Genomic DNA, 72089 nt, shown 5'->3' with positions numbered 1-72089 from the left:
GCACTACTGGTGGCGAGGTCAGAACAGGGGGACGCTGCGTGTCGGTCAGTTTCCTCGCCACGTGGTGACGTCGGTGGCCGGCCTGTCCGCCCACGACATCAGCCGGCCGCTCAAACACTCGTTCATCCACACGGGACACGGAGACACGGACCCTCACAGGAGCTGGGGACACGCAGACCGTATAGACAGGTTGATAACACTCACAGCTAAAGTCAGAAGTTTAGTTTAATCACATAATGAGACATTAATTAATTAGTGGAAGGTTTTTTTCTTTTTTATTTGAAGTTAAGATGTGTTTGTTTGTATTTAAATAGAAATAGTATAGGAGTAAAGTGCAGAATCTCCCTTTGGCGAGAAAAAAGAAAGACAGAGCAGTGTTAGATTTTCTCCACTGTTTCACTCGAGTAAAAGACGTGCTTCCATCTTTGTCCACTGGAGAGCAGCAGAGCATCACCTCCAGTTCACCAACGGACGATCTGCTTGTTCAGCTGTTTTAGATCGAGTACTCAAATCCAGAGAAACCTCACAACTGCTGCAAAGACAGAAAGAGCCTCAAAGATAAACACTTTGACAGAAGCAACTCTGAAACAAATAATACTTATTTGCTTTGACAGGTATAAAGAAGATATTGTAAATAAATAATGGGTCTGGTTGTTCTTTGGCCCATTTTGTGCGTCATATTTAAACGCTGAATGAATTTACAGACACAAATTAGATCTGACTTTTCACGTCTGCTTCCTCTCAGCCTGTATCTGGGGAATCCCATGGACCCTCCTGACGTCCTCGGCATGGACTCGGGCATCGCGAGGCCGACCAAACTCCCCAATCGTGCCAAGAGTAAATTTGTTCAAACGTTCAAACACATACATGCCATGTCATCGTCTTTTAATAGCTCACAATCAAGAGTCATTTAAAAATGTCTAAAACTCTCTTTACCAGAGCAACCTCCTCCTCGACCGCCCCAACCTGCTGTTCTGCTGAAGAGTAAGTTCTTCTCCTCTTGGCCTGTGCTGTCTGTAAATCCACAGTCTCACCTTTAAAGACCTGCTGCTGTCATTTCCTGACTCCGTTGTTTGTGCGCGTGTCTCCAGAGCCGTTCTACGACTCCGTGATGGACGATTACGACGACGATGACGACGCCAGCTCTTCGTCTGGCCTGAAGAGGCTGGGAGTGTCTCTGGGGCTGAAGCTCCGGCCGTGGGAGGGGTCCGGCGTGCGCTCGGCCAAAAGCGAGGTGTCGCTCATCGACTTCACTGACGACAGCTTCAGCTCGACCACGCCCTCGCCGCTCACCGAGAGCCGGCCGGATGAAGACACACTAAAGGTGCAGTGAGAGAGTTAAAGTAGCCTGACCTGTCACACGTTGATAGAGTTAGTTAATTATTTTTTATTTCTGTGTCATGTCAACATCTGGCCCATCAAGTCACTATAATATCAACAAAAATATATAAAGACATGTCATAAATTAATTGAAAATGACTATATCACTCATTTCTTGCAAGGGGAAAAATAAAATAAAAACAACACATAAAATCTAAATTAGATAAAACATAACCTCTGTGCCATATTCAACTTATATCATCCTAATCTTCCTCATCTTAACTCCACTTATCACCAGCCCATTGCTCTTTAAACCGGGTAAGCACAGATTCTCACAGGACCTTTTCATTTTTAAGAAATACTCCAACCTGTCCAGTGTTACTGAACAGTGTATACACATCTCTTGACAAAGCCCAGTCATTTGTATATCCCATGTAAATACCATTTACACGTCAGCCTATTCTCTTCCATATAAAGTAAACCTATATATATATACCATAGCTGAGTAATACAAATCCTCCCAGAGAGCCTCACATGGTTCCCAACCCATGTCCCCCACTTCAGCTAACTCTGGTGTGTATTTACGTCTGGGGGTGTTCTGTTTTGGACCCATTCAAACAGCAGGATATCTCGAAGGCCTCGAACCCCAGCAGAGTAAAAAGTTTAGTTTTTTTTTAGAACTCCTATCCTTCCGATTTCTCCTTGTACCAAAGATTCCTCATAACTGTCTCATCACAGAAATGTAACATTAAATAATAACATTGATTAGACACAAATTATTAAAACTCTCAAAGCTGAAGCACACGGTATACAGACGTAAAGAAATGACTTGTAGCATGCCAACCGTTCTCTATGATATAAAGCATATACTGCACACTAACACTTATAGTTAAGAAAAACCACACTGCCAAACCACCAGCCAGAGGGCTCTCTATAATACAGGATTGTAATAATAGCTTTTGCAGCCAGTAGACAAGCTCCGTTTGTCACTACGCCGCTGGAGTGATAAGTGGCTCGTAAAGTTGTTTTCAGCGTCTGTTCACACACTGGAGCTGTCAGGCATTCGTAGAAAGAGGGAAATATTTTTATTCGCTGTTTCTCACATGTTTTTCCAGCTAATGCGGCGGTTCGAGCTACCTTTTGACCTTTGGGTTCTCTTGAAACAACCAGCAGCTCACACAGAAAGCAATTGTTCCGAGTCGCTTCAAAGACCTTAAACTCCTGTCAACCTCACATCAGCTTATGTCTTTAGCGAGCAGCCCAGTTCAGTTCCAATTAGTTTGTTAGACATATGAACGGTTATTTTTGTGTTCCCACCGGACCGCCTGGTCTTTGGCTCGGTAATGTCCAGTATAATTTATTTTCTTTGATTGCACCCGAGGCAGGTGCAGTGTGATGGCTGTGTTCTCCTCGATGGCCATGAACATAATTACAGTAACTTTTCCTCATCGTCTGGCTCCTCTGAGCTGAGTTTAGAGTTTCAACATGCTGTTTACAACATTAAAATGTAGCTGTCATACCTTTTGTGGAGCAAATGGAAATGCCTTTTACCATCTTAGCGGCTTTGCGATTGTGTCTAAAAGTAAAGTTCACATTTATCTCGGTCAAATGTTGGTTGTTTTTGACTCTATGGATGACGATGGTAAGTTTCTCCACAACTGTCAGATGGATTGCCATGAAATTCAACCAAATTTTTTATGTTCCTCCGGGGATGACTAATGAGTCTTCACCAACACCAGAGATTCAGATAGCAATAAGATAAGATCATATATTTACAGTCATGAGGTCGAGACAAGGATCTGTTCCACTTGCTTCTGTAACTCAATGCGGTCTCTTATCCAACATGTAAACAATGATCAAGCATGTGGTGGGGGTTTTTCCATATTCTAAGAAAAAGACGGCTCCGATTACAGAACTGTATGTTAGAAAATGAAATCTTTGTGAGTTACAGAACAGAAGTACTGAATAAACAGTCATAACTTTCAAAAGCTTCCATCCATAGCCAGATACAGTAGATGAAGTGAGCGACACGACATCATGTTGAGAAAGATTCTCTTCCAAGACTGGATATTTAAGTTAATGGGGTATTTGATGGAGTCTTCTTACTTTTGAAAACAGAACCTGAAGTCCAGAGATCACTTTGTCTTTCTACATTAGCATCAACAACTCAAGTAGATAGAGAGTTGTTTTAATACGTGAATAAACAACCCAAAAAAACATAAAATGGCTCCGTACAGTTCATCCAGTGCAGGCTTTCCATGGCAGTCGATGTCCCCGGTGTTAAACCATCATTTTGTGTTTAAAAAAAAAAAATCAATGCTCCGTTTGGAAACTGCCCCGGGTGTTTAGTTTGTGCAGCAGTGGGGCCAGCAGCAGAGTCGCAGAACACTGCAGCGGGAATCACGTTTGATGTTTAACACGCCAAGAATACGGAGCGTGTGCTGACAAAAGGATGGCAGAGGATTTTTTGTTAAAGCAAAATGCAAAAGCGCCTCTTAAAGCAATATGTCGGATTAAAGCTGATGAGTGGTGGGTCACCTCGTTGAGAAGTTGCAGGTGTGCAGCCTGTCACCTGGTCTTAAGCATAACGTTACCACGGGGGCTTACCTCTCCGCTTCCCTCTCATCCTCAGGACACTCCATCCATCCTGGACTGGCCTCTCCCGCAGCCAGCTTACGACGAGGTTACTACGGAGATCGAGGACCAATCAGAGGACCAGGAGGTGCGGTCCATCAACAAGGGATTCACTGAGGACACCGCGGCCACGCCCAGCGCTGGTATGGCGGGCAGGAGTGAGTCGCAGTCAGCTGACCTCTTCCAAGAGCTGCAGCGAGAGGTAGAGAACGTTCGATATGTAGTTTCAGTTTCTAGATCTATGTTGTTCCATGCTGATCCTTCTGATCCTTCTTTCTGTCTCTGCGGGTGAAGGTGATGGTGAAGCTGCAGGTTCCCATGGCAACAGGCCGCTCCCTCCCATCCTCCCCCCTCCCCATGCCCCTGGCTCCTCTTGGCCCCCACCGACAGATCTACCTGCCTCCTCCCTCCCCCACCTCCACCTCCTTCACCTCCTGTTTCGAGGACCGGCCGGTGCTGCCCCCACGCAGCCCCGTCCCCCCGCTGCGTCCTTCCAAACACAACATACCCAGCCGCACCTCCAACCCGCAGTCGCGCTCCAGCTCCATCTCCCTGGGCGAGCCGGACGACACGCCTCCTCAGATCCCACCGAGAGACCACGCCTTCTCTCAGCCGGGCTCCCGCTCCTCCTCTCCCCTCCCACTGGTGCCGCCGCTCTCCTCCTCCCCCATGGCGCTGCCTCCTCCTCCCCTCTCGGTCTCTCCACGGCGGGCGTCCGGACTCCTGGGCCCGCTCCTCTCCTCCAACTCGTCCGCCTCCTCCCTGCCTCCAGTGGCATCACATTCCTCACAGTTCACAGCTCGCGGCTCCTCCTACTCGTCCGGCTCCTTATTGGATCCTCTCGCCTTCCGTGAGGGGCGTGGCCTGTCCTCGCTGATCGACGGCCCCCAGAGCTCTGCTCCCGCCCCGCTGCCTGATCGACCAGCTTACCTGGAAAGGTGTGTTACTCATATCAGACACTGTGTACTGACGTTTGGTTAAGGAAAGTTTGGGGGAACGTTACATTAGTCTATCCTTCTGTTTTAAAGTAAAGTGAGTATTTATATTCCATTTTATTTTTATTTTTTTACCGTTGTTTGTTGATTCTGCGTCCCTGAAAACACTCTCATGCTTACTGTGATGAAACTGTCACCTTATTTTGTATCTGTGGTTTTCTCATCAGATACGGAGCAGCCAACATGGCTGCAGTCAAACCCATGATTCAGCAGCCCGGCGGAGCCAAACCGAACTCCTCCTACAACAACAACAACGGGCGAACTGCAGCTCCCAGCATGCAACAGGAGCAGAGCATCAAACAGGTAAGAGATAGTAAAACATTGTTTTTACTTATATGTTTCATCTGTGGTTCCAGACGTGTTTCTATTAAGTTTCATCCTCAGTTGTTTATAAGTTGATAATGTGATCGACAGGTCCAGGGTGCAGTGCACGGTGTCACGCTGGAGGAATGTAAGGCAGCTCTGCAGGGTCACAACTGGAACATCCCTCTGGCCGTCAATTATTTAAAGGTACACTCATACATCTACGTACTTTTATCTCTTTATAGCTTTTGTTAAGCTTGGAAGCTAAACTCCAACTTAACCAAAGTAACATTTGCTCTAAATTTAGTAGATAAAGAAGAAGCCATGACATTTTATTTGTCTCTTCTTTGTTTCATACGAATTCACACATTCTTTCAGGCATTTTGCCCCCATAAAAAGGAGAAAAAGTAGATACCGTGATCTCAATTTCCATTAATCAAACTCTATAAGATGCACATGCCTCAGCGGCAGAACATTGGCCAAATAAAGACGCTGTTGTCTGTTAGCAGAGACGACACAAATAAGCAATTCAGACAGGTTTTGTAGCAGTATGCATTTCAGTTTTGGTGGTATGCTTAAGACCAAGACACAGTGTCCATGATGGCAGCAGGCCCCTTACGCAGATGTTAAAAATCCATGTTGGAGTACATAGCGTATAAAACGGCTATCAAACAACCTGTCTTGTGTGTGTAAGGTGGAGCAGCTGTTCCGTCTGGGCCTCCGGTCGAGAACCGAATGTGAGGAGCTTCTGCAGCGCTGCCAGTGGAACCTGGAGGAGTCCAGCACGCTGATGCTGGACTCGTACGGGCCACATCGGAACGCGTAAGAAAAACTAAACTGTTTAAAAACTTCTTGTTCTGTTCTGTGACGCTGCAAAATGAAAACTATGCAAGTCAGCATCGTACAGCAGCTGTTTGTGTCCATTCAATCCTCATTTAATTTGACTTTAATGTGAAGTTGAGTTTGTAAAAAAAGAAACAAAAATATGCAGCGATAGTTGGGTAACACAAGCACATATGGGATGAAGATGTCACTCCATCTGCTCTTCCTCCCTCGTCTGCCTGTCGGGCTGGTGCTCTTGTGACTGTTAAGACACTGACATGCTGTCAGAGCTTCCCTCAAAAGTTTTGGACTTTCAAACTGTGACTAGAACGAGAGGAACCAGAGTTAAAAGCGCATCTCAAATCAGAAAATGAATAAATTAAGTCAAGATCAGTGATGTTAACGTCCTAAAGCCTTGCAGCTATGGTATATCGTTTATTTATTTATTTATTTATGTAGCACCATTCAGACATGAGACGATTCAACGTGCTTAAGAGAGACACAAATGCTGTTAAATAAGATATTAACACATTAAGAAATTGTTAAAATTGCTTTTAAAGCAAAAGTAAGTGAATACAAAGTTACCGATTCAAATAAAAAAAAGTTTGAGATACACCCAGGACTTGAAACATGAAGCATCAACTCAGTTACATCACAGATTTTCTAACAAGCCTTCACATATGATGCCGTCTCTCTCTCTCTCTCTTGCTCTGTGTATCTGTCTCTCTCTCTCAGGAAATGACAGCAGGACGACATCACCCACTGACGAGCCTCTGATGTCTGGATCGACTCGCCATCACTGACCTGCTCGGATGACTCATCGCCGCGAGGACGCGAGACACAGCAACACTTTGTAATGAACGGAGGAAACATAAAGCAGGACGTGTGCCTCATTCAGTGTACTGTGAATAACCCGCTTCTACCTTTGTCGCACACATGCATGCTCATTATCAGCCAAACTGAGCAGCTTGTCGAATGAGTCACTCTATTACTTGAACAGATGCTATTTATGTTTTGTTTTTTTATTCTTATTATTATTACGTGAATAATGAGAGTTTATATTCTCGCTGGTAGCTACTGCAAACGTTTACTGGTTGTGAAATTAGCTGTGAATACGTGCATGTCAAGGTTTGTGCCCATGCCTTTACGCTGTAAATGAAGCGATATATATAAAAATCAGGGAACTGTCAGCCGACGTTTTTATGAAAATAGTTGAGACGCTGTATTGTATATGGCACTTTAATGGACGTGGCGAGACATTAACTGCTGGTCAGAAGATGGTAAACAATTTATCTAGTTAGTGAAGCGATGAGATACTGATATCATGTGTTATTAATGCTTCGTTCGTGTCTTAAACAATAAGTTGTTAGGCTTTATAAAGGCGGGAATTGTGAACGGATCGAGAGATTTTTTTAGTTTTGTCTTCGGCAATAAGACGCCAAAACAGAAATGTGAAGATATCTACCATCTCCTTATGAATACAGGGTATAAAAGTTGAACCTCCACATGTTGAATAACCCGAGGTGGATGTTAAGTATTTCTTCGGATGATAATGACTGCTGTATGATAATCATAAACACACGCTGAAGTGCTTAACTGAATAAGTAGGACCTGCTACGTGAGAGTGTTTGCATGTGTGCTCGGTGCTGCAGTGCTGTATGGGTAATTATACGCAGCTAAACAGAGATAGAAATAAACCACTTGTTGTTTTTTGCAGCTATTTCTCCAAGATACAATTTAGACAACATTTCACAACAAGTGGGCAGAGATGTTCAATGTTTGCGTGTGTGTGTGTGTGTGTGTGTGTGTGACGTCCGTCCCTCTTAAAGCTCAGCTGTAAGCTCTTGTTGTCACACTGCTGTACGTGACGCTGACTGCATTATACTGTAAAAAAAATAAAGCAGCTTCTTAATGAGAAAATGCAAATATGGCCACCACTGTTTTATAATAAAGTGAAATATGAGTCATTCTCTTTTCGAAAAAACCCATCTGTGTTCTGTCTTTATTTAAAAAAAAATAGGTGATTTAAAGACACAGGCAACGTTGACGTCTCTCAACAGTTTTACACAGATAAAACAATACATTTGTCATCTTCACAAGAATGTTTCGGCATCTTGAAAACGGGAAACTAAACCACTGACTGCAAAAATAGTGGACAGAGCCACTGTGATGTCATCCGTGGGCTTCTGACGAGTTATAATGAAGCTCAAAGTCGGTGGTACTGGTATCTTGGCAGCACCTAACTCCTCCCAAATAGACAGAATACCTAATTCTACGTTAGCCATAAGATAGAGTGCAACAATCTGGTCAGAGGATGTTTATGTCTGTGTCAGAGTCCTGATCTTTTTTGTTATCCTCCCATCTTTTCTTCTTTTCATCTCCTCTCTTCGTACATTAAGTACATTTTCCCTCCAGTCAGCAGTTGAAAAAAGGGAGAAATACAGTACAAATCAGATCAAATCCACTTTTTAATAACAAGAGTTTAAAAAACAAACAAACTCTGCGCACCAGGTGTTTATTCCTCCAGAGGCTCTGCCCATGGCTGTTTCCTTTTCCTTTTTTCCACCAGCTATCTGCCAGTTAACACTAATGTGGCTGCTCGTTAATTCAAAAAAGTCTCAAAGGGGTCATGCTCTTAATTATGTGTAACTTTTGGCTAAAACATACTTTAAACAGGCAAGTTATATAAAACTACTCAAGACACCTACTGCCTCAAAGCGCTCGCTGGCCAACAGGGAGATGTATCAGCAGCTAGTTTGCTACATTCAACGAACAAAATATATAAATAAATACATAAATATACATCTCCGATAAATGCCACAATCATAAGAACACAATAGCTGTCACAACTGTTCCTCATTGCAACAAGTCTACCCAGGATTATATGAGATTTCCTACAAATATTACAAAAAATGCTTTGAGAAAAACTAACCAACCTTCGCTTTAAATTATTTAGTTCACCATGTCTTCTGAATGAACATCAATTAACCAGAAACGATTAAAACAACAACAACCACAGAAGAAGGCCACTGAATCCAGCCACCACTCTTGGGAAGAAAGTCTAAATATGTCGCTTCTGTCACCAAACAGTCTTCAAACGGCTCCGAGCAGAGTGACGGGTTCAAACGGTGCGCAAGTCCTTTCTCTAATGGAAGTCTTGTCTCTTGCCTCCTCGGGGATCAAACCTGCGAGCCTTCAGTTATGGAAACCCCAGGCCACAACACCTACCGCCCATCCACCCCCCTGCTTTTGTCCCTCGCTCACTCACTCCTCCAGTCCTAAATTGATCGCAGCTGCAGTGCATTGTGGTCCGATTGCACAGTGTGATCCCTGGACAGCACGGTTCAGCAGCCTTTCTCTGCAGACACTTGCTCTGCACTTCTCTGCTACAGCAGTAAGCACTCTGTCACATCCACACAAATGTACTGGAACACTACGTACACACACACACACACACACACACACACACACACACACACACACACAAAATACTGCAATGCAAAAACAAATTCAGGCCCTTTTTTTTCCATTTACACCCACAAAATACTGCTTAACAAATCTGTCAAGTTACCTGAGGAAACTACACAATATATTTATGCAAACCTTTTTTGTTAATTTCCCAGAAGAATGTAGTTTCTTTGTGATTGCTCTTTCTTTTTCCAGCTTCTTCATGAACTCCTGGCAGGGGGAGGCTAAAGGTTTATCCTCACAATAAGCTTGCCCTTAACCGGGGGGAAGCAAGTGAGCCTCCATATTTCTTGCTGTTTGCTGGAGAATACTCTCTCGACTGGTGCAACAGATGGCCCTTCCATGCTGGTCTCACGCTGGGTGTACCAAGGTTAATTGCTTACCACGGGGGTAAAGTGTAGCAGCAGTCGTTCTGAGAACAGTCAGCATACGTAACATGTTCACTCGGTGCATTCATGAGCTCGTTTCCCGAGTTGGGTAGTCGTTCTTCTGACTTCGGTATGTTCGTGTGGGTCATGTCGGAATGAGGGAGGTGTTTCCTGTATTTGAGTGACAAGGCAGCACAAAGGAAAAGATACAACGACAAGACAATACATGGCTTCAGTAAAGGTCTCTTACTGCGGGAGTATGTGGTAAGCGGGCAGCTACCAGGTCCCAGTCTTTATAACCGTTTCTGGTGGATGCTGGACTACTTCGGGGTTGTCCTTTGTTTCTGATCTCTGAGGTAAGGAGAGTGTTCGGTTTGAGAACCTCAGATTTGCGTCACTACCTTTTAGTCCATGACCTCCAACAGGCTCTGGGGTTGGGTTGCAGCTGAGTGTGAAGAGGTTGGGATGAGTGTCAGCACCTCCACGTCTGAGGCCGCAGGTCACTGCCCTGCCCCAAGTCAGGTCCTGCTCATGAGTGACAGGATAATGGAGTGCGAGATGGTCAAGGTGGTTTGGTTGGGTCACTGTGCAGAAGAGGGAGCTGAGCAGGAAGATGAAGCTGATCTACTATCCAATCCTCACCTTGGACAGAAGCTTTAGGTAGTGATTGAAAGAATGAAATCGAGTGAGCAGCTCAGACATCCTGGGGGAGCTCGGAGTAGAGCCAACCCTCTTTCTTGTTGAAAGGAATCAGCTGAGGTGGTTCGGGCACGTGATTGGGATGCCTGCTGGGCGCCTCTCTTTGGAGGTTTTCCAGGCACAACAAATTAGGGAGGAAATCTCGGGGCAGACCCAGAACTGACTGGAAGGATTACATATATCCAGGGATCCCCCAGGAGGAGCTGGCAAGCGTTGCTAAGGAGAGGGATGTCTCTAATACCCTGCTTACCTTCTGCCACGACAACCAGATCCCTTCAAAGTGGAAGAAGATGGATGGATGGTATGGAAATGTAAATACCTTCAAGACATTCTAGTATCATGACAAGACTAATGCAGCGTGACCAAGTCATAAGGCATCACATTTTGTCCTAGCACATGTAAACTTTGGCTCATATATTCCGTGTTAGTTGTGCTGTAACTACGAGTTTGTGTCGTATGCAGACAGCTCAGACATTCTCCTTGAAAAAGGCTCCATCTTCCTGAAGAATGTTGTTACGGGGGAACGACAGCAAGAGCAATAAAAGAGGCTTTATGCTTCTTCGTCCACCACTGCTGTTCTTCCCCCGCCGCCAATTGAAAAAGAGAAATTACAAGTGCAGTGAACCGTTGTATCGCTTTGACCTGGGTGGATAAATGGAAATTCTCTCACTGTGTTGTCATAAAAGTGGCATATCTTGTTAAAGAGCCATAGTGCCGCCTCTGTCTGCTCCTCTTTCTTTCACTCTCCTTATTCTGTACTCTTTAGTGTCCTTCAGTCTTTCTCCTCCTCTTACCTCCTACTTACCTCTCCACTCCACTCTTCTACGCTCCCCTCGTTTTACTCTTATTACCCCTTCAGTTTTACAAAACTATTTAGAATATTAAATCAGCAGGGTCTCTAATAAAATCTTTACATTTCCTCATCTATCGCCTTCACTCTTCTTTCTATCCAGTCCACCTTGCTGACTCTTGCTAGCCTCTGGACGAGTTTTTCGCAGTAGTTCCTCAACAAGTAGTTGTTGTTGAGGCCGGTGATGGCAATGAGCAGGATGGGATCAACCCTGAGTGACTTGCGGCAGACATTTTTCTTTCAAAGCTGCTGTCAATAAAGATGATTTTCGCACACTTATCGATTGTCTATTTGCATGTGTCTCAGCTGGACCGGACCTGCTGGTAACTCCCCCCCCCCCCGGTCTCAGCAGTCGCTCCACACAAACACGAGTTGATTGCCTTCCATCGCTCAACTCCATCATCATTCATAACATTATTGGCAAGACTGTCGATGAAAATGGACTCGTTTTTTCCTCGACCACGGACCAGCCTCGGACCTGGGGACGATTACTTTGAGGGTTTCCATTGTGCCACTTTCAATTAGAGCTTTCAATCATTTTTGAAAGAATAACTTTTGAGCAAATCATTATTTCTATAGCACTATGTGAGAGAGCGAAATGGAAATCAATTTTCTGACTGACAACAGTGGGTACCCTCAAACCCCACTGAATAGATACTTTACTCATGTTTTCCCGCTTCTCTGATTGCTTATTGACAGCTACCTATTAACTCAAGATAGATTTCCATGGTGAGACGTCAAAGGTTGAAATTACAGAACGATTTTAATAGATTTCCAATAGGCAACCTTTAGGAACTCATTAGTTATTATTCAACATGTACTTAAATTTCCTCCAGGCACATTTGCCTGTGGGACTGTACATGTATGCACGAAGCACAGTCGGTAATAAGAAGGTGAAAGATGTCCAGGTCTTGATATGAATACTGGACGTAACTCGATTGGAAAGTTTAACGTGAACAGGTTGTTTCAACAGTCTTTAAGTAAGTGTATTTATAACAATGCTTTCTATTAAAATACAGTCAACAAGCATTTGTTTCAACCTATTAAATCTTCACCTTCATCATTAAATCAATGCTCACTACATCTGCAGGAGTAAAGGGCTCGTGTGTGACGCGTTCCAGGTGCGGAAAACATGGTTTCTTGATATTTCTGAATCAAAACTGTTACTTTTTAGCTCATTTTGCTTTTGGTAAAAGAGACATTTGCGACACATGGACAGAATTTAAGACATTCAAAAAATAAACAAAATTCTGTAAAACAAAATTCTGTAAAAAACAGAATGTGAAGAAACGACAGTGTGGACGTTATGTCAAAGACATTTTTTTGTACCTGTAATGGAGGGTGGAGGGGTCTTCGTATAAACCAGAAGACCTCTTAACCTCTCCTGACACACTATTATTGTTTTTTAATCATCTCATTTGATCTTGTGCATGTGAAAGTAAAGTACTAGTTTAACATTGATTTCGTTCGTTCGTTCATTTTCTTTTTTCCGCTTTTCCGTCAGACTGCGGGATGTTGCTGCTTTTTATACCCCCGTGGGGGGTTGCAGGGCTTACTGGGGCCAAATCCAGTTCGACTTATGGGCGAAGGCCAGGGTACACCCTGAACGAGTCGCCATTGCAGGAACCTTACTGATGGCAGTGGCTGCCCTACAGGGTGCCAACTGCACATCAGGAGCAATTCTGGGGTTCAGTATCTTGCTCAAGGATACTTCGGCATGTAGCTCAGTCCCACCCCAGGGGAGCAGGGGATTCGAACAAGCGACCTTCCGATCACTGGTCCACCAGCTCTACCCACTGAGCTACAGCCGCCCCTTAACATTGATTTGTCATCTTAAAATTAGTGGAAACTGAGATATTTGAGACCTGCTTTCATGATAATCACTTGGATGTTGCAATAGATCACTTGCTTATAATTATCTTCCCTTCATTGATTTTTCACTTAGACAATCCCATGGCTTTATTGACCAATTCTGACTATATTGATAACTTTTTTTTTGTCGTTGTATTTTGTTGCCTACCACAAGGTGAAATAAAAAATGTTGTACAAATGTTCCTGCGTGGGAAAAAAAGAACCAAACCAATTTAAAAAATGGTGCAAATATTCAAAATCTAAAATAAACATTGCTGTGATCAACAGATTCCCAGATTGTCTGATATATCAAACAGATTGAAAAAAAAAAAATGCTGTTACATCACCTTGATAAAAGAAGGCTGCGTGTGTTTATATCTTAGCTAAATGGCTAATGCCCATAGACTGGGGTCGGCAGATGTCAGATGCGAGGAGAAAAGCCGGCGGCGTGCTGTTCAGTGCCGGCAAATGAGTTTCCAGGATCAATTACGCTCCTGTCCGTCTTTAGTCAGAGCTGTTAAGGTCCAGGAGCCCTTCTCCTGCCTATCATTGTTCCTCAAAGCCCAAACACTGCTGCCATGAGCTATAAAGACGATGTGACCACTATTTGTGGACTGACGACTAAAATGTTTGTACCCGTAGAAAAATAAATACAGTATGTTTGCAGAGTTTTTCATCAGAACTGGATGCTGGAGTCTTTTTCTTACTGTCCGCCCAAAACCGATGCACAGGAGCACGGGAGACGCATGGACGAAAACAGATGGACCAACAAAGAGCGATGAAACAACACAGTTTTAAATTCAAACGAAACTAACAAGCGGATGAGGTGCAGCTGGAGAGACGCTGGGAACAGGAGGGTGCTAACCAGGCCGATGTGAGACAGCTGTGGTGGGAAATCAGGCCGAGGATGAGCACAGGAACACGGGAGGGGAACAGAGCAGTGGGAACACAGGTGAGCCGGAAGGATAAAGTGACAATAAGAGGATAAAATACTGAATTAAATTGGAAATAACCAACCAAAAACATAAAAAAAAACGATGACAAAGCCAGGCCAGGAAACTCACCAGTGTTTGTAAAACAGCAGAGGCCCACGAGAGTTCACCGCTTTAATTTCGTCTGTACTCTCGTTCCTCGGCGTGGCTTTTAAATGCAGAACACACCAGATCATTGACTTCTCCCGAAACAAGAAACAGGGAGTGCTATTAACCGCGGACAGTTTTGTTGTCAGACTTGCTGGCGGTGTTGTTCTTTGAGGAGAAACCACTGGAACACGAAGCGCATTGTGCTGAATACACAAATTCAAAAGTTCCACTTGAGGGCAACTTTAGCCTCTAACCTCAATTACGCTGCTAGATTATCTAGTTTGTTTGTGTCAGTCTTGCGTGTTGCAGACCGATCTTTCATCTCCCTCTTTAATTGTACTTTTTGGGCTTTCTTTTTGTTGTTGCCTTTATTGATAGAAAGATAAGAATGACAGGAAATGGCCCCGGACTCGACAGTTATCAACTTTTTCTTTGCAGAAAGTCAACTTCAGCACGTCTTTCTGTGTTTTGTTCAGCTATATACACGTAAAAATAGATAGTTAGGATAGATCCAAAGCACAGAACAAATGTTCCTAAGGGGATCAATCAACTATAACTTAAGCGGCCATGTGCATTGTTTAGTTTCTAATCTCCTGTTCATCTGTTCCCATGTGAGAGTTTGACCCGACGTCCAACTCCCTGTCTGACGTCTGTCGGCTAACTCCTGGATCCAATCCAGTCAATTACAGACAAACTGAGGCCATCGCTCATTATCCTGACTTCATAAGCTTCAGTGAGGAAGACGCGAACCCAAAAAACAGGTCATCCTCTAATTGTTTTTGGGCTGTTTGTTTTTTTGTGAACTGTGACTTAGAGGGCAGACAACACCAGAGACAAGCAGGACTTCCAAGTCTGCCTGCGCTCCTGCCAAGGCTGGCCAAACACAGTCTGGCAACCATGCCTGACGAGGGCACTAATGAGTGTACTTGAAAGGGTCAACATCTTTGCGCAAATGCATGAGCCAGACACAAAGAACACACAGACTCATAAGTTCAATTAGAGGCAGAGCGTTGGAACATTTTTCAGGACCCCTGTAACCTTCAGGAGCTTTGTTTGCTCCTACAAGGTGAGCAGGCGTCCGTTTTGATTCAGCAGTGAGTTTGCAAAACGGATAAAAACACAATCCTCTACACAGAAACACTTTAAGCAACTTTCGCTATACTTATTAAGTTCCTAGAGGTCGTGTTGTGACCCAGTCATTGTAAATAAATGTTGCCGATGTGTGACGTGATGCAAACTATGATATGTTCAAGCTGCCTGACCCGGTCGCCAAAAATTACAAACACAGTTAGGCAAATAGGACAATGCCTCAACTTGATTCCTGTGATTTGGTTCATGCAAACAATATCAAGGTGAAACCATATCAGACACCACGATTAACAAACAAACAAAAGAACTAGTTGATAATCGAGACCGACAAGGCTCTGGTGTCTCACTGATGATGCCTCCGGGTGTTTCAGTAGCGCATTAGATCCATTTCAGCAAAACAATAATAATCATTTGTCAAAAAAACTCCACTTTTCGAAACCAAAAGCCATTAAAACGCAACTGCAAGTTACCAAAGATGGCTGCCGAACTCTGACCTATTGATTGATACCACATTTGACCAGTCAGGAGCTTCTATGCCCGCCCTGTGGCCTGAAACAGCCAACGAGCAGTCGGGAACACACGAGACCCAGCTGCTCTTCTTTCCTCTCTCTCCTGAGCCACTTAGACGTCAGCCTCCGTATACGTAACGTGGACTCATTGTGTGTCCCAGCTAAGAGGGGCAGCTACAGGTCGTCTGCAGGCTTATTTATGCATTCAAAATGTTCAGACGAGCAGACTGAATAAATCAGCGCGTTCAGACTTCCATAGATCACTGACGTAAGCACTTAGAGCTTCTGACAATGGGGGGGAAAATCTGACTGTAACCTTATCGTACAAACATGACGTTAACCCCTCAGCAGGCCTGTCGGAAAGTAAACTCAAATCATCCGATGCGTCATTAGGTATAGCCAGCGCCAAATACAGACACTACCCTTCTCTCCACATGGCTCTGGGTATAATATAGTCAGTTTCTGTTGTTTGAACTCATTCACGCAGGGCGATGTTTCACTTTCGATGCTCCGCTCATCCGGACTAATTCACACTCGACTCTGCACTTCCTCGCGGTCCTCAGCAATGCACCTGACACCTGAGCGACACAAGTGCGAAGTCGATTGGACGAACGAGAAAATCGAAGGGCAGGACAGAGATTCCGTCCATTTTAGATGGATTTACAGAAAGAAAGGGAGAGGAGAGGCTGAACAGAGACGGAGCGAATATGACTCATCCTTGATCTGGGTCGAAATTGATTGTGTGTCAAACCGAGAGGAAAATGTGTTCTCCCTCCGGAGAGGTAAGAGGAGCAAAGGACAGAGGAGAGGCAGGAGGGTCACGGAGAAAAGTAAAAGGGTTCTCACAGAACAAAAGCACACAAAGGTGGTCGCCAGTGTACTAATTCAAACACGCGCACACACACACACACACAAGTGTGACACTTCAACCCTCTTCAGCTAAAAAGACATGGCCGCCTAACTCTATTTAAACATCTTTTTTCTCCTTCAGTTCCTTTTCTCTTCTTGAGATGACTTCAGTTGTTGACCTCCAGTGTTTCACCACTTCTTTTTTCCATCCGACGGCTAACGTGCAGCTGTTATCCTCAAGCAGATGGTTGAACAAACGCCTCGTACAGTGGATTCATGGAGACTTTGCTTGAGGGAATTAAATGTTAAAATTAGGGATGGACGAAGAAGTTTGGGCTGTTAGTGTATGTACAGACAGACAGACAGACAGACAGATACTTTATTGATGATGACACATTCAAAACACAAATGCAAGCATATAACAAAAGAGTATAAAAAAAGAATAAAAAGGGATTTAGTATGAACGCAGAACAATGAAGTGATAGACTACTTCCTGTCAAGCTTCAGTATGTGCAGACTCAGATAGTTCAAGTGTACAACAGTGCATGTACTGTCGATTCAAGTGATACAAGTTTAAAAAAAGATGCAAGAACAAACAAATACTGTCGATGATATGAATTGAATGCAAATTGAGATATAAATATTTTTTAAAAACAAGGGAATCGTGTGTGTGCTACAATAAATAAAGATATTCACAGGAGCAATTATCAAATGGAAGCCAACATAGTCATCAGAAGTAAAGAAAAATAGATCTTACACTTTACTCTTGCTAGCATGTGTCTTCTGATCCATATTCACACTGTTCTTCACTTTTCAGACCTGCGATTCCTCAACTGTCCTCGAGCTGCCGCCGCTGAGCACCTCCTGACAAACTACCCGCCTGCCCAGCTGCTTCCTGTTCGTCATTCATATACAACCAATCAGCCACAACATTAAAGCCACTTCTGCTGAGAATCCTCTGGGTGCTGGCACCCAAACACCGCTGGACAATGCACCCCCGACACACCAAAACAACTGCAGAGGAACACAACAAAGAGCCCGAGGTGTCCACCAGGCCGCCTAAATTCCCCATATCCCAATGCGATCGAGCATCTGTGGGACGTGCCGGAAACAAGTCCCACAGCCCAACATGCAGGACCCACAGGATCCACAACAAACGTCCCGGTGCCAGACACCGCATGACGCCTGCAGAGGTCTTATCACCACGCCTTGAGAGGTCAGAGCTGTTTTTGGCTGCACAAGGGGAACCTGCACAATATTAAATGGGCTGTTCTCAGAAGAAAATAAGGTCCACGGAACAGTGTTTGGAGCTAGAAAGGTGGCAGGGTCCGCCACACATAAACAAATCAAACAGTGTGAAATTTTAGCGAGCAGTTCAAGAACTAGTTACTATCATTTCTGGCCGTCGCTGCAGATTTCCCACTCACGTTTCCTCCCGCAGTCACTCAAGGTGGCACAAACCAGCAGGGACACAGCTATTTATGGAAGCAGGGGTCACACCCAACGACCTCTCACTTATCGTCTCTGGACGCCGCAGTGGAGTGCAGTGGTTGAGTTGAGAGAAATAACTTTGGGCCTGGCGTTATTGATTGGCAGGGCGAGCAGCTGGCTTAATGCTTTGTGCCAGGCTCTGTTCTTTCCTCCAGGAGGAAGAGGAGAGTGACATCATCTTCCCGCTGCACATCCTCGGGGAAGTTTCAGGCTTTGTCCTCTGATATCCCGTTATCGGATGCTTCTCTTTGTTTGCTTTTTCGCATGAGGATTCTCATCTAATTCTTGAAAATTCAAGGCGGGGAGGCCGGGGTTGCCTCTGGGTGCTGTCACTGCTGAGAAAGTCCTCAGGGAATTCATAAATGTGTTACAGGAGGAATATTGACAATAAGAAATCAGCTGATGAAACACGGTAGAGGAAATCAATGTGAGGCTGCTGTAAAAAACATGACTCAAATCAGCACAACATTTTGTTTTGTTTTGTTTTTTTTTTTCCTTTTTTCTTTGTATGTCACTTGTAAAAGACGTTTGTTTGCTTCTTGTGTCCTCGTGATCTGTATTTACTGTTTTAATGTAATAAAAAAAAAAAAAAAAAAATCACACAAGGAAAGAAAGAAAAAGGAAAGGGAAAGAAAAAAAAACAAAAAACAAAACACAGCATTGTATTAAATCAAAGATGGCGAGATTTGGTCTAGGAGGTTTAAAAAAAAAAGAAGTTGTTTTTGCTTTCAGATTTGTATTTTGTGTGCATGAAGTAGCCAATAAAGGCTCCTGGATTAATAATTCATACGCAGATATATACAGGGAGAATATATTAAACTAAACTGTTTGCATTTTGACACACTTTTAAATGTTTTACAGGCAAAATCACACAGCACAGCCAGTTATTACAGGTATTTTTCTGTCATAGTTTGAGGTTTTTGTTTACTTCCTGTTTGAAATTCTGCCCTCATGTGTCAGGTTGCTTCTAATTTCCTCCCTTTGTGTGATTTTCCGCTCTTTTTCTGTGTTGACCTGTGTCACTATTAGTTAATCAGCCTTTGTGTATACAGTCTGTGTGCTCCCTGCTGTCTTTGTCAGTTTGTCTGTTGAGTTTCTATTTCTACTGTCTTTTCCTTCTTTGTCTACCTTGTGCTTTTGCCTCATTTTTGGATTTTCAGTTTCACTGATGATCGGTTATTATTTTGTTCTTTACCCGTCTCGTTGCGTTTGGATAAATTCTGTGTATCCTGACATGAGCACATATTGAGAAAACAACACAGGGTTGCAACTTCAGTGTGGAAAAATACTTTGGGACACTTTGCTAGCAGCCCCATTGTAGCGGACTAAAATCAAGACATATTTACTACAGTCTCGGGCCTACAAGATTTGAAGGTCCAGTTCATCCAGTTCTTCACATTTAACACAAACGAACAAGATATAGACCACCTGAAAATGCAGATGAACCCACCCCGCCATGCACAGACCCAGCCTTAATGTTTAATTAGGTAAAATCAAGTCGAGATCTTCTCATTAAAAGTTCGATATTGGATAAAAACTGTCCAACTGCTTTTGAGGCAGCAAGCATCAATGAGGTAAACGCAGAGTCCACCTCTGTTCGTCCTGCTCTGTTGAGTCAGGTCTCTGTAAAGATGTGGACAGTAAACGGTCACTAATAACCATCTGTTTGGCAATCTGTTTGATTTCCTGTGCCTGGACATTAGCCGGGAGCAACCTTCCAAGATGGAATAGCGTGACTCTTATCTCGACTCTCTTCCTCGCCTCCTTTGGAAGGTCTGTACGGTCAGATTAAGTAGCGTAACGTCTCAAAGTTAGCTGCTCTTAAACCAAAACCCACACTTCCTTTTCCTTTGCTGATGACTGTATTTTGTAGTTGTAGGTAACACATGTTCCCACAATGTAGTTTGAAGGCGCTACCAGCGTCTACATCTGCACGTGCTGCTCTTGCCATTGATTACTGGAACATTTTACTGAAATGAAAAGGTTTGTCTCTGCGTCCGGCATGTAAATGTCGTGTACTTCTGTAAAGATGTGCAGTGACTTATGCTTTTTCTGATGAATTCAGCAGTGCTGAAAGACCCGACTACAAAAAGGCTGAAAGTGCAAGGTTGTGTCTTGATGGACAATAAAGAGTATTTGTCAAAAAGAGTGCTCCAGTTGTCAATATTGACAAATATCTGGCTGTTGATCATTGGATTCTCAACCTTGACACGTGGATCTGTAATTCCTGTTTATTCTGCAAGGTCACATGATGACTGAGGATGTACGGGGCGACCAAACAATACGAGACAGCGTGAGCATTTATCACTTAACCGTATTTGCATGTCTTTGGAAGAAACGACGCTTCCTCTCACAAACAACTGCAGGCCAGTGACCTTGTGCAAAATCACTTGCCCATCACAAAAGAGGCCGGGGTTTAATCCACAGCAGTTGTCCTTGGTGATACGCAGAGCATGGTTGGATGCATTTTTCTGATCATTGTTTTCTCAAAAATATATTCATTTTCTCTCATAGCGATTGGTGAAGGAATGACCCTGTCATCAACTCCTCGTGAGTCACCTTCGATGGCCCTCAGGGGAACAGAAGTCACATTCATGTATGACTAACTCAAAAACTGAACAGGGTGCACTGGGGAAAAAAAGAAGGGGCTCAAAGGTATTCCCCCAGCTCATTATTAATTTCAGGGCCTGAGACAAAAAAAAGCCAGAAGCCCTTATTAGTCTCTGACCCTGATCTTAACCCCTACTAAATTTTAATTGGCTGTGAGATGAAGGGTCTGCAGATCCTGCAAAGACAAGTTGAAGTGGTGTGAAGTTTCGTATCCTTCACGTAGCACCGTGCAGGAGTGAGCGCAGAGATAATGAGCAGAGAAAATATACTGTGGAAAGTATAAAACAACTGATTTCTGGCTGCATTTAAACAAACGCCTCGTCTGTCGTGCTCATATGAAGCCATCAGTCTCAGGAGCCATAATGTATACGTGTCATAGTTAGTTGCAACTTCTGCAAGACAAGAAACACCTGCTCATCAAATCTGATGGCACCGCAGGAGGAGCTGAATTAATAGATTATGATGCTTTTGGAAACATCTCACTCTCACTGGAGATGTATTCGTGTGATTCCTCTACAGTACATGATTGATGCTTTAAATTAATAAATCTGGGTACCGTTCACATTTTAACTGATACCAGTTCCGATACCAGTACCCAGTGTTACCTTTTTTCAGTACTTTACTTCTCTCTTTAATAACTTTAATTTAATTTAACTTCCAACGGATATTAAAATGAAATTTCAGTTCGAAGCAGTTAAATCATTCACTCCTAGAGGCAATATATCATGAGCACATCACGTCAGTCAGTCTTTCTAAGTTGTATTTCAGTAGCATCCTGCTAGATGTTAATAAAACACTTTCTGAAGCAAACTGCTGCAATTGGCTGTTCCTGCTTACAAATTTAATAAATTAAATAAAATTTTAGACCTAAATAGTGATAAAAAACCTTAAAGTTTACATCCTTTGCGTATAAAATTGATTGCTGGTTTATGGTAATTATGTGAATTCAAATACATTGTTTGTAAATCTACTTTTATCGCAGTCATAATGCTAACCTCCGTTAGCACGTTAAGGGGCCTAACTATTCTGTGTTAGCATCGAGCTTCTCACATAAAACCGTTTTGGGAATCAAAGTATGCATACTGTAATATTTCATCTTAGGTAGTATGCAGTTCACATACTTTCAGTTTCATACCAAGGTTTCAGATATACCAAATAATTGCTGTATTAGTAAACTGAACGGCATGTTAATAAGGAATTTTGAACGCAGTCATTGGCTGAAGTTTGGGAGAGATAAAGTGACTGTAACAATGCTATCAGGTACCAAATTTGGCTCCAATTGATTTTATGCAAATTGGCTTTTGGCAGTAAGGACGTAATTTGGTCAGCACCTTTAAAAGTACCAACTCTGATACCCACTCCTACTTGTTAAGAGCAACACCTTCACTTAGTGTCGGTTGGAGACCTTATTTACCTGCCAAAAACTAAAGAAAATGACGGATTGAGCAGTTAATCCGCCAGCAGTTAGTCCAAGTTGCACTGTTGGGTAGATATAGAAGACGCAAAGCCACACGGTACTGATATAAAATGATCCGAGAGGTTTGAACCGTGTGTTGAATTATAAGAGTTAACTTAGAAATAAACAAGTTAATTGATTTCACGTTTCTCACGGCGGTCGTCTTCCCAGACGTGACGGATGTTCCCAGTGTGATGTCATGGAGCTTTGGTCCACATGATAAGCTATTTTTAGAGATACGGGACCAATTCAACTACCAGATGTAAGCAAAGCGCGGCCCTTTGACTGTCATGTTTATTTCCATGTGAATAGACATGACATTTAACTCACTAATGGAAAAATCCGACAATCAAAAATAAATGCAAGGCACTTTTCTTAAGGTATGGATTCAACCACCCGACCTTATCAAACCCACCCAGCATCAAACTGAGAATGACCATCAAAGAGATCAAAGTCAAACGCTTTTTTTTTTTTTTTTTTTGGTTTTCCATTTGGATGATTTTCCTGCTGCCGGCCGATAAATTGGTAATTGAACAGGAAAGTAAACGAAGGGCAGCGAGGGAAAAAAAGAGCGGACGAGGGTGAACTAATTATTCTTCAATCAAAAGGTTTTTTTTTTTTCAATTCATCCTCAATTGAAGAAGACCAGTGAATCTGACAGAGTGAGATGAAAGGCAGTTGTGTTTATTTGTGCTCTTTCTTTCTTTCTTTCTTTTTTCTTTCTTTCCTTCTTGTCCTTCTCAGGTTCGGTCTTTTCGCTCTGCCAGGGGACTCGTTTGGCTGAGAGTGAGTGAGTGGCTGAGTTGGGAAAAGCATCAGTATCAATTTATCCACACCATTACCCACATTGAGCAACACCACACAGACACACACACAGAGTTCAGTCTCCAATCTCCCGTCCGCCGGATGACACTTTGACCTCTGGAGAAGTGCCGGCATGTGATTACAGACAGAGAGGAGACGTACAGTCCAACGATGTCGGGGCGAAGTGTTCAATGGAACTCAGAAAAGACAAAGAGGGAAATATTTATTATTTATTTTAATCTGTAATTTGTTGAATATAGCCAAGAAATGTAGATTTCTTCAGAGAGAAATGAGAAATAGTCATCAGCATATAACTCCAATATTAAGGTACTGCTCGTTATTAAAGCAAAACTCTCGCCAAAATGAATGTATATGATTCAAAGCTTTGTGTAAAAGCATAATTACGATGAAAGAGCCACTTCGAAGATTTACCGTACTTCCGTTTTCAGGTCAAACTCATTTTCAATGGGAGTGCTACGGGCACTTTTACAATAGCATCAAAATCTCTATTTTTAAAACAGTAAGAAGGCTCGACACAACATGAAACTTTGCTCGTAGTATCACCAGGGTCTCTACACATGAACACGAGCACTGAGAACATTATTTGTGTACACAGAGTTTACTAAAAAGAAGGTTTTTGGACAACTCACGTTAACAGTTGCTTGTTCCGCTCGCTGCCGTCCTGCCAGTGGAGAAGTGTCGATTTCAGTTAAGGTGGAACGCTACTGTCTTCTGGCAACAACGCAACGCGATTGTCTTACGTGACTTTTCCGGCCTTTGATTTTAGTATTGCTTCTTCTATGAGGCTCCTTTTTCAACTTTAAGGTCAACATTGTTTTTTGCTAACGACAAAAAAACGAATTATCCGTGCATTTATATGGAACTAAGCTTTAGGAGTGTTCCACCTTAACTGTCCTCCATGTGATGTTGCATTCAGAAATCGACACTTCTCGGCTCGCAGGATGGCAGCGAGCGGAACAAGCTACTGCTAACGTGAGTTGTTCAGAAACTTTTTAGTAAACTCTGTGTACAAAAACAATGTTCTCAATGCTCGTGTTCATGTGTAGAGACCCTGGTGATACTACGAGCGAAGTTTCATGTTGTGTCGAGCCTTCTTACTGTTTTAAAAATAGAGATTTTAATGCTAGCATAAAAGTGCCCATAGCACTCCCATTGAAAATCAGTTTGACTCGAAAACTTTAATACGGTAAATCTTAAAAGTGGCTCTTTCGTCGTAATTATGCCTTCATACAAAGGTTTGACTCGGGTCACAACAAAAGCCTGGGGCGGCTGTAGCTCAGTGGGTAGAGCTGAGGACTAGTAACCGGAAGGTTTCTGGTTCGAATCCCTGGCTCCCCGGGGCGGGACTGAGCTACATGCCGAAGTATCCTTGAGCAAGATACTGAACCCCAAAATTGCTCCTGATGTGCAGTTGGCACCTTTGTGGCAGCCACTGCAATCAGTAAGGGCCCTGCGATGAGCTGGTGACTCGTCCAGGGAGTACCCTGGCCTTCGCCCATAGAGTCACTGAATTTGGCCCCAGTAATCCCCGCTCCACCTTGGAAAAGGTGGTATAAAGCGGTAACATGGAGAAAGCGGAAGAAAATGGAACGAAACAAAAAAAGCCTAGGTAGCATTTTGGCGAGATTTTCACTTTATTATTCATTCATGTGGCACCCAGCTCGCTGAATTTCATCGTCTTGATGACTGAGGCTGAGTGGTTTCTTAATTGGTGTGTTAAATATCAATATTTAAATATCAATATTTAACACTTGTGACCAGCAAGAAGATGTAAACTTCTTAATCTGTTTTAACACATCAGTATGAACCCAAAACTAAGAGATTTCTCTGTGATCTGACTGCAACCGGTGAACCATCACGTCTGCCGGCAGTTCCAACACAACTGGGCGTGACGGTGTCGCACTTGTCTCGATCTCCGCAACACTGTCGAAGACTCACCGCTAGCAAAGCAGCTCTCATCATCACAATGATCATTATTTGACCATTTAAAAGCTTTTAGCGTCACAGGAAATGTTGCGTTTTCACCAGCGGGAACTAAACACGACTCGACACGAACAGCTGAAAGCGAACACGATGAAGCAGTAAAACACAGCAGACGTTTGAAAGAACAGGTTGAAGCTCCAACACACTGACTTTTAAAAGTGTCTTTGGTCTCCTGACGTAAATGATCGACTCGTCTCTTGTTTGATCAATCTGCTTATTCTACTCTTTAGCCAACTGACTGACTTGTATGTTTGATTGGTCCTCGTTGTCAATTCAGCTCTTCTTGTATGTTTTGTAGGACTTAAGCTGTCACATAATAATTATAGTGCAGTAAAAAAAACACAAAACAATGAACTATAGAGGAGTTTACGTTTAAAGCTGTGAATGTATTCATCTGCGTCATGATTACTCAGTGTTTTCCTTTGCATGTCTAATGACGGTACGTAACCAGCGCTGTGTAAGCGTCCTCGAACTGAGTGGGAAGACGTCTTGTATCAACATCCGGAGGCAGTGCGAGGATACGACATGCTCCCGCTGACATGCTGCTGTCACGAGCGCGCCATTGAAGCTGACAGCTCGTCTTGTAGCGTCGCCGGCCTTCAGATGTTAGTCAGCCGCTGCCATGAGAACACCCACGTTCAAGGCCTGGAGCTTACACACAAATGTATCCGAAATCTATGTCCTCTTTTTTTCTTTTTTTTTTAAAGATATAGGGGGGGAAATTGCAACATAATTGCATCATTACAGTTTGTATTTCCTTGCAGAAAAGTCAAGAAAATCCTGATTTCTGTCCGACTTTAAATCAAATGATTGGTGGGCAATAAGGGTGAAAAGAAAAAAAAATCCCATTTTCCACGTTAGTGGGAAGGAACATGTACAGAACGCCGGGTTTCTGATTGCTTTAACAATAGCAGAGCTGCAGAGTCTAAAGGGAAACTAAATTGAAGGGGAAAGAAAAGAAAAGACATGTTGGAAAAGTCCTTGATGCACACAAGAGACCGGGTTATTGGGAGGAACCTGATTAGAGCAGCGGAGTCTGTTTACATGCTCGACAATAAACTCATTTAAAAACATGTAATTTCATGCAGCCGGTCAGCGATTGATTTCTTTCACAACTCACCTCACCGTCGAGCTTTCTCGTCAAAATGAGGTTTCATAAATCAGGTTATTGCAGAAAGCAGAGAATAACCAACCCGCCTAAGTGCATGTGACCACACCACTGTATTGATCTGAGTCAAGGATGTCAGAACGCAGCACGCTCTGACCCAAATCGGTGAAGCGCGTTTGATCTTTAAGACTTTTCCAGCCGGGTGGAGGTTGATGCCGTCGCCAGTAGAAAAGCCTGGACACATTAAATTGGCATTAAAATACATATTTACCTAAAATTTTTCAATGAGCACCCAAAACAATGAGCCCAACCAGTGCCTTTCATAACTGCAAAGAATAAATCAATCCCAAAATGTTTCCACACATTGAATGTCCTCAGTCATACAGTCTTCTCAATATGGCTTATTGTTCCATGCATTGATGATGAAAGAGGCTCTATCTCACAATGTTCTTGGATCTTTGCCTTTAACCGGAACCGTGCCGAAAGTTAATGGGGTCCATTCTGGGCCGAGACTCATCGTCCATCCAAGTTTCGTGGAAATCAGTTGAGTTGTTTTTTTGTCATCCAGCTGACAAACCAACCAAGAAACAAACGGACATGGAGGTAAAACAAAAGAGCGTTGTGAAGCTCAAAGGAATATATGCACCGTTTTAAAGACGCTTCTTCCCAATTGTTAGCACTTTCGGGCCCCAGTGCATGACGTGACGGTGTAATCACACGGTCGGACCACAACGAAAACCGTCTTCGAAGCGTGGCGCTCTTCCTGGGGGGCTCGGGGAAGACTCATTTCGATCACTTCTGTTCAGACTTAAAGGTCGGCTTATTGAAAGTTTTCCGCTCCAGCATCTCATTATGAAATAAACGTTAATTGCACAGTGCAATGGATTTAGAAACCATCAGTGTTTACATCGGCTCCCTGTTAACCTCGCTTTGTCTGTACAATCCTGTCCTCCGCCGGGCACGAAACCCCCTGGGAAAAAGAAAGGTTAAACCCAACTGCTGATCAATATCAATTATAGACTGAATGACTGAATATATTCTTGTCTGTCCTTTGTTGTTATTTCCGACTAAGGAAAACAGAAAAACGGCACCCAGCTGTCTTTGCAAACAGCGGCGCCAACCACGGCACCACTCGGAGAAAAAGCCAAAGCTGACTTCTTACAGCAGCTCAGTCAGTTCTGTTAATTAAAGCAAAGTCTCGAGCAAGACGTCAACAAGCGATACAATTCTTTCTGACGTTACATGACAGTCAAAATCTAACTGAACGCAGCCCGAGGGGGGCGAAAAGAAGAAGAGAAGAAAGAGGTTTTTATGTTATCCACCCTTGTCGTCTAATTTATCAGAGCAACCTCGATCGCCTCGGGGCAGGAAGCATTGTTAATCCAGCCTCCCTGCCTCAACACTTGTCACTCATCTTGATGAGTTTGAGATGACATATCACCCGAGGCTGAGGCGATCAGCATCCATGAAGACGCGAGCGCGGCGGCGGAGGCAGGAGGAGCAGATGGTGAAAACTACAACATCTGCAGCACAACGTTGAAGTCCTAGATTTTTTTTAATTGGGCCTCGTCTGCGGCGCGTTGAGCTCAGATTTTTCTTTTTTGCTCCTGAATCCCAAATCCTTTAACTACAAGCTATTGTATACATGAAAGAAAATCCATTTGTCCACATGCACCTACACTCTTAAAATAAACCTTCGTATATATTATTAATGTGATAAAGCTGCATACGAAGGCTTTGATTTGAAAATAATTATCTCTACCTGCGAGTCCGCGGGAGTCTTTGTTGTCTCTCTTTGTGCGTCTCCTCCGCGTACACAGACTCATTTAAAGCACATCATTGTCAGCGCCGTGACGTAAAATAGGATGAACTTTACGACGAAAACAAAAAGCCCAGGCTCACACACATTCCTCTCTGGAAAGCAAGCGCTTTCATCGCGTCCTGTGCCCTTTTTCCCCCGTCGGCTGTCCACCTGTTCGGCCCTCTCGAGCAAATACCTCATCGGTAGCCGTAGAGACGAGGCCGCAAACATCTTGAAATAGCCTCTCATTACAGGCACCTGACCGTCTTGACTTCGCAGATTAATTAGCACATGCAAAAACAGATCAGATTACGAGCCCAAACATCCTGCGTCGCCGCGTTCACCTCAAGTCAATGAATACTTGTTGTTGCCCTTTCGCCTGTTTTCCAATCTCCGTCTCGCAGCTGCAGTCGGTACGATCTACTGATGCAGCTCCTTCTGTCAATTTACATTACTGGCAAAGAAGGCCGCTGGAATTAAACAGAACAATTAGCCGACTTCACTCGCAGATAAACATCCCGCGCTACAGCATAAGATTAGCCGCGCGTACGAATGTTTCACGCGTATCCGCCACAATCTCCGCAATCTGTCGAAAAATCAAAAGTTGCAGGCGTTTGAATCAATTCCACAACCTTCAGCTGGCAAAACTACTTTTAATGTTAGGGTAATGTTTGATAATCGATTCAGGAGATTGGGTTTAATGGATTCAGTCCGCTACGCGTCCCCACTCGACCTAGAGACGCCAGCGGCTGCCGTCGCTTCTTTTTTTTTTTCTTACCCTTATCTCCATGCGTCCAGGCGTCTTTTCCTGTATTTCATGGAAGGTTTATGAATTATGGCACAGATCCATTTCTGGTAAATCAGGATGAAGAGGAATGAGGCGGCGAGAATAGTTGAAAATAAGCTTTAAATTCCTCCAACAAGAAGATATACTGGTATAAAATAATATACACGTGTTAACTTTGTATTATGACATAAAAAACTGGAGTCAGAGATTGAAAGTTATCTTTAATTTAATCAGTTAAAGGTTATTTAGGTAGGAAAGTTATTTAAGTTATTTAACGACTGGGAATGAGACTCAAAGGTAATCAATAAATTGGACCTTTTAAGCTAAAAATTAGACATTGATTGTTACACACCAGCAACGATTTAACTCCACTCCATGAATTAAAAGTTACCTGAGTGTCTTTTTTTAAGGTTTCCCAACACATCCTGTTTGTATCCTCGAGGACAGAAACCTTTGACAAGATTGTGAATGAAATTACACAATCTTGTGGATCGGCCATCGCCATCTTTGGTTTTTATTTTGGAGCCACAAGTGACCGCACAGCACCTGGACGAGAGGGTGGAGGTGGGGAGGACATCCTGATTGGACCGAGGGGACGTCTTGGTAGCGACACTCGAAATCACACGCTGCTTTATCGTCTGATTTTCTCTAACAAGGACCAAAACTCACAATCATGCTGTGATGAAGGAGACTGGATGACTTGTTTCCTGAAACCGTGTTCATTAAAGTGTTCTGGGTGATTTAAATACATGTCAGTGAGATTCTGTATTTATGGTCACGTAACTATTTTACACATCCAGGTTACGTCACTGCAGCAGATGTTCTGATGGACCGGGCTGAAAACAATGACGTATATAACTTGATTATGCATTACAGGGTTGATGTCATTCAAGCACCGTTACACAAAAAGACCAGGCCGACCAAAAAAAAAAAAAAAAAAAAGATCCGAATTGTTAAACAGCCATTCAGTCAGTCTGTCAATCAATTAGGGTCGGTCAAAAGAATCGATCAGTCAGCCAACCAATAAACCAGTCGTTCAGTCGGGCTGTCAATCAGCCAACCAGTCAGCTGTGAAACACCCTGAACCTCCATCAGTTACAGAAAGCACAAATAATCCTTTATCTAATTTAAGAGCCTTTTATCCTTCATTTACCTTTCGTCCTTAATCACACAGAACATTAAACACAAGCTGCACGTCGACCAGTTGTTCTTTTAACCAACCAACAAACAACACACCTTCCAGCTTCAATTTAGCAAAATAATTACATTTTTTTAATGTTCTAATCTTTTACTGAAATCGGCACAATGTGTCCATAAATCCGCATATCAGTCTCAAAAAGGTGGGAGAGAACGAGAATCAATTTATTTGTGAAAATGTCAGGGTTTAGCCTTGCGAGAGGAGCCGCGACGTCACGCTCAGATCTGAAACGAGGCCGCTTGTCACTGTGATTCCTTTTGATTCTCACTTTCAAGTTGAAGCTTCAATGATTTTCTTTGAATTTCAACAAAAGGTTTGTCTTTTTCTGTAAGAGTGAATCTTTTCTTGAATTCTTAGCTCTGAGACGTGGGAAAATCACTTCAGGAACGTACTTGCTGCGGTGTTGCTGTTATCATTTCATGGATCTCAACTGTATTTATCTTTATGTATGCTGTGGCTGATTTTGTTCCTCTAGCAGGGAGAGCAAAAGTTCAAAACCTTGAAAACGCTTTGAACTTATTCGATAAAGAGCGTGAGGAAAACCAACCTTGTTGTTGACTTGAGAAATCTGACTACTATCAAAGCATAACGATTAAAATGAGATATATTTAATGACAGATATTAATCCTTGGAGAGACAAAAGTGCAGGGAAAGTGTCCTATAATAATAAAAATATCCTGGATTTTTTTATTTTATGAACACTGGCTCCATTTTTAATGAAGCAAATTGAATTAAATTAGCTTCATTTTGTCGTATTAATAATTCATCCCCCACCGGAGGTGTAAGAGTGCATCTGTTGGCAAGGTTACACGCGAAATCAAAGGATAAGACGCGGCGTTACGAGAGCGAGGGGGGAGCAACATGTGTGCGCACATGTGCATTACCTGCATAATAAGTGTAAAAAGGCCTATTGTTTTGAACTGCTCTCATCAGAGGTGGACATTCTGTTTATACGACTCAGACATATGCTGACGCTTTCCCGACGAGTGGCTACTTGTGGAGAATAATGCAGACCCGTTTCTTTACATCCAGCCGCGCACGATGCATTACAATACTAAAGGGGATTTATGTAACTATTTCCTGTTATTTACACGAATGAATCACTTTCTTGATTAACACATGTGAGTGGATTGTAGAACATGAGACTGTGGACAATGTGATTTGATGCTTAATTTGTGAAAGATTTTACATGACAAATCCAAAGGATGTTACTTAACGCAGGCTCTCGAGGGGCCTTCGTATGCTCCGCTAACATTAGCATAGCAATGGCGGCCGCTTACGTAAACGAAGATCTTGCGCAACACAGAAGCTCCACAGAAACTGCGATTGCAAACATCCAAATCACAAAAAAGCTGCTGTTTTTGGATAAAGGTGCGATGGTGAAAGCATTTTAGTGGTAAATCTCGTTTTGCAGGGCTAACATAAGACATCATCGCCATGTTGTTTTTTGTGATGCCGACTGAATTTGTGAACTCATCCTTTAACCTCACAAGACTAACAACAGTCTTCCTCTCACCTTTAACTGCAAAGGAAGTTTCAGATCTAAACGTGACAGCTTCTGTTTTCTGCCGCAAAATAACCAAAAACTCCCATTTTTGGGACTAAATGCGTCCGTGTGTTGGAATACGAAGGATCAGGAACGACACGATCACTAGAATAAAGACAGCCGAGCCGATACCACTGATCCCCATCCTGTTGTCAGGTATCTTAATTACATTCCCTCATCTGACACCAAGAGGCGACACGATCAGCCAATAAATCATTATCTAACCCGCATCTAAAGAAGTGATTTGGCTACATGGAGTATTTTTAAACCTCAGGCCGTCACATCGGTGTGTCCTGTCCTGAGGGACGAGGACTGACCCGTCCTATCGGCCGCATCATGGATTCTCTCTACTGCCGACAAAAGTAATCAGGGATTCCTTTTAATTAAATGTGTGTACACTACAGAGGGCTTTCCTCTGGTGAGAAGAGGAGTCTCGAGCGCTGCATGCACCTGTCACAGCCTTTAAAATCAGTTCTTCTGAGATCATTTGAGATACTTTATGTCGACCAAAGCAATAAATAACGATGGTGGATGTGTGGTATTCATGTCCAGAGCGTTTTAGCCACAAACATTTTGTTATGCGATACTATCAATGATGTCTGGACTTATACTAAGGTGCTGTTGTTCTTAAATCAGTTATTTTCTCTATGAGGTCTGGATTTACAGTGAGGCGTTGTTCTTAAATCAGTTATTTTCTCTATGAGGTCTGGATTTACAGTGAGGCGTTGTTCTTAAATCAGTTATTTTCTCTATGAAGTCTGGACTTGCAGTAAAGCGCTGTTGCTCTTAAATTAGATTTGTTCTCCCTGGAGTCTGGACTTACAGTAAAGTGCAGTAAGATGTAGTTGCCCCTAAATAATATGATTTTGCTCTGGAGTCTGGACTTTTTCTACGTCGCAGTAAGATGCTGATGTTGCACAGAAATGTCTTGTTTTCTCCTCTGAAGTCTGGACTTACAGTGAGGTGTTGTTACTCTTAAATCAGTTGTTTTCTTTATGGAGTCTGGACTTACAGTGAGGTGTAGTAAGGTGTGGTTGCTACACCACGCACCTGTCACAGCCTTTAAGTCACTGGGCTCAGTTGAAATATTCTATCTCGACCAAAACAAGTGAATCATGAAGACAGAGGTGTGATATTAACTTCCCTTTCCGCCACAGGCATCTTTGTTATGCAATACTTTCTTCGCTGGCCTGATGGTGGGCTTGAGGTTGTTACACATGCGTGCTCACACACACTCACACACCTCCTCATGTTGAGGGTTTGTGTCCCCCAGCGCGTTAAAAGGCGCTGTGGGTGATAAAAGCTCAGTCGCACTTCGCGCTAAGCCGAAAAGGAGCGCACCTCTCCGGACCGGGAGCGCACGGCGAGAAGGGGGGCGGATCTAACGCGACCCCGGCATCTGCTGTGTGAATCCTCATTCACTCTCCAGGCAGCTCTCTGGGACTGTAAAGCCATCTCAGACATCTTTCTTTACTTGTCTTTCTTTCTTTCTTTCTTTCTTCTTCTTCACCAATGCGCTCGCGGTGCCACAGCGCGCTCCCCCGTGCCCCCCTCGCTCCTCCAGATGGGCTGACCGGATGAGAAGCACCGAGACCGGATGGTCGGTGCAAACTTCGGGCCGGTGCAAACTTCGCGACTCAGCCCGGTATGATCGTGTGCAACGTGAGCCTGAGCTGCGCGCACTGTCCCGAGGGAGGCACAGCGGCGACGTACGAAGAGGTGTCCGGCTCTCTCCCTCCTCAGACCCTGAGCCCGAGGGGGCACCTGGTGGTGGCGGTGTGCCTCGGCTTCATCGGCACCTTCGGGTTCCTCAGTAACTTCCTGGTGCTCGCGCTGTTCTGCAGGTACCGGGCTCTGCGCACGCCCATGAACCTCCTGCTGGTGAGCATCTCTGCCAGCGACCTGCTGGTCAGCGTGCTGGGCACCCCGTTCAGCTTCGCGGCCAGCACCCAGGGGCGGTGGCTGATCGGGCGCGCTGGGTGCGTCTGGTACGGGTTCGTTAACGCGTGTTTAGGTGAGCTGATGATTTTTTTTATTCTATCTATGTGTCACCGGTGAGCTGCCGACCTAGAGGAACACCTCTTTAAATTTAATCTGCCTGCTTATTCTGATCATTGATCATTCACCACCTATTAATTTATGATTTTCTTGACATATTGACTTTAAAATGTGGCTGAAAGTGAGAATATTGTATCCAGTCTGTCCTCTTGTCAGTGTGATCATGCGCGTTTGTGCAAAAACGGCCCCAGCAGCAAAAATCTGCTGCATTTCATCAGCTGCTCATCCTTGAGTAGGAATTTAAACATGAAAATCGATTACATTTAGTGAGTGTTGATCAATCCTGAAATAGACTCGAGTACAGACGTCTCCTCTCCTTCACTCACAGCTTCATCATCCATCCCACTTTTACTGCCCTCTTGAGAAGTGTTGTGTCCCCTTCAATCGGTTATTTTCTCTCTTGAGTCTGGAATTGTGCAGTAAAATGTAGTAAGGTGATGTTGCTTTTAAATTGACTTTTTTCTCCATCGAGTCTGAGCTTTTAGTCAAGTGTTGTTGCTCTTAAAACAGTTGTTACAGTTGTTTTCTTGCTAGAGTCTGGACTTGCAGTGAAGTGTTATTCTTAAATCGGTCATTTTCTCTATGGAGTCTGGTTGTAATTGGGAGTTGTTCTTAAATCGGTTGTTTTCTCTCTGGAGTCTGGTTGTAGTCAGGAGTTGCGCTTAAATTGGTTATTTTCTCTCTGGAGTCTGGTTGTAGTTGGGAGTTCCTCTTAAATTGGTTGTTTTCTCTCTGGAGTCTGGTTGTAGTCAGGAGTTGCGCTTAAATTGGTTATTTTCTCTCTGGAGTCTGGTTGTAGTTGGGAGTTCCTCTTAAATTGGTTGTTTTCTCTCTGGAGTCTGGTTGTAGTTAGGAGTCGCTCTTAAATCGGTTATTTTCTCTCTGGAGTCTGGTTGTAGTTAAAAGTCACACTTAAATCGGTTATTTTCTCTCTGGAGTCTGGTTGTAGTTAAAAGTTGCACTTAAATCGGTTATTTTCTCTCTGGAGTCTGGACTGATAGTAAGGTATAGTCAGGTGTTGTTGCTCTTGAATTAGTTGTTTTCTCTATGAAGTCTGGAGCTTAGGTAATCAGCCAAATTTCACATTTAAATCCCAAACTTCTTTGCTTATTTCCACCGCTAACAGTTAAAAAAAGAAAAAGAAAAAATACGGATTATAACACTTCTTCTACCACCTTCTCTGAGTGTAATTTCAGACATTGCCTTCTTTTCTCATCATATTAATTTTAAATCTAGGGGAAAGTGCAAAAATGACCCAAAAAGATTTTATTAGCGCCAAAATTTATGTGATGAAAATAGACAAAATTTAGGGTTTTTCAGGATTAGCAGCATCGCAGACTCCTTTATGTCCGATTTACTCTCCTTTACCTGATTTTAACCACATTTTCTCGCTTTAACAGCTTTCAAGAAAATCATAGACCTCACTCAAATCATATGATTAAGATCCTGATTTCTTCTGCCATTCTGCAGTTAATTAAAACCCTATTAAGTGGTGAAGGTAACGTGCTGTTGACCGCCGATAACGTTCAGCTGTGCTATAAGCTCGCGAACTGAATTTCCTTTGGGGGACATAAATAATATGACAGTGTGATGTGTCATAATTCAGATACGGTCCCAGAGGTAACTTTGGAGGGAGGATGCAGGAGAGATGAACTCTAAAAAACACGGAAAAAGCATTTCTGATTGTATTACATAATGAATCTGCTCTTGTTATAGGCTCTTATCTTGATCCTTAGAGGTTACGTCTGTTTACAAGAGCTCTTCACCAGTGCTGGATCAAACATGTGACCTTTCAGCTTCAGCACGATCACTTGAATCACTAATGTCACCCTTTTCTCGGTGACTGGGGTCATGATTTTCGAGCCACTGGTGTGAAGAAAAACCAGAGGAGAGAGATGATGATTGAGGGGAATTCCTGCTCCTCTTGCTCTCTCTGAATTTAGATGCTTTCTCTCTTCGTACCTCTGTGAATTACCGCAGATATAAGTAAATATATCAGTCGGAAACAGACTTAAGGACAGATGTTACCAAACACCTCTTCATCATCTCGCTCTATTACTTTTACTGCCCACTGGAGCAGCGTTGTTGCTCTTAAAGCTTTTGCTTTCCCTCTAGAGCTTTTTGGGCTTTAACTGAGGTGGTGTTGCTCTTAAATCAGTTGTTTTCTCTATGGAGTCTGGACTTACAGTACGATGTTGTAGCTCCTAAGTTGTTTATTTTCTCTCTGGAGTCTGGACTTGAACTGAGGTGTTGTTTGCTCTTAAATCGGTTACTTTTTTCTCTGGAGCCTGGACTTGCAGTTTGGTGTCATTGTTGGTGCTTTGAAATGAGGTGTTTTTGTCTGTGGAGTCTGGACTTGCAGCAAGATGTCATTGCAATCATTCTAAAATCAGTTGTCTCCCTCTAGAGTTTCGACTTGCGCTGTGTTGTAGTTGACTTACAGTAAGATGTTGTGGCTCTTAAGTTGTTTGTTTTTGCTTTGGAGTCTGGACATGCGCTGAGTTTATGTTTTTCTTAAAGCAGTTGTTTTCTCTATGAAGTCTGGTCTGGCATGCAGGTGGTGTTGCTCTTAATCAGTTATTTACTCCCTAGATTCAGGACTCATAGTAAAGTGCATTAAGATGTAAGATGCTGTTGACAGAAAATGCAAGAAGGAGTTTTTATTGTTGCTTCTAATTCAGTAGTTTCCCCTTAGAGTTTGGACTTTGACTGAGTGGTTGTTCCTCTTAAATCCCTTGTTTTCTCTATGGAGTCTGGAGTTACAGTAAGATGTTGTGGCTCCTTAGGTTTTTATTTTCTCTCTGGGGTTTGGACATGCGCTGATTTGCAAATCACCTGCTTTCTCACTGGAGTCAGTACTTACAATAAAGTGCAGTGAGTAAGGTGTTCTTAAATCAATTGTTTCCTCTATGGAGCCTGGACTTGCAGTGAGTTGTTATTGCTCTTAAATTTGTTATTTTCTCTATGGACTCTGGACTTACAGCATGGCGTTGGTGCTCTTAAATCAGCTGTTTCCTCTATGGAGTGTGGACTTGCAGTGAGTTGTTATTGCTCTTAAATTTGTTGTTTTCTCTATGGACTCTGGACTTATAGTAAGGCGGTGTTGCTCTTAAATCAGTTGTTTCCTCTATGGAGTCTGGACTTGCAAGAATGTTTCATCTTCATTGATTTAATTTGTTTTCTCTCTGGAGTCCAGACCATTTGACCTGGACTTTGTTCTTATTTTCTCATTTTCTCCCCATCAAGATGAAGGATTCTGACTAAATCCCCCCAAAACTCCACTATACAGCTACTGACAGGGTCAACAGCTCTCCAATACAAACCAACAAACTTTCCAAAGAAGAAACAACAGTCACTCCGTAATGATACACGGCCAATTTATAAATCTGATTGGAAGTTTTCCCACAACCTGAAAATCTTCTGTGATGAATTTTGCACAGTGTTTCTCTACTGGTGCTTGTTAGAAGTTAGCTGTAGAATAAACAAGCAGTAACCAACAGCATCCAAACTGTACGTGAGCGGATCAAAGGCTCACTGCTGAAAGAGACCTGAGTGAGATGCTTTAGAGATGTAATTGTGTGGCTGGGTTGGTCGTTAGCTTTTTTTCTAAAAGTATGGAGTGCAGAGATGGGCACCCTAGCATCAAAGATTTATGCGAGGTGTTAATGATTGATGACAGTTTGGTCAGAATCGATCAAGATGGTGAAAAAACTGGAAGAAATCGGAGCCTCAGGGTAGAAAATGCCCAGAAATAACCTACAGTGGAGCTTCAGGTTAACTCACATTGTATTCTGGCGGATGGAAAGCTGTACAGGTGTTTAAAGTAATTAATATAGTATAGAAAAATATTACAGTGACAGGGACAAAACTGATTTTAGTTCTTTATTTCCTTATTTACATTAACTTTGTGCTTATATAATAGTCAAAAACAAGTGCTGAGGTGTAAAAACAACCTATTCAAAGGTCCAAAACACATAAAACTACATAAACTTGCATATTTTCCAGATTTAGGGCTTAAAAAACTGATATAAACTATATACTACTGGACTTGAAATCTGATTGGCTACATGATGCATCAATCAGCTGGTGGCTGGCGAGTAGGTGGCTCACACAGAGGAGAAAGAAGAGAGAGTGGGTCACATGTCTGCACGATTACTCATTGGCTGTTGTGGGCTCTAGGGCGGGCATAGATGCTCCTTTCTGCTAAAATGAGCTGTCAATCAAATGGCTGTGAACTCAGGGCCTCCTTTGTAGAAGGATGACGTGAAATGAGGACGTTTTTTGATGGATAAAACACTTGTTGTTGCCAGTTTGACCTTCGATTAATTGATTTGTCGCTCAACAGAAAAGTAATCTTGACGGTTGTTAGTTTGTTGAGTCCTGAGTGAATGGAAAAAGTCACCTTGTGTGGAAGTGTGATGCGGATACATGCAGTCGTAGGTTTGAACTCTGCAGAGTTCAAATGAGTCTGAAGTGGAAAAAATTGCTGCCCGAGGACAAGATTTAGCTCGAACTGCATCCCTTCTTCAGAGTGGATATTTAGCTACAGTATCTTTGTATTAAGTGCATTAAAATTATGCAGTTGCTCGGGAAATGTTGGCTTCCCAGTGTGCCTTTGTTGATAAGTGGAATAATGAGAAAGGCGGTTAAGTGCATAAAGTACATTTGTCTTGTTCAGCAGCGTCTGATTGAGACTTTTATACAACGACACGATGAGAAGTGTTCCCAGCTGTGCTGAGGGCGACATCAATAATGACTTAACGTTTGTTAAAAAAAAAAAAAAAGGAAATAGAAAAAAATTACCTATTTTTATGACATCAAATTTTTCCAGCAGTTTCTGACGTCATTTCGAATGATAGTTAATTAAATTAACATGACCTGGATCAGGATAAGCAGCGTGAAATAGACGGATTAACCCATTAATAAGGATTTATTAATTTAAGTTTATTCATGCATATGCTAAAATCAGAATCCACGATGAGATGATCGGCTCGTTGAAAAAAGCCTCCTGCACACACGTTCTTCTTTAATGGTATATCAAGGCAGATGGATTCAAAAAGATAACAGAATTAAAAAAGATTGAAGAGTAAACTAAAACCTTGGATTGGAGGAAAAAACACACATATAAGAGAAAATGGAATATTAACTCATAAAATTGCAAGAAACAAGCATCAAACATTTTCTGAGTGTAACGTAAAAACTTCCAATAAAAAACTTGGAGAAATATTATTTTCTTCCTGTTTATTTCTCTTTTTGATTTTGGCAATTTTGCCATTTTCCCCTGTATTTATGAAATTCACAAATCATCCTCAAATTATATAGTTATTCCCTTGAAATTATATATTAAAATCCAATATAAGCAGCACCGTCCTGTCATTTTAAGCCCGGTTGTTTGTTTTATAACAGTGTTTGACTATATTTAAAGATAATTTAATCATTATTATACATATCCTAAATCAAACATTGAAAAAAATCTTAAAACTGTATTTTATTTGCAGAACATTACTGTGTTTTTACAAATTAGTATCTGTTATTTTACAGTATTTTTTGTCGCCCCCTGCTGCCAAAAATATTACCGTTCTTTTGTGATTATTATTTTAACGTGTTTTTTAATATATTTCATCAGACTTTTTAGGTTATGCGTGTAAAGTCACCTGATAGCCGGCAGTCACATACAAAACAATAAAACAAATTACGTCACTTTCTGTGTGTTAAATATTTGAAACTTTTATGAATGAATTTTTAATTTTTATGACTTTTTCATACCCTCTGAGGCCGCTGGAGATACCCTGCTATATCAGAAATTCTCCATAGAAAGCATTGCTGTAGAAAAAGCTACTCAAACACAGCAACAGAAGTAAATGTAATCCATTACTTCCAGTAGTTACTTACCAATATCTGCTCATGAATACACATCACTCTGTTCAGTCAGTCTGTGCAGAGATACCTGTGTCACTTACAGGCCTCATAAAACACAAATGAATCTCTCAGGTTGACAGGACTGACGCGAAAACACAACTGAGACGTCTCGTTTCACCGTCTGCCTTCGAGACAGAATCCAGTTCGTTTGTTAATTCCCTAATGAAGCATCATCCGCCCCGCTGCAAATTACCCAGACTGCATCAGAGCTACTGTACCGTGCGGTCGGAGACTGTTAGGGGAGATTGTAATCAAGCCTCATCAGGTCACTGGAATAAGATCTTTCCTCATGAAGTCACAGAGGAGTCTTCCCTCCTCTCACTTTCTCTCTCAGCAGCAGGATGACTGAGAGTAACAGTTATGTAATATCTGAGAACCAGACAGAGGTTTTAGTTTCAGTCGTTTTTGTATTCGTGCGCTCTTTTAGAAGCGGCATAAATAGAAGCAGGAAGGAGAAATCAGGTTATGACATTTAGACTGGAGTTTAACAACCCAGATGCCAGAATAAATGTTGGCAGCGCGTCTGTAAACCACAGATGTGTTCAAACTTCATGTTTTTTTAAGTTTAGTTTTCTATGTTAGGGTGTGATGACACTGTTCTTATGGTCTGGTTAGGTTTAGGCACAAAAACCACTTGGTTAGGGTCCGGAGAAGATTATGTTTTGTCTTAAAATAAACAAGGTTTTGTTAAGTACACCCGGTTTGGACGCCTGGAACATGTGTGGAAACTGTCCTGAGGTGTCCTTAAAAAACACCCACTTGCTTCACATTTTATTAAAAAAGTTGGAACGCAGTCTCGAACTGTGGTCGCTGGCTTGATCCACCATCATCCCCCTTAAATCCATGTAATGTGAAGGTGACATGACAGGTGTTGTAGAAAGGTCGGTATGGTACTTATGACACGTAGAAATGTTAATTGCCACCTTTTTTTTGCCGACAAGTCAACTGGTAAGAAAACGCTCAGAAAACAGTCAAGATGAAGCCCGATTGAATCAAGAAATTTAAGCATATTAGCGTTATTTGAAACTGTTAAAATGTAATCATCTGAAAGTATTTTTGGAGCCGGTGTGCGAGAGCCGCAGCGTTTAATTGACAAGATGACTGATGGCACCTGTGACAAACAAAGAACTTGAACTCCTCCAGGACGAATCCAGCTGAGGAAAAATCAGGTTTCACTAATCCCATAACGTCGTGAGGTTTCAAGCGAAAAAAGAAGAAGTTATCCTGGTTTCTTGTATGTTGAATGTACTCTTCATATGCTGTGCAGCCTTTAGATAATACTTAAAGAAATGGCCTGATGTGGTACAAGAGTTCCTGCAGTTGGATCTGAAACAAGAAAGATAAGAGAGGTAGAAAGTTACAGAGTGAGAGGAAGAAAGAGGAAGAGGGTCGTTCAGATTTAGAAAGGCAGAAAGAAAGAGTTGGAGGGGAAAGAGTGGGATGAGATGGAACAGCAGGGGACAAGGACAGGCGATTAGCTCCTGCGCTGACTCAGACTTTGGACATTTGGTCACCGTAAATCCATTCAGCGCCGCTAAGAAGTTGGCTGACGAGGAATCCGGCCTCAGGTGAAAGAGACATTGAAATGCATGGTGGAGAATCAAAGTGGGCGACGTTTGAATCAAAGCCAACGTTAGGGGACTAATACGTGTCCCCGCATCCCCACCAGGCTCAGAGAGACGACTGTGCAATCATTACAGGGAATGAATGGAAAATCAGCCGCTGTGAGGAGAAGCTGCAGAGCGCCCCTGTTAAACAATCCACAAGAGTTATTTATCCGTGATTGTATAATCCTCCGGTAATTTCGGCGCGTATTTTGTTTGCTCCTCCTGCAGATGTTCAATCAAAAAGCCATCAGCGGTTTGTTGACAACACGGCGATTACACAATGGTGCGGAAACGGGGATTGTTGCGTCGAGATCACTAATGTGGTGATCACAAGTCGACAATTACGCTAAGAAAGAGCTCGTTATTTCAGAACAATAAGAAATATATTTGACATTGGTAGTCTAACTTTTTAAGTGTGTTGGGGCGCCAGCACATAATTAAGGTGCAACCAATAAACACGTTGCGTTAAGTGATTGTCGAAATAACACAAGGATATTGCATCATCTCAATCTAAATTAAAAAAAAGTAAACCTCTACTGTAAATCTCAGATTACTGTGTCCTCAGGTTAGACGTGTTGCCTCGATCAGCTTTGTATTGAACTTTCTTTCTGTTTCTATACTGTAAAGTTGCGCTACAAGATACCGTAAGCACCGTTTAATATATTGGTACTCGGTAGAATTGATGTAATATGTCCGGTACCCCATCCCTAATGTCCACACAATATATATTGTATATTATATATTGTGCATTTGAAACTACAGCACAGGATTTGAAATTTGTTGACCTCTGGTGGTTGTATCAAAAATGCATTAATCGAAGGAGTTTAAACATCTGCTCATAAGGACATTTATTGACTCGGCTGTCTTGTTTTTCTTCAGTATTTCTTTAAAAGTCAGCATAATGAAAACTCCCACGTGATCTGACGTTGTATTATTTTCCCACAGTATGCTCATGAAGCATCTGTTTGACTCCGGGTGGACCTGCGGAGTCTCACCAGCGTGCATCGGTAATGAACGGAGAGGCTCTTACACCCTCTTCATCTACCTGCAAACACGCACCGGTTACGCCGACGCACATACACAATATAATTTCCGTGATTCTCAAGACATCTTTGTAGTTGCCCCTCGACCCATCGTGCGCCCACGGCCGCCCCCAGCCCCCTTACCTGCACCGCCACACCCAAGTCGGCCAATCAGAAACCATCGCTATACATGGAAGTGCTGTGATTGTCCCCTAATCAAAGTCTCTGTCCCTATGCATCTCAGAGGTAAAGTGCCCCTGAAGCAGCACTTTAGGTCGTTCGTGCTGATTAGCCCTGATTTTTAGACTGAGTCACCTCAGCAACAATTCACTGCAACAGGACACAGTCATCGATTAAGCTATTAACACGTCGAGGAAGAGCCGCATGTGGACTCCCCTTCAATGCAAATCAGGGACTCTGTGCGTGTTGGACTCGATGTTTCAAACAGGCTGTCAGCCGCAGACTGCCAAGGGTGTGAGGATAAAAACGGATCTACAGCAAGGATACAGAATCTCGTTGCGGAGGCTCACCGTTTGATCCACTCGACTTACTTTTACAAAGTCTGACTGAGGAAAATGAACAGAGAATTCTTTATTTTGTATAAAAACTAGTGCACTTTTTCCAGTTTCTCACTTCATTAGAGCTACAACAGGAGTCACCTCTCAGGTGATGATGCATCCAGATGCTGAGAGAAACTTTTACACGTCCGTAGATCGGGTAAAGTGAAAAACACGTCAGTCGGCCACAAATACCAGTTTTTCAACCAATTTTGGTGAAAACTGATGTTTAGTTTGCATTATTTAAATACTATATGCACTAGAATGCAAACAAAATGAGTTAAAAGAAGTAAATGTGACGCTGCTGCAGTCAGGTTGATAAACAGGAGTGAAGATAAATATCCTTTTGAATCCCAGAAGTTTAAACGTAATCTCCAAACTGTCCTCTTAAACAGCTCTAGATGAGACACGACTCTCTTCTTCCAGAGGCTCTGATCAGCTGAGCCCCGCGAAAGAAAAACTGTGTATGATTGATTTCATGATTAAGTTAATCTACTGTATTATCATTCGCATTTTTCACCAAAACCTAATTTAAAAAAAAGCCGAAAACTGCAAATAGCAGGCTGCAAGTTTGATTATTTCCACCACTGATTCATCTGAACATATCGAATGAATTTATTATTAAGAAAGCAAATTTTCACATTTAAGAACCTTGTCCCTTAAAATACTTCCGTTTTTTTGCTTGACAAATTGTTTCTGTTGTCCACAAATACCAGTTTATAAAACATATTTAGTGACGGCTGCTGTGTGGTTTGCTTTTCTGTTCTTTTTTTTTAAACCAAATGGACACATAATGCAGAGAAAATGAGGAAAAAAGCAAACGTGGAGAAAAAGATTGTCTGAAGCAAACACACACGTGCAGGAGTTGAAAGAAATTGTGCTTATTCGGTGTTGTTACAAGAAGAAGGTCCAGAGGGAATAGCAGGAAGTCCCTTTGTGGAATTCACGACCGTCAGCTGGTGAACGCCGCTGCCGTCCAAATTAAAAACAACTTCAGTGACAAACCAACAAGCAGAAAATTGACTTCACTGTGGATGTAAAAGCAGCTCGATCACCATCAACCCAGTGAAAGAGAACACAGATGCTTCTGTTTTTGGGGACAAACGGCTCCTAAAAGCTCAAGTGTTGATTCGATTTACGGGATATTACGGCACATTTACTGCCACGTTTCGTTTGTTACCGACCACATGTCTGTGCTTCCCCCTCAGGCCTCGTCTCCATGATCTCCCTCGCCGTCCTCTCCTACGAGCGTTACTGCACCATGATGGCGCCCAACGTCGCCGACGGCAGGGAGTACCGCCCCGTGCTGGGAGGGATCTGCTTCTCCTGGCTCTACTCTGTGGCCTGGACCTTACCTCCGCTGCTGGGCTGGAGCAGATACGGGCCCGAGGGTCCCGGCACCACCTGCTCGGTGGACTGGAAGAGCCAGACGCCGAACAATATCTCCTACGTCGTCTGCCTGTTCACCTTCTGCCTGGTGCTGCCTTTCTGTGTCATTCTCTACTCCTACGGCAAGCTGCTGTACACCATCAGACAGGTGAGGCGACGCGGGGAACAGAATGCGGGCTCTGTTATGAGATAGTTTAAAGGCAGAGAAAGATAGATTTGAGACGAGAGAGCAGAGAGAAAGTGTATTAACACACGCTTCGAGCGCACACCGGCGGCATCACGCTTCCTTATCTGAGACACTAGATCCACCGGATAACAGATCCACTACTGTATGAAAAACCTCCAGCTAGTATGAATGTTCAATCAGGGATGTTGACAAGCGAGGGGGGGGGGGGGGGAGAATATGAATTCATACATTTCAAAGCAGCTGAGAGATGAAGCCCGGCATCAGCTGATCTGAGAAACTCTCCGATCAGGTTTGACATCTCGACAAAGTCGTTTATTAAAGCTGCCAACACCAATTTATTCTTTTCTCTTTGTTCCCTCCCTCGCTGACGGTGACGCACCGAGAGGCCAAACGGACACAAGGAGATTTGTTTTATTATTTGCTGAATGTAATTTACACGTCAGTGCAGCGGGAAGTGGGAACAAGAGCGGTTAAGACACGATTGAATATCTGGATGACGGCTGGAATACAAATCCTGGCAAATTGCTGCTGAACCGGTAAAGATACCGTGTCCGCCTCCGTCACGTAGTCCTAAGAAATCTTCATTTTGGGCGAATGAGGAGCTTTTTAAACTTTAATGACGGCACTTAAACGAGAGCTGAAGGGATTGAGAGGTGAAAGATTGAGAGATGTTTGTAGTTGAAGGCGTGGCTTCACATGTTGCCCAATCAATAGTGTACGTTTTGGTTCAGGTTTGATTTCCCTCTTTGTTTCTCCTCTCACCTGCCTCAAACATTGACTGGATCAAGCTTCTGTTTGAAGAAGAAGGAGAGAAAGTGGACAGAAAGCTGAACTGAGCTCGGTTGAGGAGTCAGTGCAGCCTGCTGTGAGATCCAGCAAGTACAAAAAAAATGCCAAAATTCTTGTTCAGAACAGGTGGCTGGAAGTCAGCGAGTGAGACTGATGACTAAATTATAAAAAGCAGCGATATAGATTTAGTTCTGTGAACTTGTTCTGTACCTGCTGAACTTCGCTTTATTGATATTTTTTTGCTTCAAGCCTGATTTTAAAATGCGACCTTAGTTCATGAGAGCGAGGCTACATTTTAGCGTGAACACGTATTCGACATGGTAACGAAACAGCTTCTTCGCTTCCAAACACAGTGCGTCAATATTTCTGTTGGCCAAACGTCACCGAGCTGAAGTGGAATAAAGACGAACCGTGACCCGCGAATCTGTTGCAGACGACTGGAGATCGCGGCAAAACAGGAAACTGTCATTTCAGTTTCACTGTGCGCTTGTTTTGTGTGTTTTCAAGTGTTCTGCTGCTCCACACCTGCACTGATCTCCTTCATCAGCTCCGTCCCTGTTCCAAAAGTGTTTTTCCGTTCATTACCCGTGCCCGTGTTTCTCCGCCTCCCTCCACCTGCACATCATCCCCTCAGTTAGTTCAGTTTGTATTTAAGTCCAGTCACTCGTTCACACTTTGCCGAGTCATCTGTTGAGTTTGCCTGTTCCAGCTGTCGGCTTTCTCCTGCATGTTTTTCCATCTTAAACTCAAATTTATACGTCAAGGTTTTGTAGGCTGTGTGCGAAGATTTCAAGTTTGAGTACACCACTTTTAAAAAGTTTGGGATTACCTGCCACATCAGCTTGATCTGGCAGTCAGATGGTCGAGGCTCTAACTTTTTAAATTGTCTTGTACATGTAGAGCAAAACACTGTTCGGTGGTTCAAACAGACTGACGGATGAAAAGGCACACAGACACCGCTGGGAAAACAGCTAAATGAGAATATAAGAAATCAGCAGTACCGTGGACTTTAAATCATGTAATAATTCTTTTTTTGGGGTCAGAACTGTTTCAAATACAAAAAAACACATCTGACGTCTGAATTATTCGGTTTCATCTTTGTTGAAAATACTGAAAGGAAAGAAGAAAACATCAATGTAACGGCCGGTGGACTGTGATTAATAGGTAGAATAAAGATAAAAAATAAACTGATTAAAAAAATGTGCATCCACTCACACAACATTGATCTGGTCGGTAGCAAGTCACAATTTTCATTATTACCTCATCAATATTATAAAAGCGTATTTTTGGAGCATAAATTCAAACTCGGAATTGTATTTTAATATTTATAATATTAATGAGGTAATAATACAAACTCATAAATGCTTCATCTTATCTTAACTGAATAAACAAGCTGCTCTCAGAGGACAATAAGGTACCAGAACACTGTTTGAAGCTAAAAAATATGGCAGGGTCCGCCACATGTAAACAAAGTAAAACAATATGAAACTGTGTTGTCCTTTCAGGTCAGTTTGCTTTTTCGGTTTTCGTCAGTGAGGATCTTTATCTTGTGTTCCCTGAACCTACACAGTGCAAGCTGAAAATAGCAGGTATTACGCAGCGGGAGGCAAGAGCAGCAGGTTTTGTCTCACCGGCTGGTGTTAATGACGGGATTACAGACAACTGTCTTCATTTAAACTCCACCGAGGAGCTTCATTATACCTCGCGGCTACAGACCTTCCACACCCACCGTCAGCTAATCACAGGGGAGAGAAACTCTGCATTTAGCCTTGTGTGACTGAGTGTGTGTCTTCATAGTGTGTCAGGTAACATTTTTAAATACCTGCAGCCAAATGTATGAAACTCTGTGTATATATCTGGTGTACGTACGTATGTTCCCGCACGTCTTTTCTTCATGCATCTCAAACATCCTGGAATTTAACGCACAAACCCGAGCACGATCTGTCTGGCCGTCCCCAGGATTTACTGTAAATGGCTTTAAACACACCCCCAATTACCTGTTTTGCATATAAAAGGGGCCAGAATTTAGCTTCGTGTTGAGGAGAAACGTTAGAAGCAGAGACGCAGTAAGTGCGAACTTTAAGTTAATGATTGATCGAACTGACAGACGAAAAGGACTATTATTAGCTGGAGTCTTTATGTTCTGGCTTTAGCAGCGAAATGGAGCAGGTGAAATGTCAGAAAGTGCCAGAATATTTGAGGTCAGAGCCCCGAGCTTTGGAGGAGGTTAAAAAAAAAAAAAAGTGGTCTGATTTCAAGCGAGAGGCCAAGAAGTGCTTCTCTGCACACAATGAGATGATGACCCGCTTGATGAGCGTCCATCATCACGGGCCAAGAAATAAGTACGGTCCTCGGAAAAACTCTCTCTAGCCGAAATTGCACATCGGCAATGTCCTCTCGCAAGCTATTGTGTCACGAGGCACAGCCATTACTCACGGCTACAGCCCTTTCATATATCGTTGGGTACACCTGAGTGATTCTTATTCCCCTATTACACAGGAAAATAATCAATAATAACGTTTTTAAAGTGGTGCATGTAACTGTAGGGGAGTTGCTGTCTTTTAGAGTCTGTGTGGGAGTGTCCTTACAGAGTCATTAAGGACACGGGTGAGCTCTGAGTTTCAGAGTCCTTAGGTGAGCCCAGGTGTGAATATTCTGGACTCACCTAACCTTAGCAACCCACATGAAGGCCGGTTGAGTCAACGAATCACACGTGTCCTTAACGACTCTGTAAGGACACTCCCACGCAGAGCTCAAAAGCCTGCGAGAACAACAGTACGAAGATGTATTTACTTGTTTATATACATACGGATCATTATAATTATAATTGTCATGATGCGTACTGACAAACAAAGTTACATAAAACAGTAAAAACAAGGATAACAACTCATGCATCACACAATAATGTGTGTGTTTGTGTATGTACGACTTCAGTCTTAAGTCCTTGTTATTCTGAAAGTGTAGCTTCTTGTTTTTGCCTGATGATAAATTATCTTTTTGGGGTTTTTTTTTTGGTGGATCTACATGCAAACAGAGTGTATCTAAGAATTAAGGCTCTCCTGAGTGTTTGGTTGCGCGTTGTGTGTCTTCCCCTGGTTAAATGTGTTTGTTCACAGCCATGAATCTCCGTGAGACCTGGATGTTGACGGGTTCATGCTGTTGGCACCAGAATTTAATTTGCCACCCCATTTGCTGGTTCATGTGCCGGCGCCTCTCTGGGTCTCCGCATCCTGTCGTCACACAGAAAGCAGTTTCTCGATTAAACAGTGACGAATATGTTGAAAATAATGAGTCGTTCGATCGAACAGCTCAAGACGCTGCTTGTTTCTTTGGCTTTTGCTCCAAAATAAACTGCTGCTGCTTAACGGACTCTCGTTATGTTTGTTTTAAATTTTTCAGGGATTTTATCTTGAGGTCTGTGTGTTTACGCGTGATTTTATTTCAGTGTGTTCTGTTATTTTCTTTGGCTTTGAAAGATTCTTCGCTCAACTCATGTCGTTTTTAATTAGATTCATTTGACCTGACTTAAAAGAAAAGAAAGTGTGAGGTAGATTGAAATGCCCTCAGTGTCGCAAAATGGAAAAAGAAGATTACACAAATGGTTGGAGGACTTCTTCCTTTTCTCCTCTCCGTATTTGCTGACCCATTTTTCATTGCCCTCTCCTGATTTCCTCCCGGGGTCGCGATTCTCCTGTAATTCCTCACACACCCTTTCGACCTTTTTAGATATCATAACCTGGTTCTGGCACTGTACAACATCCTCGTCAGTGAGGTGGAGAGGAGATTTTCAGATGTCCTGTCCTGTGTCTTATGTAAAGTTTTAAAGGAAAGAGACATTTTGTCAAATCTGCTGCGTCACTCATCATCGAGATTGGTCAGGAGCAAAATCCTCCCCTTGTGTAGCTTTATTATGCTCAACAAAACGATGTTGAACCTGCTGGACATCAACGTGTCAGCAATGCCGTTGTGAACACGTGAACTGCTGAGAATCTCACCGATGGAGAGATGGCCCTGAATAAAACTGGGCAGTAGAGAGACATATCTTTGGAAACAGAAAAGAAAGAAAACAGAAAAAGGGCTGCGGTTTTCTGTTGGGCCTACAACACCCATAATGCACTGCACCTCACCAGACCAATTATGTGCTGTCTGGATAATCGGAGAAACTAGGAAACGTTGCAGAGTTTGAGATCATAGGAGGCTTAAACACGGTTGATAAAAGTAAAGACTGCGTTATAAGAAACTTTTACCAAAGTCAAGTTTTATACAGTCACTGTATCATTTCCTTTGCTTGTTCTTGTCGCTAGAATCCTGGAAACAGCTGTCAAGGTGTTGTTTAAACCCTCTGAGTGATAAAATGCAAATTGTTGTCGTCCATGTTGCTCCTACATTCCCACAAGAAGCACATGAACACACCAAAGTCGGAAAAACGTGTTCCCAACTCGAGGAAATGGGAAATTAGAGCCTCGGTTTTGAAACAGGACATCAGTAAAGCGGCCAGCTGCTAACAAACAATATCATTTAGAGAGACGAAGAACAGGATGATGGTTCATATCAGATCACCACTGTTTTACAGTTTGATCAGACTTTTTTCAGCCTCCGTGTTCAGGAAGAATATGGCGACCAATTCCATTTCACGATCTTTTCTCCGTTGCAGTGAAGCAATCTTCTATAACATGTTTCTGAAAACAGTCGTAGTGACAAACTCTTGTATGAGCTATTAACAGCACTGCGTGGTTTAGACAGTTTGACGTCAGATGGTTTTGGGTCACAGTCTAATCATCTTCCAACCACTTCAAGGGAAAGAAATCTGTCAGGGACTTCCTGGAAGACATTCATGCGATCCAACAAAGATTATTAAAGAGAACAAAGCGTCGGCTTCGCTCAAAAATCTGTGATTTAAGTTAACAGAACGGTCACTTCCTGCAGTGTGGAACACGATAAGTGAAAGTTCTTATGCACAACGCCATTTCTCATCAGCGATCAAACCAGACACCTGAAGTTAATTTGGGCAATTTTCTCATTTGTGATGGGCGCGTTTGTTCATTTGATGAATTCACATCTGCTGTAATTTGTCATTAAACGCCTTTTAGATCAGCGGAAGAGGAACAGGGAGGGAGAGAAAGTCGCTCTTCAGACTTCAGTTATTTAGCCGATGACGCGTTCGGAATTAATTAAAGTGAAGAAAACAGAGCCAGATGTAGTGAGAAGTCTCTCAGCATCCTGCTTCCCTGTCAGCGTCGGATTAAGACGGTGGCATGTACTGTATGTTGATGGATCCCTGTAGGCGTAGAGAAGACGAGATAGAGGAGTAAACAGAGAAGGGGATGGTTGAGAGAGGAGACGACCGTGGAAGAGTCATGGCTGTGATTTTTTTTTTCCTTATCAGGCAGGAAGCCAGACACTTATTTTCCCCTCAGTTTGATATTGTTGACACCAAGTCACAACAGCCTCACTTTCCTTTTTATTAGTATTCAAGGTTGAGGCTGATGAGTGTTTAGCCTGAGTGTGTTTTCTGTGGACTTGATGGACAGGAGAATACTCGTTATAATGCCATACTGACCTGAAAGTAAAATAATTCCCTTAATAAACACTATTTGGTTTAATTCTGACAAGATAGATGGATACATTATCAGTAAAAGTAATACAAACTCTGAAATGTACTCATAGTAAACAGTATCCCTCTGAAGGACAGTTCTACCAGCCATTTCTGTGCAAAGCCAACTGAACCTCACGTCATATTAATATAATTAAAAGACTTTCAGACTTGAATGTAGAATCAGTACGATTTGTCCGAGCGACAAATTCCCAGAACGACATTTTGGGATCGTAAAGCAGCAACAAAGTGAGGAAATAAGGGGCTGCAGGCCGTCTGCTTCCATCTCGTTACGTCTTTTACGTCTGCCATGTGTCAGATACATTAATAAACTGAGTCTCTTGATGTTTGGAAGGCGGCCTGCAATGACACAAAATAGAAGCAATAAACAGTTCCCAACAAGTGTCTTCAACTAAAGTAACACGCCTATTTTCAACATGTTGTAGAAAGTTCCAACAAAGGGAGTAAAAGAAAAAAGTTGAGTTCCAAACTATAAACTTAAACTACTGAAGTGGTGGTGACTTCCCACTTCTGTCAATCATAAGCCGTTACTCAACGATTCGTCGGATACTGAGACATTTGGATGGCGCCCAACCCGACCTTCAATTCCAAAGCGTCTCTCATGATGAGAGTGGAGAAGGTGGAAGCAAATGTACAAGGCGGCACGCAGAAATATCAATGGATGTAGTTTATTAGGGGACAAAGGCAGGATCAGGAAAACACGACTGGAACAAGGAAACACGGATGGAAGAGGCAAACAAGGCAGGAACAGGGAAACGCAGCAGGACAGTGAGAACGGGAACCAACGACAGCAGGAATCACAGAAACTCATCAGATGACTCGACAATGACTGAAGAAAAGTCTTAAACAGATAAAAGACAGGTGTGGAAGGAAGAATGAACTTGTGAGGAGAACAAGAAAACACCAGAAAAACCTAGAAAACACACAAAACAAACTCAAGATGTTTGTCTGTTGGTCAAAAAAACACAACAAACACATTGCTAATGGGGAATTCTTTGCTAACTTTGTAGCCATATCAGCTAAGATATAAAGGTATAAACTGAAACTCTTACTGTAGTCCATTGATTTACTAGATTGTAAACCAGTTCAGTGACATTTCTCTTGGCCGCATCAAACGAACTGCTGAGCTGCTGAGAATAAACAGATATTAATGCAGTTCTGGTGTCACGTACTAATGACACAGAGGTTTAAAGGTTGGGAAAGCTGATTTTCTCGGTTGATAAAGCAACATTTTTGCAGAGTCGTCAGCGAGCCTGAAGGCAGACAGATAACTGCCTTTGTCTCACGCGTTTAGCTTCGTCATTCGCAGCTTTCATAGAGCTTTAGTCATTGCACGACATGAAAAAGTCACAGCACATCTGCAAAAAACACTTCAGGTTGTTATTATATCATCCAAAATCACCCAGCTGATAATCGACTCAACTCATTAAAACAACATGTTGCCAGAATCTGAAAACGAGAATCACACCGATAACAACTCCAGTTTAATGAGCAGGAAACAGTCCTAATTGTTTCCGCGGGTTTGTTGTGATGTGATGATTTTCTAATCTGTCGGTGTGTGAAGATCGTTTGGCAAAACGGTTAATTAATGTAAAATGTGTTTCTTGGGAAGAAAAGACAAGAGGAAAACGCTCAAGGTGATCAAGATCGGCATCAGCAGGGGGGAGTGTGTTTAATTCTGCTCGGCTGCGTGCGTGTGTGTGTGTGTTAGTGTGTGTCTCAGCAGACCAGGTGTAAGGTTACCTGGGAGGAGGATAATCCCCCTGCTTACACAGCATGCGTTTTTCTCATTCGCAGGCCAAACACACACACATTGAAACTCATTCCCAGAGTTTTGCAGGATGTGATTTAATCTCTTGTGTGTGTGTGTGTGTGTGTGTGTGTGTATACTGTATGTTGAAACCTGACACTGTACAAGAACAAGAAACATAGTGGAGGGGCAAGATTTCTCAGGCTTCAGCAGTTTTTCCCTCTTACTGTGAGCTTTATTTGATTTTATTTGGTACTCATAGTCGTTTTTATTGTTATTAACAAATAATCTTGCCGCATTTCTCCGTCTGAATGATGTGATTTGTTTCATATCACGGTTTGAGACTAATGGCTTGTTTTTGTAAGTGATTGTAATGTGCAGCAGTGCTTGTAATACAACAGCAACACTAGCCTCTTTCACACTGCCGTTTGCATGCGGGGATCCTGCACCAATTCTCCTGTGTGAAAGTTTCAGATGCGGAGAGGGGGTTAATTTCGCTCCGGCGCTGATCCGCCTCTGGAGGTAGTATCAGGGCCGCAGTATTGATGAGCCCTCCCGGTGTGAACGGATAATCCGGAGGCGGGGACGTGTCGGTCTGACTAGTCTGATAACTGCACAGGTCCTTCACTCAACTAAATACAGAGACATGTCCCACAAAGCAACGTTACAGGGCCGAACAAAAGTAATGTAGTAACTGTAACTGTCTTTGGCAAAAAAATACCCCAGATATACGTGGAGCAGCGTCCGTTCTCCCGCCTGTCCTGCCGTCACATTTCTCCTCGAAAAACAGCGTCTGTCACCGGGCAAAAACTTTAACTCACCGAGTGTTTGTGATGAAAATAAATCACCGTGACCGTCAGCCCTCCCGACCGAGACTTCAGGGAAACTTTCCCCCAGAAAACAGCCTCCGCCCCCGCGACTGAGGGAGTCAGGCAGTCCAGTTTACTGGTGGTGATTATGTAATTATGTAATTTAGCGCGAAAAACGTAACTTTTTCGAGATGTTTGGTGGGTCAGGATCTCAATCACAACACATTATAACAGCATCCATATGATTATAAACTGTCCGCGGGTTTGGATTGACAAGGGGAACACCTGGGAAACACTGACGTCATCAACATGACGTGTACCGTCACGCCCCTTTCTGTGTGAATTACACACGTGAAGGCGGAGATGCTTCGCTCTGTGTGAATCACCATCGGCTGAGAATTGTCGAACCACCGCTCCGGAGATTATGTGGAGACGCTGTTTAAAAAGGGCTAGTGTCTCAAATGCTCCATTATAGCATTTCTATAGTGTAATTTCAAAAGATTTTTAAATAAAAAAATAAAAAATATACATCCTAAATACAGATATGTTGGTGATAAAGGTGTAAAGACTCTAGACTAAGACTGCTGGCTTCAACCTAGCTAGCTTTAAATGCTACGTTGCTACGAGTGAATGATAAACAGTCTCACACATTTGCAAAAAGCTAATGAAATAAAGAGATTCAAAGCGCGGCTCTTTCTAAAGCCCCGAGCGCTTCAACAAATCCAAAACTTGGCAGACTCGCCGTGCAAGTTCCGCTCAATCCAATCAAGCTCCGAGCAGCCGTCTCCGGACGCCACGTTTAATGTTACTTTTACATCACCTGAGGGGCTTAGACGCAGCTAAAATCTGTGAAGGTATGCTTTTCTGACAACACCATTGCGTTTATATTGACACCGTACCTCACCCTGGGACTTTCACTCCTATCTCTGCCCGTCCCTCCGGTTTACACCAATCTTGGTTTATCGCTGACTTCAGCAACAACAGCTACTTTATGCCATCTTTTTCTCTCTCAGGTGGACAAAGTGGCAGAGTCCATAAAAACATGTTAAGTTATGTATAAAGTGAAAGAAAGTGAAGATTTTTATGCTGCCAACATTCAGTTTCTATTGATGTTGATGCACCGCAAAAACTTCTCCTCAACAGCAGCTTGGGTTTAATAAACGTCTATAATCTTTACCGTGTCTCGAGTCTCCTGGGCAGCTCTGGGGCTCCTCCGTCTGTTTGTTCAATAAGATTCAGGAAGGACTTTCAGCCTCTGCTTCTGCACAGCAACGTACACATTTTGTCTCTGTTGTCCTTCCCTTCAGTGTGATGAATAATCCCGCCAAGGACTTTCCACCTCTGCAGGCCTTTTGTTTAGAATAACTGTACATGAAGGCTGAATAAGACATTTGCCCTTGGTAGAAGTGGGCAACCATACTAAAGTTTTACAAAATATGCACGTAAGTACATCTTAAATTACATTAGTTTGATGATAACAGCATTAGGATAACTCGTAGGTCTGGGTTACTGGTGTTACATTACATTACTTTGGCCTTTTTCATCAATACGTAGTCAGACAGTGGAGAGTACAGTTACAAACTCTGTAGCAGGAGTTAAATTTATAGCGTGAGCTGAGTAACGAGAGCTGACCAGAAAGACGACCCCGTAGGATTTATTCAGTGCGTTTACATGACACTCAAGAAAACTGAATTACTGGGTTAGTCTGACTAGGATCGGATTTTTAAGATGCATGTATACACCTTAGTCTGACTAAAATCGGACCGGATCAGATTTCTCATAGTCGAATTAAAACACCCAGATTATTTGATTGATAGTCGCATTACTCCTGTATGTATACGTATACGGATCGGATTTTCGCGTTCTGTGCAGGAGCGAGATTTCTTTCCCGGGGCCGTGAGCCGTAAGTAGAAGGACGGCGACGGCAGCGTCTTTCCTCCAAAATAACCAAAAGAAAGAGCGCCATTGTGCATCTAGTTTGTGTGATTATCACAAAATTATCATGATGTACGAAATGTACAAAGATGTAGCTTCGTCTCGCTCTTCGTACGCCATCTTTCTCAAATGCCGAGGCAGTTTGTTGTTGCTGGTGACGTAAAGAGGTCAGCCGGAGGTTGCTCTGTTACCACTAGTTTAAATGCGTACAGCGCCACCTATCGTACCGGGGTATGACATGCTTCGGCCAATAATCAGATTTTCTCACTGGCATGTATATTCGGACAATTGCAGTTGCAAGTTACTCTGATCAGGGTTCGTACACATTTTTCAAGGTCAAATTCAAGCACTTTTCAAGCACTTTTAAGGGTCATTTTTAAGATTTTCCAGCACCTTACTGCTGGGGTAAAATACGTATCTAAAGGAATATATATACTTGTGATTTTTTTCTTCACTTTTTATCACAATTATGTACATTGTATTATGCTGTAAACATCTAAAATTATATTCTATAATAGCAAAAACTTCAGAAATTAATTATCCAGTCTGATCCCAATTTTGTAAAAGACACAGAGTTATAATGTCAAGCACTTAAACTAAAATCCAAGCACTTTTCAGACCTTGAAAACACAACATTGAAATTCAAGCACTTTCAAGGATTTCAAGCACCCGTACGAACCCTGTCTGATTGAGTAGCATACTCGAACTATGGCTGTAATCCGACTTAGATGTGCATGTAAACGTACTGACTGTCAAAGCAAAAGCGCTTATCTGGCAATCAGATTTATTCCCAGTGCTAACAAGGAACCTGACTTCAGGTTTGTGTACCAAAATATATAGCTCTACCAGTAAACTGCATGCCTCATGCAGGCTAATGAGGTTGAGGCTCTGACTTCACATCCGGCCTGGAGTTTTTGCTGCATGAAGTAAAACCTGGCCGTCATAAAAACTTGGATTTTATAGCAGAAAAAGTTCTTTAGACGTCTGTAACTGAAGTTGAAAAGATTTGACGTCTTTTGGATATGTTTTTTTGCTCAGTGGGTAGTTTCTGCTCTCTGCAGGTTCATGAGCAGACAGGAGCGCCTCTTTAGTTACTTGTCCTGATTGGATAAAGTGGACGGGATACCAGAGAGCTTATTTTTTCTATTTTACTGCATGAACAGGGGGAGGAGAGACGTGTGTTCCTGGCCAAGCTCTCTAGGTAACAGTGATTACTGTTGGATTGTTGAGCTATTAAATATTAAAAATCCCTTCCAGCGTTTTTTTTTTTTTTAAATAAAGCTGAGCAGAATTCAAAAGTCAAACAATCAGGGTAAGGAAAGCGGCTCCTCTAAAGATCATAAAAAAACATGTTTGTTTAATCCGTACCGGCGCCAAAAAAGTGAAAATGTCTTTGCGTCGAGCTACGATAAGCTAATCTAATCGCCCGCTGTCTCCAGCTTTATAGTTAGCATGCAGATACGAGAGCGGTATCGAGCTTCTCATCTTATTCTCGGCAAGAAAGCAAAACGAGTCTTCCTCCCAAAATGTCAAACTATTTATTTAACAAACTGACCTTTATCGTATTTGCTCTGAAGGTTTTTCACACTTTGTAGAGACGCGTGTGCATCACAAACAGCCCCGACTGCTTTCTGCTCCTTCGTAGACCTTTTAGCTCTCGGTGCTGATCTTTTGGCAAACCAGCCAGACAAGATGGAGCAGCGGCTGGCCCGTTATTGACCTGAAACTGTCACACGTTGTAAGATATTATACTTTTTGCCACATTCTCTCTGTGCTCTGCCATTAAGAGTGACTCCAGGTAGTTGATGCCGATGCCTGAAATATTCGTCTGACATCCTTGACAGCTGACGCAGCAGCTGTCACCAGGATTGAGAGTGGCGCAGTCTGCTCGGAGGAACACGGACGGGATGATTTAGTTCAGCAGATCATTGTTCAAACTTTGAAAGCTCAAAGATTGAGACCTGATGGAAGAGCTGGCTGCCTTAACATCAGCACATTCAAGCTCCTCTCTTGCTCTCGGGAGATATTTTGGGCCATGCAGATTAATTTCCTTCCTTCAGGTTTCTTTCCAGCAGCTAAAAGTCTTTTGGTTTAAATTCATTTCATTGTGAGAATGAAAATCAACTTGCAGAGACGTGAAACCGCTTTGAACTCGCTGTCACCTTTTCACTTTTGTTGTTGCATTAAGGGCTTTTTTGTAATACAGGTCTGGAAAATGTACGGCTGTCCTGAAAACCAATTTAGGGACTTCAGAACCTCCATAACAATTACACCAATATTTGAAGCTTGGACATGGAGTGTGGGAGTAAATATGTGCTTTTTATTTATTAATGTACTTATGAATCAAATGAGAAACGAGGAAAAGGAGGCGAGACATCAGCCAACGCCACAACCTCGAGCTCCAACTCAGACGGCAGAATCAATGTTAGCAAAGTACTTTTCTGCAAACCGAGGATCTGTTGCAACAAGACTCTTGTGGTTAAGTGTTTTCTTGCGACATTGCTGTGCTTAATTGAGACATAATTGTTTTTCCTTTGGTTGCCATACACATAGCTGAAGATTTCCCAAGGTTTGTTGTGACAAACACAGCTGAAGATTATCGACTCACCATCAGAAATCGCTGTGGACACGACAGTGGCTTGAAAAAGTCTCCTTGAAATATCCAGTGGCCACAAACATCTTAAAGGGATAGTTAGTGTTTTTTGAAGTGGGTTATATAAAGTACATATTTATAGGCGATCTGTTTCCTAACGTAATCACCGATCAGCACAGCCTCAGTTTGGAGTAGCAGAGAGAGGCTTAGCTTTGTACTGCAGTGAACGGAGTCCAGAGAAAAAGCTAAATTTAACCACCTAAAACAAGACTCACCTAAAAAAATCTCTAACAGATCAATTGTACGTTCTATAGAGAAAATTCACACCGCTTTACATCGCCGTCAGACCGCCCTTTCTTTTGGCACTACATTTTCTCAACCGTAGAACCTCCGTATCCCTACGCATTAGCGCTATGCGTAGGGATACGGAGGTTCCACAGTCTGTTAAGTTTCGTTTTCAACGAAAGTAAACCTCTCGTCCAGCAGCTGAGCCTCGCGCTGTATTTCGCCGCTCGCAGATCACCTGTTGCCCAGTTGCGCTAATGCGTAGGGATACGGAGGTTCTGCGGTTGAGAAAATGTAGTGCCAAAAGAAAGGGCGGTCTGACGGCGATGTAAAGCGGTGTGAATTTTCTCTATACAACGTACATCGGTGATTACGGTAGGGAACAGATCGACTATAGATATGTACTTTATATGACCCCACTTCAAAAAACACGAACTATCCCTTTAATGTCGTGGTCTGTCATCAAAACACATCCAGTGGTTTCACACTTACAAATGCTGGAACGCAGCCTTGAACAGTGGTCACTGGCTTGTTCATGGTTTTAACCTCCACCTCTTGATCTGACAGTCAGGTCATAAACACGTCATGTAACGTGACGCAACACGCAGGTTTTGAGACTAAACCTAATTGATTTCGGTGCAGCCGAACCTTGAATCCATCGTTTGAATACTGATAGATTATGACGAAGGTTTGATTGTTTGATTGCGTGTTGTTTGTGTGTTTTAGTGTTTTTAGTGGATCAAAACAGGGGATTTTATCACCTCTACACCTTGTGACTACATGTACAAACTGGCCACAACACGTCACAATCAAAACAAAATCCCAACAAGCTTTACTGATGCTTTCTCTTTGAGTGAAGAATAAGCTAAACTGAGGCATCAGTGAGATGCTAAATAATGGAAGTTTGCCGGTGAGTCTTTTTAGATTTACATTATTAACTTTAACAAAACTTTATGGTCCACATCTCTCAGTCTGCCTCCCCTTCTGCCTCGCTCATGTGTTTTAACTGAAAAGTTTGAATTCAATTGTCATATTAATGAATATTTAATGTATTTATGTTGGCAGAATAGGATTCGGTTGTTTGGGTTCAAGCGTTTGCAGCTCCTGGAAATGAAAAATGTGACTGATTCACTTCTGGTGTTATTGTGGAGGATCTATCTACAATATGTGCTGTTGATTGTATGTGCGGGTGATAACAAACATCTGTTTCTGGCAGGAGCAGACGTTGGCATCTTGTCCCTTTTCTGGGAGTGTGTGGCTTCTTCTTCTTCTTTCTTTTTTTTTGCGAAGTAGTTTTACTGCAGTGTGAGAGACCGCAGGCTGCAGTGTAAAATCTGCTGAATCACTTTACCTCCTCGGCCCAAAGTACATCTCAAACTCACAGGCATTTATTTTGAATTATTCCGTTGTTCTCTGGTGTCCTTGGGATCTGGACATCAGGTGAAATTATAGTTCTGTAAAAAGAAAAAGGAGTAGAATTTTTCATTTCACGTCAAAGTGAAGCCATGAACATATTTCACAACTCATCTTACTCACATATTGAGGCAATAAATGTTTGATATGCCACATTTCAAACTAATCTGCTGACAAAAAATGCAAATAAATGACTCTGCATTTCCTTTACTGCTGTAGTAAAAGCCAAACCACCAAACTAAAGGATTTAAGCACAAGTTTCAAAAGTTTTTGCTTTGTTTAGAATTCAATTAAAGGTAAAACTTTAAGGTGTCCCGGACACTAACTCTTTAAAGTCGGATTTGCAGTAAAGACTACAAACAATGAGGCTCAGATAAATGAGATTTTAAACAGTATGTCTCGATCAAACGCTGCAGTGCAGAGCGAGAGTGGCGTACCCCGCCGCTCACAGTGAAAACTACTTTAAAGAAAATTAATGAATAGCTACTATTTATAGCTTCCAAAACAAGATCTCATTTCAGGAAAGATTAAGGAAATTTTGACCTTTCTAAGGTTTAAGTGTCTCTCCTCGAGCCGGTATGATTGAAGAACCAGCGAAGTGAAAAGTGAGAGTCGTGTCCCTCTTCACCCAAACAGCAGGAAGTTGTCCGTCGTTGACTTTATTGAAAGGGTGTCTTCACGGTGATGTGGAGAAGACTGAACTTTGGATTTTTTCCAGCTGTAGACGCACTACAACCCCCTTTGTTTCTCAGAGCCACAAATCAGTCAAACGTCTTGGAGGAGCTGATTTTTTTTCCTTCGGGTCAAGAAATGACATGAGACTGTGTTTAACAGCAGAGAAAATGCCTTAAATGTTGATTTTTTTTCAACATGAAATGTTATGACTTTACCTAAAGTGACCCCAACATTAGAAAAAAAGGAAATATTGCCTTTTTTCATATTTCCACAGAAGCTGTACACCACTTGGGTACAAAGATTGTCTTCGGGTCTCAGACAGAACTGAATGTTTCTCGTGCAGGTGTTCCGTCACCTTTCCACGACCCCATACACAACTGTCAAAAATCGGAGTTCACACGGCTTCAGACACAAACATCAAAGTGTTGTTTACTAACACTTCTACATTCAGGTGTAAACCTGCTGCAGGTGACAGAACCCTGAGTTCTCTCTGTGCTGCAGAACACTGGTCTGGGACCAGCGTGTGAAGAAGCTGCTGGTTCTCCTGTTGTGGTCGTGGTCGCCCTCTCAAGTCGCCTTGTTGGTTGATGCTGTTCACATGTGACTATTATTGGACGCACCTTCCGTAAATTGCATTCAAAACTACTTTCTGTGTATTTGTGATATTTTCTTGGGCTATACAAGTACAATTTCATGATAAAAAAATGTTTTTATATTGTTTACCACCTCTGCAGTACCTTAAGAACAAACAATACAAATCTACTTTAGTAAAGAAAACATATGATGACAGCTGTGTTGAAATAAAAACGAGTGCTGTCCACTGAATGAAAGCAAAATATCAGTTTTGTTCCCGTTGTCTCCTATGAGTGAGATTCTGGTATCATAGATTTATTGACCACCACTTAGTTTGGGCGAACCTCCCAGATGAATGTGCAGATGAAAGAGACGGAGAAGAGACGGTGTTCTCTGGAGAAGACGTTGGGAGTCGTCTTGTTGGCGCCCTCACAGTGGGATTATCTGGAGCGGGATCTGACAGACGCTGGAGGAGCTGCATCTTCAAGCAGTTCAGCGACGGCTTTTAGCTCCGGCAGGCGGGCAGAGAGATGTTAATGTGATGGACAACGAAGAGACGGCAGAAGATCCTGTCACAAAGATTAAAGAAAGCTGAGATTCTGAGAGTGAAGCTGGGAGAGTTTGAAAAAAATTAAGCAATTATTTCTGGAATATTTTATAATATTCATAATACTATGAGATGAGAGTTGATTATTTTTAAAGGAGTGGAAGGAAACTTCCTGAATGACTCAAGAGCAGATTGAGGTACTTGTACTCTTCTCCTTCTTCTTTCCATCTTCTTCTCTTTTGTCTTCTTCCTCTGACACTCTTTTCTTCTCCTTCATCTTCCTCTTCTTCTCCGTCTTCTTTCTTCTTCTTCTCTTTATCTTCTTCTTCGCCTTTTCGTCTTCTTCCACTTCTTTTTCTTCTCCTTCATCTTCATCTTCTTCGGGTCTTCTTCTTCTTCTCTTTTCTTCTTCTTCTTTACATCTTCTTCTCTTTATCTTCTTCTTCTCCATTCGTCTTCTTCTCTTTTTTCTTCTTCCACTGACGCTCTTTTCTTCTTCTTTTTCTTCCAATCTTTCTTCTTCTTCTTCGTCTACTTCTTTCTCTCCTTCATCTTCCTCTTCTTCTTCTTTCTTCATTATCTTCTTCTTCTTCATCATCTCCTTCTTTTCCTCCCTTTTCTTCTTCTACTTCTCCTTTCTCTCCTTCATCCTCCTCTCCACCTTCTTCTTCCACTCTTTTCTTCTCCTTCTTCCACTCTTTTCTTCTACTTCTTCTTCTGCTCCTTCCTCTTCTTCCTCTCTGTATATATCTGCTGATCACAAACCAGCTGTTAGATGTTTCAGTCAATGAACGCAAATTATTCCAATCTTTTTATCTGCTATAATTTCACAGATGGTGATAAATAGCCCGTAATAAAAACATACTGGCCCCATAAACGACGTTGTGCTCCTCTCACCAAGCATATGTGTAAAATTCTAAAAATCTCCACTTCCTGTTGTTTTCCTCTCCCAGGTGAGCAGCGTGAGTTCGGTGGTGAGCCGCCGCAGAGAGCAGCGGGTGCTGGTGATGGTCGTCACCATGGTGGTGTGCTACCTGGTCTGCTGGCTGCCTTACGGAGTGGCGGCTCTGCTCTCCACCTTCGGGCCCCGAGACTTCCTGAGCCCGGAGGCGAGCATCATGCCGTCGCTGCTGGCCAAGTTCTCCACCGTCATCAACCCTTTCATCTACATATTCATGAACAAGCAGGTGAGGCGGCGTTGCATAATTCCTCACATTCAGTGTTGACAGGTGGAAGATAAAAAAAACAGTCTTTGTTGTTTCATGATTTAAATCAGCTGTGCTGCAAGTTGCAAATCATCGGGACTACTGGTGTGATAAATGTGAGTGGGAGGAATAATACTGACAGCACTCGGAAAACATGATGACTGAACACTAAGTGAAAGGCGTGAGAAGAAGATAATATATTTCATCCTGTTGATCCGGTTTCAGCTGCTGCTCACATCCTGCTCGCTTCAGTTTATCATCACACTCAAACTTTGCACATTTCTCTTTTACTAGAGGATGTTCACACAGTAGTATAGAACAATCATTAAAAATATTAAGAGCAGAGTCACCTGAACATTATCGTTTAATGTCGCAAGCAGCGATTAAAGGAATTCTGTCCAGAGTTGAGGCAGAGCAGCTGGCGTGGGAAATCGGGAAATATTTTCTCCATAAAGCAAAATCGAGCTTCACCAAAGTGAGCCAGTAAAGGGTAACACTTCGTTTTTAGAGATCCAGTAATTACAAAGCAGCGTGTTTTTTAATTACATCCAATAATTCGGAGACACTTCAGTTTAGAGGTGGGTTAGACAGAATCTAGATGGAAGTTTCTTAGCAACCAGTCACCATGAAATTTCAGGAGCCTTTTATACGAAATGGAAGCAAATAAAGTAGTTTTTTTTTTTATCGTGTTCAGTCCACAGAAATGCTCCACTGCGCTGACCTCGTCCTTCTTTTTATACATTCACGGAAGCGGAGGAGGATAACAAGCACATGTTCTTAGACAGAATGACTCATCGACCATTTTTTGTCTTTTTTGAGGAAATTACAAACCATAAAATACCATTAAAATCATAATTTTTGCCATTGTTAGGCCTGCTAGTGGTGCACAGGTGAGATATAATGCAACACATATGCGATGAAATACTTGAACATTGGTCGAATTAGAAAAATACGGATAGGGACATTTTTTGAACAAGGTCTTTTTATTTAGGATTTTCTCAATATACAAAATACAAACATAATACAGACAGTAGCTAATCCCTAGTCACCACCCACCAGACCTGTACCGCTACATCAAAGACAGTCATGTTATGTACTTGTTGATAGGCGAGTCACGTAAACAAGTATAGCAGAGACGGAAAGAACATATATGACAATACCGGTCAGGGGTTCACATGTATTACAGAGTTACATTCTCTGCTTCCATTTGATCCACAAAAGCCAAGAAAGGCTGCCGGGTCGCATTGAATTTCAAAACAGAACATTGGAGAGAGTATCTTATTTTTTCCAGCTTCAGTTGTTGCATAGTCTCTCTAATCCGGTGGGAATATGAAGGAGGAAGAGGGTCTTTCCATCTGAACAGAATCAGACGTCATATTGGACTTACTTAAATTCATAGCCTGCAGGGTGACACCAAATAGAGCAGTAAGAGGGGATGGATCTATCGGCGCCATTAATATTTAGTAGCAGTATTAAAAATTGACTGCCAGAAGTGGTGTAGTTTTGGACTGTGTGTAATAGAGTTGCAGGAGCTTGCTTGCATCTATGGCAGGTAGGGTTTAACTCTGGTCTCATGTTGGACAGCCTAACCTTTGACCAGTGGAGTCAGTGCACTATCTTGAATTGTACAGTGCGAATCCTCCTAATAACTTTCTGCTATACTGCATCTGGGATCTGCTCATTTAAATCCTCTTCCCATTTGTGTTTGAGATAATCTAAAGTTGACAAGTTAAACAGATTGAGAAGGCCTTATATCTTACCTATACTCTGCTTTAAGTTTTTCCCCAGCTTGAAGATGGAGTCTAACAAAGATACACGGGGATACAAGGGGAAGCGGTTGGAATGTAGATGCAATTGTAGATATCTAAAGAGGTGGGACCTAGGAATATTAAATTTATCGGATAGGGAAACTTTTACTCCACGATTCGTACTTGGTTCATCATACTTTTACATTTGCAAGGTTTTGTAGGACTTTTCCTGGTATTGGAGCATTTTCACAGTCTGATGTTAGTACTTTTACTCGAGTATATGATGGGAACTGCTGCCTCTTGTGTAAATTGAAATCCTAAACTGAGCCGGTGTTGATTAGAGTCAGCTATCCCTGATGATCTGTCCTCCTTCATTTTGGCAGTGAGTCAGACACCCGGGCCAGTTCTGTGATTCACACCCAGGGGAGGTTAATGTGGGTGGAAGCTGGGCCCTCATTTACACCTTCAGACAGATCACACACACACACACACGGATAAAAGACAGAGGTGTGACATTATTATCGTCGTGTCAACGCCTTAACAGCATCGACACAAAACACCTACCAGCTTCCTGCGAGGTTGTGATACACATCGCTGACATTCAAGGACTCAGGGAGGGAAAAAAACGGTGAAGAAGGAGGAAGTAATCTGGTTGATGTCCTAATTGACAAGACCGCAAACTTCAAGGTGCTTTGAGCAGCTTTTCAGCGTCAATAAATCATTACCGCAGTCATTAGTAGATTAGTCTAATAACTGCAAATGAATACAGGCATCACAGAGAGGACAGTTCATGCGTGACTCCAGACTGAGTCGGACAGTTTGGCCATATTTCCTTTATCCCTCGAAAAAAAGGAAAACACTGATTTTCTTCCTGCGCAGTTTGTGAGTTGAACTGATCTGACTGTTGCCCGGCTGATTGACAAGAACAAAAGATGAACAACTGAATTTATCTGGTTCAAGGTTCAAGGTTGAAGCTCGTGTACGTGAAATCACAAGGTGGGAATTTTCAGCACAACACAGGAGGTGATTTTCAGTGTGAATCTGCATATCGCTCCTTTCTCAGTTCATCTGAGAAAGGAGCGATATGCAGATTCAACAACATTTCCAGTCATCGTAGAAAACCTACAAGAGGATCCTTTGTTTCTGTGTTGAGCATGATGGAGGATTTTAATTACAGGAAATATATTAAATGGGAACAAGCAACAAAGGACACAAGTAAGTAAGAAAGAAAGAAAGAATAGAAGAAACATACAAAGAAAGAAAAAGGGAACTATGGGAGGAATGAAAGAAGAAAGGAAGGGAGGATGAAAAGTATGGGAAATATGAGAGAAAAGGGTGAGGGAAAAATAAAGTTGCAAGAAAAGAAAGAACAATCTTATAAAGTTAAAATGAAGGAGGTTTGGAGGGAAAGGGAAAGATGAAAAATAAATGAAGGAAAGAAAGAAAAGAGAAGGAAAACGAAAGAAACAAAAACAGAGAAAGAAAGGAGGGGATGAGAGAGAAGGAAGTAAAAAAAGAAGTATGGGAAGGAAAAACAAAAGAGAGGGATGGAGGAGACAAGGAAGGACTAAAAGAAAAGGATGGAAGAAAGTAGGAAAGGAAGGAAAGTAAAGAAAAAAGAAGGAAGACGCAACGAGGAGAGTCAGAAGGACATCAGCAGGGAATGAAAAGAGGGATGATAATTATGAAAGAAGGGATGAAGACGATAAAAGTGAGAATGACGTGAAGATGAAAGACGGGCGGAGAGGTGAAAGATGAAAGAGAGAGGTGAAGGTAGAAAGGCAACGTTAGCTTTGATTTTTGATTAGCATGTGATGTCGGTATCAGTCTGGCGCTGACCTTTTCCTTCCTCCGCCACACGTTCACACTCTTTTTATCTGCGTCTGTCTCTTTTTTATCTGCCTCCACCTGTTGGACTGTCTCTGCTGAGCTCCGGAGACATTTGACTCTGATGACTTGTGAGGCAGTTTTTCACTTTGTTCGTGTGTGTGTGTGTGCTGATTAACTGAACTTTGAGGTTGTGCAGGAGGTCTCACTGTGTGGCGCTTTCAGTCTTCAGTTCCTCCCAGCCCATAACTACGGCAGCAGTGTGTTGAGGCGAGTTGAAGACTTAAAGCGCTGCGCAGATTCAAGCCGCGGAGCTGAGCTGAGAAACATCCGAACAGACGTCTGTGGAGGAAGGAGATGCAACCGCCGCTGACGTCTGTCTGCCGGCTTTCATTTCAAATTAATTATATAGTTATTATCTACACAGTTATTATGAAACGCTCACTTCTTTCATCTGTTCCACACTGCTTCTTTTGTTATGTTATGGAAAAAAGAAAGAAACGGAGAAAAGAAGAATGAAGGAAAAGGAAGGAAAGATGTAAAAGTAGGGAGGAAAAGAAGAAGGAAATGGGAAGGAGGGAAGGATGGCAAACGAAACAACTACAGGAAGAAGGAAAGAAAGATAATGAAAGGAAGGAAGGAGGAAAGGAATGAAGGAAGGAAAGAAAGAAAGAACTAAAAGGAAGGAAAGATGTGAAGGAATGAAGAAGTAAAGAAGGAAAGGGAAGGTAGGCAAAAGAAACAACCACAGGAAGAAGGAAAGAGAGACATGGGAAGGAGAAAAGAAAGAAAGGAGAAAGGAAGGAGGAAAAGAAGAATGAAAGGAAAGGAAGGAAATAAGGAAAGGTGAAGGAAATATAATGAATGAAAGAAAGAAAGAAAAGACTAAAAAGCAGAGAAAGAAGTGAAGGAAGAAATAAATGAAGATGGAAATGGGAAGGATAAAACAACAACAGGAAGAAGGAACGAGAGATGTGAGAAGGAGAAAAGAAAGAACGGATAAAAGGAAGGAAGTGAGGAGGAAAAGAAGAATGAAAAAGAAGGAAAGGTAGAGGGAAATATAAAGGAAAGACAGCAAAGAAAGAAAGATGTAAAGGAAGAAAGAAATAAAGATTGAATAGCAAACAGGGTAGGACGGCAAAAGAAACAGGAAGAACAGGAAGAAGGAAAGAAAGACATGGAAAGGAGAAAAGACAGAAAGGAAAAAAGAAAGAAGGGAGGACATGAGAAAAGAGGGAGAGAAGGAAGGAAAAGAAGAAAGAATAAGGCAGGAAAGAAATGGAAAATGTAGGAAGTATGAAAGAAAGGAGGAAAAAGTGTAAGGAAAGGAAGGAATGAAAGAAAGAAACAGAGAGAAAAGGAACGATGAACGGAGAAGAAAAGAAAGAAAGACAGAAGGAAGTAGGAAACATCCTGTCAGCGTCCTGCTCAGTGATTAACTGGTGATTGAGCTCGGCGTGATCTATCTATCTTTCTATATGTTAATCTTCACGTTATAAAATGTGACAGTGAGTGGCAGTATGACAAGAGAGCTTCGACTACAGTAAGAGAGGAAGCAGTGAAGTGTAGTCAGAGGTGCTATCAGGTGTCATATTACCTTCAAGACACAGACTTGGATTGGCAGGTGAGGATTCAGTGACTCCTCAGTCTTAAGATCTCAATCTGTGCCTGATATTCGCTGTAATCCCCCCATGACGTCAGTTTCTCCTCCTGTCCTGCTCTCCCGCTGTTTTCATCCTTTTCTCCTTCGCACTTCCCACTTCACACATCTCTCTCTCTCTCTCGTTTTGGTTTCCCCGGAGGTTTCACTTTTAAACCAACAGCGCTTTTTTTTCTCCCCCAAAGCTCAGCTCTCCAGTTAGATTAATACTTTGGGATTTGAGACACCAGAAGATTTAAAAAACCTCGTGCTTAATTTGAAAGCTGCATCATTTCCTCGGGGTAACAGAAAATTAATTGGCTTATATGTATATGTTGAATTGTCAGCCTACTGCTTAAGTATCTCCGTTAAAAAAGCACCATGAACTGTCTCATGCAACGCATGTTTGATATGCGGCGCCCTGGGGAAATGTAGTAGACTTAAAGTATACGTGTGGAACCAGAGAGTATACTAAGTACACTACGTTTATCCAGGGGGGCACGCTGCCTGCTGCACCCCTCAACATGGAGGAGACAAGAAGAACGACTGAGCTACAGAGAAATGATCTGTCTCACATTTACTGTTAATGATTTTACTACTACCACGACTTCTGTCTACAACTACCAACACTGTCATTGCTGCTACCTTTACCCTTCTAGTGCTGGAACTAAAGGAGTACACCATTAAGTGTACTACATCAGTTAGGTTTATGCCCCGAAACTACTCAGTTAGGTTTGGCATCAAAACTACTTGGTTAGATTTACGCCCCAAAACTACTCGGTTAGCTTTACGCCACAAAACTGTTGGTCGGGTTTACGCCACAAAACTACTCGGTTAGGTTTACACCCCAAAAGTACTCGATTAGGTTTGCGCCCCAAAACTACTCGGTTAGGTTTACACCCCAAAACTACTCGGTTAGGTTTACGCCCCAAAACTATTCAGTTAGGTTTACACCCCAAAACTACTCGGTTAGGTTTACGCCCCAAAACTACTCGATTAAGTTTACGCCCCAAAACTGCTTGTTTAGGTCCACACCCCAAAACTACTCGGTTAGGTTTACACCCCAAAACTACTCACTTAGGTTTACGCCCCAAAACTACTCACTTAGGTTTACGCCCCAAAACTACTCGATTAGGTTTACGCCCCAAAACTATTCGATTAGGTTTACGCCCCCAAAACTACTCGGTTAGATTTACGCCCCAAAACTACTGTTAGGTTTACGCCCAAAACTACTCGATCAGGTTTACGCCCCAAAACTACTTCTTTAGGTGTACGCCCCAAAACTACTTGTTAAGATTCACGCCCCAAAACTACTCAGTTAGATTTACGCCCTGAAACTACTCGGTTAAGTTAACATCGAAACTACTTGCTAAGGTTTAGGAAGATATCATACTTTGAGGTAAATGTAACTGACTCGCATCATGCAACTTTAGTTAAGTCATTTATGTGTGTTAGCTTATGCACTTAACGTGGCTTGAAAACAAATAACATTTGACTCTTCATCACAAACCAGACACACTGTTTCCACAGGGAATGTTCAGTGTAATCTATTCAACCACCCCGACCAACTTATGACTTTGACTTGTCTTGCTCTGCTCGTCCCTTACACTCCTTGGCACCATACCAGTACTATCACAGCTATGACTGCTTACATTTCTGTACTATTCAATCTGTATTTTATATAATGTTTTAAAATCTTTTTAATGGATTTATTCTGCAGATCTTTCCTCTGTATTTAAAATGTGTTATATAAATAAAGCCTTGATTTCCCCGACTTTTAGTCCCTCTTGTCAAGTCAGTTTTATTTATTCATCCTTATATTGCAAATAACAAAATCTGCCTCCAAGAGCTCCAAAGTTGACCGGCAATCTAGATGAAGAAATCCCCCTACAAACACACATTAACAGGGGAAAAATTGGAAGAAACATCTGGAAAGAGGAACATAGGAGGCATCCCTCTTCCAGGACAAACAGAAAATAGATGCTGTCATTACAGAATAAAGCAGGATAGTAAAAGTAAAGTTCGGACATTCAGGATGACGAAATTATATGATGATAAAATAATATTATTACTACTGTCTTAGTAATGAGTGTGTGTATGTTTGTGTGTAGTTCTACAGGTGTTTCAGGGCGTTCCTGAGCTGCTCCGTCCCTGAGCGAGGATCCACAATGAAGACATTTTCGCGGCCGACTAAGACTCTCCGCACCGTCCGTCAGCCGAAGGAACACCGCGTGTCGGCTCCAGCGCCCTCCACGGTTCTCCCAACACCCAACTCCGTCCACGACTCGTCGCAGAAAGCCAGCCGAGGGACTTCATCGCCATCTCCATCGAAACAAGAGTCTGCTGCTGCTCCTGCTGCCTCCAACACCCCAGCTGTTACCCCCAAACCCAAACTGATCCTGGTGGCTCACTACAGGGAGTAGAGACAAGAAGAGGAGCTGAATGTTTACAGAGAGGAGAAGGAGAAGGAGCAGGAGGTCTCCAATTAAGAAACAAATCCTCTTAATATTAGAAAATAGCGAGCACAAAGCGAGCTCAGTGGGAGTCTTAAATACAAACTGGGACCTTTTAATCCCACAACAGGTTATCATCGCTCTGTGAAGTCGGCAAACAGGGAAACACACGAAACGCCCGACTCATCCTGCTTAGAAGAGGGACTGTTTATAAAGCAGGAGATGAGGGCTGAACACAGGGCTTCGTGTTAAGATTACAAACGTCTTTACAGATTAAACAGGTCGAGGTATCTTTGTTGCGCAACTGAAAAAAATGTTCTTTCTCAATCCGAGAAATTATTCAGGAACATTTTTGGATCGGCACAGCGTTCTTTGGCAGGTATTTCATAAACTGTTTGGTGTTTGTTTGTTTGTTTTTTTTTGGTAAACGGGGCAATGAGGTATTTTGTGCGTCGCTACTGTTAGCAGGATTATTCTTTTTTTGACGATAATTCAGTTGAAGAAGAAGAGTACGAATTTATTTTCCTGACCCCGTTTCCATGGCTGATATTTGAGGATTTGATACAGAGTATTGAAGATTTGTTGAACAATTTTATGCAATTTGGAACTGAGGGGGTTTCTATTATGCCTTTATTTACACTTTGCTGCGTATGGGCCCTCTGTCGTCAGAGCTGGGACTGTAATGAAAGCCATTAAAGGGACATTTCACCATGTTATGAGGGACATTTCACCATGTTATGAGGGATATTTCACTGTTCTGAGTTGTCTTGATGTGTCCGAAGCTGCAGTTTCTTGGGGTTTCTGTGTTGTCTCCTAATTGTATTTTTCCTTTGCTTATGTAACATAAATGAATTCATGTCACAAACAGATTTGAGTGTCTCAAGCTTCTTCTATTTACTTGCGTGTATGTGTGTGCGTGTTCACTTTCCTCTCATTCTCTTCCCTCTTAGCCATATTCACGTGTTGATTAATCCATGAATTATTAACGGCGGCATTATTTACAGGGACGGAAGCAGATTAACGCTCTAAATTACAGCCTTCGTCTCGGTTAGAAAACAGCAAACAAACAGCGATCGGCGGGTTAGAGTAGAATATAACAACTGACAGCTATGAATGAGTAATGAGCCGAGGGCTGCCAACACACACTAGCACACACACGCAGAGGCAAAAAAGTCAATACTACGTGCTGCACATCTGGGCAGCCTCCCAGAGTAAACTTTTAATCTTTGAGTTTGGGAGTTCTGTGTGTTCAAGTCCTGTAGGATTTAAAAGTATCTGAGCAAAGTTTGTTGGCAATTATTTAAAACCACTCCAGCTGTATCATCCAACTGTGGTCTGATCATCTGTATCTTCAGTAGAGTCCAAACATATTATTACCAAAATATTGATATATAAACCATTTGTGTCGTTGCTTTCCCACAGGTGAGGAGATGTTTTCTGTCACAGCTCTCCTGTGGGTTAGCAGCCCCAGTCTATAATCATAACACTTATAATAAACTTTATTTATATAGCACTTTCAAAAACAGTTTGGAAAGTGCGTGGACAAACAAGCAAAAGCAAGAAAACTCAGTCAACAGTCAAGCTGTACAAAAGGACGCCTCAACTAAAGTGGGTTAAAACAAGGACGCAGAACAGAAAATGTAAAAACACTGGCGACAAGATGCATCGTTAGACGTAGAAGGAATAAACGCCACAAAACAGGGAAGGTCACAGAAAAAGAAAGAGGGAGGGAAAGTGAAGCAAAACTGGAGATAAACAAAGGGGTAGCATCAATGAAGGAGCGTTGGAGGAATTAAGAGCAGATAAAAAAAATTAAGAGGAGTAAAAAGAATAAAGATGATGAATAGATTG

At 42.4% G+C, this 72089-nt stretch overlaps 2 protein-coding genes across 4 annotated transcripts in view; both read left to right on the top strand.

Moving 5' to 3' along the window:
• The window catches only part of tnk2a (tyrosine kinase, non-receptor, 2a), a 20581-nt gene extending 12521 nt beyond the window's left edge, over positions 1 to 8060 (top strand). For all 3 annotated transcript variants that reach the window (XM_030398759.1, XM_030398758.1, XM_030398757.1), the window contains 10 exons: positions 1 to 189; positions 746 to 837; positions 940 to 984; positions 1092 to 1324; positions 3953 to 4156; positions 4249 to 4892; positions 5117 to 5252; positions 5364 to 5459; positions 5947 to 6074; positions 6810 to 8060. The exon at positions 1 to 189 is cut by the window's left edge and continues 6 nt beyond it. In XM_030398759.1, coding sequence (XP_030254619.1) covers positions 1 to 189; positions 746 to 837; positions 940 to 984; positions 1092 to 1324; positions 3953 to 4156; positions 4249 to 4892; positions 5117 to 5252; positions 5364 to 5459; positions 5947 to 6074; positions 6810 to 6816 — 1774 coding nt within the window. In that variant the 3' untranslated portion in view covers positions 6817 to 8060. The remainder of the gene's footprint in view (positions 190 to 745; positions 838 to 939; positions 985 to 1091; positions 1325 to 3952; positions 4157 to 4248; positions 4893 to 5116; positions 5253 to 5363; positions 5460 to 5946; positions 6075 to 6809) is intronic.
• Positions 8061 to 32896: 24836 nt separating this feature from the next.
• Positions 32897 to 71107, top strand: tmtopsb (teleost multiple tissue opsin b). The gene is made up of 4 exons (XM_030397713.1): positions 32897 to 33658; positions 44016 to 44344; positions 62320 to 62553; positions 69897 to 71107. The coding sequence occupies exons 1-4, from the start codon at positions 33292 to 33294 to the stop codon at positions 70206 to 70208; spliced, it is 1242 nt and encodes a 413-aa protein (XP_030253573.1). The 5' UTR covers positions 32897 to 33291; the 3' UTR covers positions 70209 to 71107.
• The last annotated feature ends 982 nt before the right edge of the window (positions 71108 to 72089 follow it).

Source organism: Sparus aurata, chromosome 19 (assembly GCF_900880675.1).
Source record: "Sparus aurata chromosome 19, fSpaAur1.1, whole genome shotgun sequence".
In the NCBI taxonomy this organism is placed as follows: domain Eukaryota; kingdom Metazoa; phylum Chordata; class Actinopteri; order Spariformes; family Sparidae; genus Sparus; species Sparus aurata.
This window is presented reverse-complemented; position numbering and strand designations above follow the sequence as displayed.

Excerpts from the sequence above, each read along its gene's own strand:
- tmtopsb (XM_030397713.1), top strand. The coding sequence starts at position 33,292 with ATGATCGTGTGCAACGTGAGCCTGAGCTGCGCGCACTGTCCCGAGGGA. Across the intron at positions 33,659-44,015 it reads GTTCGTTAACGCGTGTTTAG|GCCTCGTCTCCATGATCTCC; the intron begins GTGAGCTGATGA and ends CTTCCCCCTCAG. Across the intron at positions 44,345-62,319 it reads TGCTGTACACCATCAGACAG|GTGAGCAGCGTGAGTTCGGT; the intron begins GTGAGGCGACGC and ends TTCCTCTCCCAG.